Source organism: Salvelinus sp. IW2-2015, linkage group LG22 (assembly GCF_002910315.2).
Source record: "Salvelinus sp. IW2-2015 linkage group LG22, ASM291031v2, whole genome shotgun sequence".
NCBI classification, from domain to species: Eukaryota; Metazoa; Chordata; class Actinopteri; order Salmoniformes; family Salmonidae; genus Salvelinus; species Salvelinus sp. IW2-2015.
In genome coordinates, this window is record NC_036862.1 from 3,673,318 (window position 1) to 3,733,892 (window position 60,575).

General features: G+C 41.5%; 1 protein-coding gene and 1 non-coding gene across 3 annotated transcripts in view; both read left to right on the top strand.

The window, feature by feature from the left end:
• The window catches only part of LOC111949830 (uncharacterized), an 83,077-nt gene extending 82,975 nt beyond the window's left edge, over positions 1 to 102 (top strand). The window contains exon 5 of the transcript XR_011473809.1: positions 1 to 102. This exon is cut by the window's left edge and continues 651 nt beyond it. This is a non-coding gene — a transcript (uncharacterized protein).
• Positions 103 to 16,862: 16,760 nt separating this feature from the next.
• Positions 16,863 to 50,681, top strand: LOC111982566 (myeloid leukemia factor 1-like). Of its 2 annotated transcripts, XM_024014150.2 has the most exons (8): positions 16,863 to 17,027; positions 26,330 to 26,492; positions 40,585 to 40,629; positions 41,796 to 41,882; positions 42,071 to 42,211; positions 43,438 to 43,597; positions 44,196 to 44,343; positions 44,546 to 50,681. In XM_024014150.2, exons 1-8 carry the CDS (start codon positions 16,981 to 16,983, stop codon positions 44,628 to 44,630), a joined length of 876 nt encoding a protein of 291 aa, XP_023869918.1. In that variant the 5' UTR covers positions 16,863 to 16,980; the 3' UTR covers positions 44,631 to 50,681. The 2 variants fall into 2 exon arrangements, with proteins under 2 accessions (XP_023869918.1, XP_023869920.1); XM_024014152.2 differs by lacking the exon at positions 40,585 to 40,629.
• Positions 50,682 to 60,575: the final 9,894 nt, after the last annotated feature.

Consider the following 60,575-nt stretch of genomic DNA (forward strand, 5'->3'; position numbering starts at 1 on the left):
ACCTCATGAAGCTGGTTAAGAGAATGCCAAGTGTTTGCAAAGCTGTCATCAAGGCAAAGTGTGGTTACTTTGAAGAATCTAAAATAAACACTTTTTGGGTTACTACATGATTCCGTATGTGTTATTTAATAGTTTTGATGTCTTTACTATTTTTCTACAATGTAGAAAATAGTCAAAATATAGAAAAACCCTTGAATGAGTAGGTGTGTCTAAACTTTGCACTGGTACTGCATATGTGTGTGTGTGTGTACATACAGTTTGGACACACCTACTCATTCAAGGGTGTCCTGACGAATTGAGGCTGTTCTGAGGGCAGAGGATGTAACTCAATATTAGGACGGTGTTCCTAATGTTTTGTACACTCAGTGTGTGTATATAGTATAATGGTGTGTATCGACAGTATGGACAGTATATGAATAGGAACGGTGTTTACATCAGTAGTTATATAGGATGAGCCTTGACTAGAATACAGTATATACATATGAAGTGGGTAAAACAGTATGTAAACATTGTTAAAGTGACCAGTGTTCAATGAATATGTACATAGGGCAGCAGTCTCTAAGGTGCAGGGTAGAGTACCGGGTAGCAGCCTGCTAGTAACAGTGACGTAAGTTCAGGGCAGGGTACTAGGCAGAGGCTGACTGAGGCCGGCTACTGGTGACTATTCAACAGTCTGATGGCAAGAGGAAGAAGCTGTTTTTCAGTCTCTCGGCCACAGCTTTGATGCACCTGTACTGTCTCCGCCTTTTAGATGGTAGCAGTGTGAACAGGCCGTGGCTCGGGTGGCTGAGGTCCTTGATGATCTTCTTGTCCTTCCTGTGACACCGGGTGCTGTAGTTCTGTAGGGCGGGCAGAGTGCCCCCGTTGATGCGTTGGGCTGACCACATCACCCTCTGGAGAGACCTGAGGTTTCGGGCGGTGCTCTCAATGGTACACCTGTAGACGTTTTTGAGGGTCTTAGGGGCCAAGCCAAATGTCTTCAGCCTCCTGAGGTTGAGGCGATGTCGTGCCTTCTTCAACACACTGTCTGTGTGGATAAACCATTTCAGGTTGTCAGGAACTCGAGGCTTTTCACCCTCTCCACTGTGGCCCTGTCGATGTGGATGGGGGCGTGCCGTCTCTGCTGTCCACAATCAGATCCTTCATAGTGTTGACATTGAAGGATAGGTTGTTTTCCTGGTACCACTCTGCCAGGGCCCTCACCTCCTCCCTGTAGGCTGTCTCGTCGTTGGTAAATCAGGCCTGCCACTGTTGTCGTCAGCAAACCTGAGTAGATTTTTGACGACAGTCAGGTGACTATCCAGCTCCCTCAGATGTGTCAGCTCTATTCTACCTGTTCTTAACAAAGCTCGAATGACTTATGATGCTGACCTATCCCCCTGTGGGTGTCAGGAGAGTCACAGGACACAAATAGAGCCCAGCGTTCTGTGTTCCTGTCTGGTGGCTGAGGGCTGGGCTGGCCAGGTTCAGACGGACGCTCTATTTGTGGGTTGGGGCAGATGGTAGACATAACAGGACTGGGGAAGAGATGGAGGGCCGTGGTTAGCTCTCCTACGCCCAGGCTGCCCGCGTACTAGTAAAATGTCACTGTGAGCGTGACCATACAGTTGAAGTCGGAAGTTTACATACACTTAGGTTGGAGTCATTAAAATGTGTTTTTCAACCACTCCAAATTTCTTGTTAACAAACTATAGTTTTGGCAAGTCGTTTAGGACATCTACTTTGTGCATGACACAAGTAATTTTTCCAACAATTGTTTACAGACAGATTATTTCACGTATAATTCACTGTATCACAATTCCAGTAGGTCAGAAGTTTATCTACACTAAGTTGACTGTGCCTTTAAACAGCTTGGAAAAATCCAGAAAATGATGTCATGGCTTTAGAAGCTTCTGATAGGCTAATTGACATCATTCGAGTCAATTGGAGGTGTATTTCAAGGCCTACTTTCAAACTCATTGCCTCTTTGCTTGACATCATGGGAAAATCAAAAGAAATCAGCCAAGACCTCAGGAAAAAAATTGTAAACCTCCACAAGTCTGGTTCATCCTTGGGAGCAATTTCCAAATGCCTGAGCCCTATAGAAAATTTGTGGGCAGAATTGAAAAAGCGTGTGCGAGCAAGGAGTCCTACAAACCTGACACCAGCTCTGTCAGGAGGAATGGGCCAAAATTCACCTCACTTATTGTGGGCAGCTTGTGGAAGGCTACCCGAAATGTTTGACTCAAGTTAAACAATTTGAATGCAATGCTACCAAATGCTAATTGAGTGTATGTAAACCTCTGACTTACTGGAAATGTGATGAAAGAAACAAAAGCTGAAATAAATACTTCTCTACTATTATTCTGACATTTCACATTATTAAACTAAAGTGGTGATCCTAACTGACCTAACACCGGGAATGTTTACTCTGATTAAATGTCAGGAATTGGGAAAAACTGAGTTGAAATGTATTTGGCTAAGGTGTATGTAAACTTCCGACTTCAACTGTACCTCATAATTTTAAGACTTTTATTTGCAAATTAAAGTTTTTTTCTGAGTGAATTATTATTTATGTGGCCTTGTATTTGTGTTGTGTACATCATGAGCACAAGAGGGTGTGTTCTCTGTCATATGCATACTCGAGCACTTGTGTGTGTGAGAGAGAGAGACTGCGCACGCTAGTGTGTGCATGTCTATGTTGTATGTTGAGGGTGGGCTTCAAGGGTCTGTTTGTAACTCTCAGCAGATGGTCCTCCTTACATCAGTCAGCCACATGCCAGTGTCGGGTAGCAGAACCCACTCCCAGAGAGCCTGGTGTCCTTACAGTCAGCTGCTACTAAACATTTAGACAAAGGGCCACTTTTGTCAACTTCAAGCAGGAGGATTCAGATTTCTGTGTGATGAGCGCTACAGTAGGCCTTCTGACAAAGACTTGACTACGTGGCTTACGTGGCTTTTGTTGTTCGTTTCACAATTGCCTCCAGCAGAGGGGCTCGAGATACCAGATAATCTAGAGACATTGTATCTTCATCATTTCAATTTAAATGTGTTTGTTTACTTTTTATGTGCATTGAGATTCTTTTCTGTAATGAAGTGAAATGATTATTATTCAGCACATTTGAAGTTGTGGCTATAGAATTAGGAATTAGAATACTAGAATGGGAATGAACCTAATTATGATGGCATAAAGGTCAGTCATTTTGGTCAGGGAGTTGGTTTTGCCAGTAGCCTGGGTACCCGTCTCTGTAGCTTACATTCATTGTCAAAGAGAGTAGCCTTTCGGCAATCTTCAAATTTGAACATTCTATCATTAATGAGCTCGAGGAGATCAGAGGATTTATTTTTATATTTAATTTTGTATTATTATTTACTGCCATTCTATATTATTATTTGTCATTGTTTATAATTTTATTACAATGTATATTGTATACATTGTTGCTTTGGCAATATTGACACAATGTTTTTCATGCCAATAAAGCAGCTTGAATTTGAATTTGAATTTGAATTTGGATTTGATCCTGATTTGATAACCCTCACAGCTATCATCCAATCACAATGTTTATACAAATTAGACTGAAAAAACGTTTTCATAACTTTGATAGATGCAGTAAAGGAGGCAATGGAACGCAGACATTCCATTGACCAGATGTTCACATAATAATAAGGAATGTTGCAATGTTTTGATCAAGAGAGCTAATGGGTATGCAGGCTTTTATTCCTGTCGCCCTAGCAAACCACATTTGAGAAATTAGCTGCTCAACCAGACCTTGATAAACTGTCTCTGATGTGTTTGAGCAGTGCTTGATCAAAAGCCTGCACACCGGTGGCGGCTGGTGGGAGGAGTTATAGGAGGACAGGCTCATTGTAATGGCTGGAATGAAATAAATGGAATGGTATCAAACACATCAAACATATGGAAACCACACAATGAGCCCGTCCTCCTATAGATCCTCCCACCAGCCTGCACTGCTGCACACCCAGTAGCTCTAGACTGAGGGTTGACCGAGTCTTTTATATAGTTGCTTAATAGGTAATAGGTATTCTACTTTGCTCAATAACAGGAGATGGTACATGGGATCAGAGAGCAGTTATCACCATGGCCCCAAGCCGACACCAAAAAGGCTCTCAAAGATTAACAAAAGTAATTTGTGAACCATGCTCCCAAATTATTACCAACACACAACAGTCTAACTCGTGGAAATTCTATTTTTAACCACCGCTACACACCTTTTCAACACGGGTATAAGGCCCTCTCCCGTCCTCCTTTCGGAAAATCCGACCACGACTCCATCTTACTTCTCCCTGCCTACAAACAAAAACTCAAGAGGGAAATTATGGTGGTCAGGTCTGTACAGCGTTGGTCCGACCAAAAAGCTCCAAGACTGTTTTGATCACGTGGACTGGAATATGTTCCGGGTCAACTCTGGAGATAACATCAATGAATACGCCAACTCAGTTTCCAGATTAATAAAAAAAAGCATGAATCCCGATTCGAGCACAATGACCCAGAGCTGCCAAGGAGAGCCCCCAATGACAACATGGGCTACATACTCAGTCTCCACTGAGGACGTATGCAAGTCATTCAAAGGTATTAAACCTCGCAAGGCTGCCGGCACAGACGGCATCCCTAGCCGTGCCCTCAGAGCATGTGCAGACCAGCTGGCTGTTGTGTTCTTGGACATTTTCAATCTCACCCTAGCTCAGGCTGCTATCATCTGCTTCAAGATGTCCACTATCATCCCTGTGGCCAAGAAAGGGATAGTAGCTAAACTGAATGACTACCGACAAATAGCACCCACTTCCGTCATCATGAAGTGCCCTCGAGAGGCTAGTCAAAGACCATATCACCTCCTTCCTACCCGACACACTCAACCCGCTCCAATTCACCTACCGCCCTGACAGATCCACGGACAACGCAATCGCCATTGCACTGCACACTGCCTTTACCCACCCGGACAAAAGGAATGCATATGTGAGGATGCTGTTCATCGACTACAGCTCGTCCTTCAATACCATAGTGCCCTATAAGCTCATTACAAAGCTCATGGCCCTGGGTCTGAACTCCTCCCTATGCAACTGGGTCCTGGACTTCCTGACGGGCCACCCCCACGTGGTGAAGGTAGGCAACATTACCTCCTCAACACTGATTCTCAACACAAGGGCCCCACAAGGGTGCGTCCTCAGTCCCCCCCTGTATTCCCTGTATACCACGACTGCGTGGTCTCACACAGTTCCAACTCCATCGTCAAGTTTGCTGACGACACAACAGTAGTAGGCTTGATTACCAACAACAACGAGACAGCCTACAAGTGGGAAGTAGGCACTCTGATTGATGGCGTGATGCCAGGTAAACAACCTCTCCCTCAACGTTAACAAAACAAAGGAGCTGATTGTGGACTTCAGGAGGAACCAGGCTGGAAATGCCCCCATCCTCATCAAGGGGGCCGCCGTGGAGACGATCAATAACTTCAAATTCCTCTGAGTACACATCTCAGAGAAGCTGAAATGGTCTAATCACACGGACACAGTGGTGAAGAAGGCACGGCAGTGACTCTTCAACCTCAGGATGCTGAAGAAATTTGGCCTGTCCCCAACGGCCCTCACAGTGTTCTACAGGAGCACCATCGAGAGCATACTGTCGGGCTGCATCACAGCCTGGTATGGCAACTCCACCGCCGCGGACCGCAAGGCGCTTCAGAAGGTGATTCGCGCAGCTGAACACAGCATTTGGTGCACACTGCCTGCCCTACAAGACACCTACAACACCAGGTGTCGCAGGAAGGCCAAGAAGATCATCACGGACCCCAGCCACCCAAGCCATGCCCTGTTCTCCCCGCTTCAATCACTCAGACATGGGCAGTATAGGAGCATCATGGCAAAAACTGGATGACTGGCCAATATTTTCTACCCTCAGGTTGCTGAATAGCCACCACTAGTCAACTACCTGCTCCCCCCAGGTTGCTGAATAGCCACCACTAGTTCAACTACCTGCTCCCCCCTCCCCCCAGGTTGCTGAATAGCCACCACTAGTCAGCTACCTGCTCCCCCCTCCCCCCAGGTTGCACCGCTCCCCCCTCCCCCAGGTTGCTGAATAGCCACCACTAGTCAGCTACCTACTCCCCCCTCCCCCCCAGGTGCTGAATAGCCACCACTAGTCAGCTACATGCTCCCCCCCCCCCCCAGCTACTCCCCCTATGGACTTCCCCCCCCCCCCCCCCACACCCCCTCAACAGTCACTTACCTACACATGCTGCTCCCCCTATGGACATTTCCCCTCTACTACTCCCCCTATGGACTTTCCCCCCCCCACACCCCTCAACAGTCACTTACCTACACATGCTGCTCCCCCTATGGACCCCCCCCCCCCCCCCCCCCCCCCCCCCCCCCCAACTGACTTTTACTCTGACTCCACCTCAACGACATCATCACTGTTGCAGTTGTTATATGTATATTTATAGATTTTTTTTTATAATCATTTGTATTGTTTTTATTTCACTTGTTCCCCACTCCCCCTCAATGGTCATGCTGCTCCCTTTATGGTCATTCCCCCACACCCCCTAAACAGTCTTTACCTCCACCCCAATGGACATTTATTTATTCATCACTGCTACAGTTATAATATATAGTGCTATTTCTATTTTATTTCACTGTACCCTGCAATCACACCTGCAACCCTGTACATGTGACTAAACTCTGAAATCTGAATCTCGGATACCACATTCTGCTTACTTTTTTATATGTTTATAAATTATAGTTTTGTAATTGACTAAAACAAGCAGACAACAAGAAAATTGGGTTTAAAAAAGGTGAAGTTTTTGCTGTGACCTAAGTAACGACAGGTTGTTTTCCCCACAGGCAGGCAGGGTTGCGACCAATGACCTATATAAAGCCTGGATTGCTAATGCTATGTATTGAGAGCCTTTGAAGCCACCGGTTGGCGATACTGGCACTCCCTAGGAAAATTACATAACAATAACGAAGCTATATACAGGGGGTACCGGTACAATGTGCGGGGGTACAGGTTAGTCGAGGTAATTTGTAAAGTGACTATACATGGATAATAAACAGCGAGTAGCAGAAGTGTAAAAACAAATGGGGGGTCAATGTAAATAGTCCGGGTGGATTAATTCTTCAGCAGTCTTATGACTTGGGGGTAGAAGCTGTTAAGGAGCCTTTTGGTCCTAGACTTGACTCTCCGGTACCGCTTTCCGTGCGGTAGCAGAGAGAACAGTCTATGACTTGGGTGACTGGAGTGTCTGGTCTTTGATAATTTTTTGGCCTTCCTCTGACACTGCCTGTATATAGGTCCTGGATGTCAGGAAGCTTGGCCCCAGTGATGTACTGGGCCGTACGCACTACCCTCTGTAGCGTCTTACGGTCAGATGCTGAGCAGTTGCCATACCAGGCGGTGATGCAACCGGGCAGGATGCTCTCGATGGTGCAGCTGTAGAACATTAGTGAGGATCTGGGGACCCATGACAAATCTTTTCAGTCTCCTGAGGAGGAAAATGTGTTGTTTTGGTGTGTTTGGACCATGATAGTTTGTTGGTAATGTGGACACCAAGGAACTTGAAACCCTCGACCCGCTCGACTTCAGCCCCGTCAATATTAATGGGGGCCTGTTCAGCCCTCCTTTTTGTAGTCCACGATCAGCACTTTTGTCTTGCTCACATTGAGGGAGAGGTTGTTGTCCTGGCACCACACGGCCAGGTCTCTGACCTCCTCCCTATAGGCTGTCTCATCGTTGTAGGTGATCAGGCCTACCAATGTTGTGTCGTCAGCCATCTTAATGATGGTGTTGGAGTTGTGCTTGGCCACGCAGTCGTGGGTGAACAGGGAGTACAGGAAGGTACTAAGCATGCATTCCTGAGGGGCCCCAGTGTTGAGGATCAGCGTGGCAGATGTGTTGTTGCCTACCCTTACCACCTGGGCGGCCCGTCAGGAAGTCCAGGATCCAGTTGTAGAGGAAGGTGTTTAGTCCCAGGGTCATTAACTTAGTGATGAGCTTTATGGGCACTATGGTGTTGAACGTTGAGCTGTAGTCAATGAACAGCATTCTCACATAGGTGTTCCTTTTGTCCAGGTGGGAAAGGACAGTGTGGAGTGAGATTGAGATTGCGTCATCTGTGAATCTGTTGGCGCGGTATGCGAATTGGAGTGGGTCTAGGGTTTCCGGCATGATGGTGTTAATATAAGCCATGACCAGCCTTTCAAAGCACTTCATGCCTACAGACGTGAGTGCTACGAGGAGATAATCATTTAGGCAGGTTACCTTCGCTTTCTTGGGCACAGGGACTATGGTAGTCTGTTTGAAACATGTATGTATTACAGACTCAGTCAGGGAGAGGTTGAAAATGTCAGTGAAGACACTTGCCAGTTGGTCCGCACATACTTTGAGTACAAGTCCTGGTAATTGGTCTGGCCCAGCAGCTTTGTGAATGCTGACCTGTTTAAAGGTCTTGCTCACATCGGCTATGGAGAGCATGATCACACAGTCTTAGTCCTGTATTGACGCTTTGCCTGTTTGATGGTTCATCTAAGGGCATAGCGGGATTTCTTATAAGCATCCGGATTAGTGTCCCGCTCCTTGAAAGCGGCAGCTCTAGCCTTTAGCTCGGTGCGGATGTTGCTTGTAATCCATGGCTTCTGGTTGGGAAATGTACATACAGTCACTGTGGGAACGACGTCGTCGATGCACTTGTTGATGAAGCCGGTGACTGAGGTGGTATACTCCTCAATGCCATTGGATGAATCCCAGAACATATTCCAGTCTGTGCTAGCAAAACAGTCCTGTAGCGTAGCATCTGCATCATCTGACCACTTCCGTATTGAGCAAGTCACTGGTACTTCCTGCTTTAGTTTTTGCTTGTAAGCAGGAATCAGGTAGAATTATGGTCATATTTGTGAAATGGAGGGCGAGGGAGGGCTTTGTATGTGTCTCTGTGTGTGGAGTAAAGCTGGTCTAGAGTTTTTTCTCCTTTGGTTGCACATGTGACATGCTGGTAGATTATGTTAAATGGATATAAATTTGCCTGCAATAAAATCCCTGGCCACTAGGAGCACCGCTTCTGGATGAGCATTTTCTTGTTTGCTTATGGCCTTATACAGCTCGTTGAGTGCAGTCTAAGTGCCAGCATCGGTTTGTGGTGGTAAATAGACGGATACGAATAATATAGATAACTCTCTTGGTAGATAGTGTGGTCTATATAGTATTCTACCTCAGGCAAGCAATACCTTGAGACTTCTTTAATATTAGACATTGCGCACCAGCAGTTATTGACAAATAGGCACACACCCCCGCCCTCGTCTTACCAGACGTAGCTTCTCTGTCCTGCCGATGCTTGGAAAATCCCACCAGCTCTATATGATCCGTGTCGTCGTTCAGCCACGTCTCAGTGAAACATAAGATATTATTGTTTTTAAGGTCCTGTTGGTAGGATAGTCTTAATCGTAGATCGTCCAGTTTGTTTTCCAATGATTGCACGTTGTCCAATAGTACAGAGGGAAGTGGTGGTTTACCTTCTTGTCTGCGAATTCTTACTAGGCACCCTGCCCTCCTCCCCCTTTTCTGATGACGGGGATTTGGGCCTTGTCTTGACAAAGCAGTCAACCATGCAGGGTTTATACACATCATTGGTTACGACATTCTATTTAATACCGACTGGATCTATTAGAAACATTCTAACGTTGGGCATTCTGATGTAATACATTTCATTGTAAACATAAACATTGAGCGCGAGGAGAACAGAGGATTCACGTTTATTGCATTTTTACCACCAGCCAATGTGATCCCGTCACACCAGAGAAGCTCTCGCCATTCAAACTTCCACACAAGTAAATTGTGAACACTGTAGTCTATTTTATATTTATCAAGCAAGAGCAAGATAGGGCCTTCCCTATATATCGTAGCGGTTTCAGGGGTTATGTGGTGGAGAGACGGTATGTGCCTGCGAGGTTTCTTTCTTTTCTGGCTGCCAAGACCACAGACAGCAATGAGAAGTATTCCCCAGAGGCAGGACCATGGACAGCTCAGGGGAAACCTAGACCGCAGCAGAACAGCCACACCTGTCTCCAGTTGTAATCAGAGCCAAACTGCAGACAGGTGAAACCAATCAGGGCCTCTACTTAACTGCGCCCTGGGTTTTCTTTTTTTGTATTTGCTTTGACCCCGGCAGGTGACGGAGTAGGAGGTTTTTGGGGAGACCGAATGTACGGTGGAGGATGTGGTTTACCGGAATAAGGGAACTGATGATTTCAACAAGGATTGAACCAAAGACCAAGATTGGAGGACCTTCCACAGGTGATGAAGTGTTTACTCTGTTTGTTTTGAGTTTTGTGAAACCTGATAATAAACAGGTTTAACCATTCACTTGGACTGGTGGTGTGTTTGTATGTGTAAATCCTGCTTTACAACGATCTTTGCGCCGAAACCGCCAGAATATTTATTTTTGTTGCTCAAAATAAGTTTGGTAACTATTTTTGCTACTTCTAGGACACACGTTGGGCTAGGCTACTAGTTCAAGAGCAATAAGTGGAATACAGAGAAGATTTAAGAGAGTGGAGATGCCAGCTGAGATGCATCAAGCATGAATTGCACAAGAAGATAACATTGAAGACAGATGTGTAAATTAGAAGTTAATTCATAGGCTGGGCTATTAATCCACCATTCCTATGCTAGCCTATATATTAGGCATAGCCACAGGAAGTAGGGTTGCTGAGGGTTCTGTAGTACCCCTTGATAAATCGAAATAACCACAATAATACAAAAATTGGGGATTTGTTTTTCTTACAATTAATGGCCAAAATATAGAGGTTTGCAGCAGGGCAACAAAAAAAGGTAGTTGTATAATTAAGAACAGTGTCGTGCAGGATTCAATAGTTGGAATTTTTAGAGTAATGTCCCTGTCCCTTTCTCTATGATTGTCATTCTAATAGAATCTAGAAAGAACAAAACCCGTCCTCAAACATTTACAACAAAAGGTGCAAAGTCATGGGCAAAGACACAAAACATCCACATCAAATTAAATATTTTTCTTGAACAAATAACATGGAAAACAGACACTTTTTGTGCAATATGAATGTACCATCCTTACAAGCCACTTAATGTAAATGTACATTACTGTATTGTACATAGGCTGGTCATCTAGGTTTGTACCTGTAGACTTTCCATCACTATGAAGAAAAACAATGCACAATACAGTAACTTGGTACATTGAGACATCAAGTGGTTTGTGATGATGTTGCTCAGTTGGTAGAGCATGGCACTTGTTGGTTTGATTCCCACGGGGGACCAGTACAAAAAGTATAAAAACGTATGCACTCACTAGTGTAAATTTCTCTGGATAAGAGCGTCTACTAAAATGGAAAAGGAATGAATAAACCATTTCAGYTTTCAAATAGAAATAAGTTGCATTTGCGAAGTATTTCAAGAAACTGCAAAATATATCAAGCAAGTATTTTTATACTCCACAAGCATTATTAGAATAACTATTTTGTACATTGAAAATTGAATTGATGTTTAAATTAATGATTAGAATATTCCACCCTGAAACCATATAATTGTATGAAATTGATTAGCATCATAAATGTATTATTAATGATGTGTGTAGTTTTAGTCAGTAAAATTATATATAAATGATGTGTGTAGTTTTAGTCAGAATTAGGGTAAAACAATATATCTGTACAATATGTCTTTATAGAATCTTAAACACAGACTGTCTGAGCAAAATTCGGTGCTGACCTGGCTAGGGGCCTCTGAGAGATTTGGGAGAGGGCAGGGAGTACTTCTCACGGTCGCCCTAATCTTTGTCGGCTGGGTAGTGATACAGTATGTGCGTAGGATACCTGCTGTTTGTGTGTGAAGGTATGTGCGTCAGGAGCCAGTATAAAATGGATGGTTTTGTACAACGGAATGGGACGTCCTCGTGAATATTTTAGCTATTGTAGCTGGCACTCTGTCTGTTTCATTCAACCATAATCTTACAAATTCTGGGTTGCAGACTGAGCAGTGTAATTGAAGTTCAGTTTATGAACATTGATAACATAATTCACGTAACATACATATAATTATCAGAATCAAGCTACACATGCTGGTAAACACTCAAATACATTTAGTTTAAAACAAATGCACAATATTAGTGTACTGAGCCTTTACTAGTAGTAGCTGACCGATAAAGAAGTCTTCAGCTCGGGCCAAAAAAATCGCGGCCCCCTGACAAAAAAAGTTTTGTCTTATGCTTGTTTTGTGCCAATGAATTGAAATTGAACATCGCTAAATGCGTCAGCTTAATTAAATGTGCAATAAAAAAAAGTACAGTGCCTAGGCATATTTAATGAAATCCTGGCTGTTGACGTAGGCAACAGATCAGATCGCAAAGCAGGGAATCCCCATTACCCACTGAGTTCATTTTTGGAAATGGCAAGTTCCCTATCTCATCCATAAACGCATATCAAGTGCAAGTGTGCTGTCCAGCAGCTCACATCAGCAGGATGCTGGCCCTTTTAATTAGGAGGGACGTAACGTGGATCACTAAAATAGTGATTATGATCACATTTCCTCAATTTAAATATTAGACCTATAGGGGCACCTATATCTTCATGCCTAGAATAAAACCACCAGGTTTCCGTCATGGACTCAATTGAATGAAGAAAAAAAATAATGACAGTGGGCAGTTTGGAAAAACGATTCCAGTGCAAACCTTAAGGCACATGCTGGGATATAGCTGTCTCACCCCATTCAAACTTTCCTTATCAATTAATCTGATAGGCAATATTATTTTAGCATTAGGCAATGCTAGAATGTAGCCTATGCCTACTTTCTGATGGACTATAGCCAATATTTGAAGGTGAGAAATTCATTCTGGCTCTCTACTCCGAGTTCAGAGCACTCTCTGCAGAATACCTGATGAATTTACAAGTGAGCAACACCCTTTGAATATGACAGGTGTTAGTAAATGTCGGCATTTGAAATTGTTGCCAGCAGCACAATTGCAGTCACCAACGCTCTAGATAACATGAAAACACCCTAACCAGCAGAGTGAGGTATTCTCTAATTTGTCTGGAAGTAGCTAGCAAGCTAGCCAACTTTAGCCAATTAGCTTGGTTGCTTGAGTACGTTGTGAGGTCAGAAGGCTTGGATCAACTCTACTCCTTTGTCAGAGCGTCCAGTGTGCAGTCTGAATGCTAGAGCGAAATGATCTGTGTTTACCAATGGGCAATCTAACAACTCTCTGAATTTACAAATGCTCAGAGCGCATTTTGGCACTCCAGAGTGAATTTACGAGCACACCTTTACGAGCACACTGGAGTGGCGCAGTGGTCTAAGGCACTGCATTGCAGTGCTAGCTGTGCCACTAGAGATTCTGGGTTCGATTACATGTAGCAGCCGGCCGCGACTGGGAGACCAATGGGGCGGTGCACAATTGGCCCAGCGTCCTCCGGGTTAGGGGAGGGATGTCCTTGTCTCATCGTGTACTAGAAACTCCTGTTTCGGGACGGGCGCAGTGCACGCTGACATGGTCGCCAGGTGTACGGAAAGGTGTTTCCTCTGACACATTGGTGCGGCTGGCTTCCGGGTTAATTGGGCCTTGTGTCAAGAAGCAGTGCGGCTTGTTTGGGTTGGGTTGTGTATTGGAGGACGCACGGCTCTCGACCTTCGCCTCTCCCAAGTCCGTACGGGAGTTACAGTGATGAGACAAGACTGTAACTACCAATTGGATAGCATGAAATTGGGGAGAAAAATAGGTAATAAAATAAAAATTAAGAGAGGAGGGACAAATAACATGACTGCATAAAAAATTGCAAAAATGTAAGCAAGTCATGATGATCAGCATATGTGCAAGTAATGAGACAGGTGCCAGTTTTGCGTTTCTTTCCTCTCATTAATGAGATGCAACTTAAGGAATGTAGCTCGATTGAATCTTGTAGGCTAATATTTTCCGTATGATGGATTCGACTTCCGCTTTACTTCCCTACTGCATGGCAAACTTGCCAGAGAAAATTATTTGAAAGAGACACTTTATAGAGTATAAAAGTCAAGTGTAAGGGTATACGTGTAATTGTATATGTATTTCATTCAAGTTCGCTAACGTTAGATAGACTTACTAGTAGGCTAGTTCTGTTGCGATAATAATGTTGTGTTGTGTCGGAGCCATCCACCCAGCCGATTACTATAATGATAAATTATAGGCTACATAACTATAACACGTTGGTGAGCATCCACACTAGAGGGAAGTGTATCGTTCTATAGTCCTGTCAATCAACAAATTACGCATCCTACTGCACATTGCCTATTAATAAGATGGTAGCATAAGTGGAGGTCTTTTCTGAAAGCATTGTAAATAATGCTCTCCCTCCCAGTTTGACTCAAGGTCTGATTACATTAATCCCTAAGCCCAAGAAATACTTGCTTCTACTCGATAATTGGCGTCCAATCTGTCTGCTCAATAATGACTACAAAATATTAGCCTCTATATTTGCAAAAGAATGAAGGCAGTATTGGACTCAATTATAGAAGAGACCCAATCTGGCTTCAGGGGGAATAGACATATATCTAATAATATCCGACTGGTGTTAGACCTTATTGACCAATACTGATTTAATCTTCGAAGATAGTTTTATTGTCTTCTTAGACTTTTATAAAGCCTTCGATACAGTGGAACATGAGTTTCTATTTCTCTCCCTTGAGAAATTTGGTTTTGGGAAATTATTTTGTAGTACTATTAAAACTCTTTATATGAATGGGAACAGTTCAATTAAATGAAAGCATGGCACGTCTCCTAGATTTGGTTTGAAAAGAGGATTTAGGCAAGGTTGCCCAATTTCGCCTTACCTCTTCCTGCTTGCAACCCAACTTCTTACAAGTTTTGTTAAATCCAGTGATATAAAAGGGATCTCAATTGCGGACCGAGATGTTATCATAAGTCAACTTGCAGATGACACAACCCTCTTTTTGAAAGATGCTGACCAGATTCCTAGAGCAGTCGATGTGATAAATATATTTTCCAAAGCATCTGGTCATTGCCTAAACCTTAATAAGTGTGAATTGTTTGCTGTTAAAGACTGTGTGATACCCTCAATATGCAATATTCCAGTCAAGGAAAAATTAACATACCTTGGGATTACCATATCTAAGGATCAACAGGAAAGATGCTCATTAAATTTATACCTATTATTGAAAAAAACAAAAAGTTGAACCATTGGTTGCAGAGGGATTTATCCTTGAAAGGTCGAGTATTGCTTTCTAAAGCTGAAGGTATCTCCAGAATTACTTATGCAGCCCAGTCCCTATATCTTGACAACTAAATAGGTAAAGCGGTTGACCAGGTGCTTTTCAAATTAATCTGGAAAAATCGTACACATTATATTAGGAAATCTGTCATTATGAACTCATATGAATATGGTGGACTCAATTTTTTAGATTTTCCTACTTTGAATAATACTTTTAAGATAAATTGGGCTAAACATTTTTTAAAGAATCCTACTTCAATTTGGAATTTCATCCCTCTCCCGTTTTGGTGGCCTCAATTTTATGTTACTTTGTAACTATAACATTGATAAGATTCCTGCAAAATTATCTGCTTTTCACAGACAAGTATTCTTAGCGTGGTCGTTAATATATAAACATAATTTTTCCCCGCATAGGTATTGCATTTGGAACGATAAGAACATTTTGTATAGAAACAAGTCTTTATTTTTTAAGAACTGGTTCAATAATCATATCCTACTGATGAGTCAACTTTTTAATGTAGAATGATTGTTACTCAATTATGAGGAATTTTTATCTCGTTACAATATCCCTGTAACACCTAGAGAGTTCGCCATAGTCTTTGATGCTAGTCCATCTGGAACTCTCATGTTATTTAGAGGTGTAGTCAGACCTCACCTTCTTGACCTACCCTCACTTAATCCAGTTGACTCTCCAACAGAGAAAATATGTTTCTCCTTAACATTGATTGTACTTTTTGTGTTGGGCATCCAGAAACAGTTTCACATTTATTTGGGCATTGTCTACATGTAAAACAATTATGAAAAGTAATTCACAGTTTTATAATTGTTAATATTCTTGATGATTTTTGTTTTTTTATGGGAGAATGTGCTGCTCGGTTTCCTTAACCATAATACAGATAAAGAAAAACGATTTTACCTTATAAATCTAATTGTGCTAATGGCAAAATGTCATATTCATAAATGTAAATTCACTAATAAAAAAACACTCTTCTGTGTTTTCTATAAGGAATTCGAGCAGTTCATTAAGACCATTATACATTCTTCTAATAAGAAAGCTGTTAAAACAATCAACATGTGTGCATCTTTTAAGGTCTTTGTACAATCTGTCATTTGTTGTACCCCCTAGCATATGTTATCATTGTCTGTTTGTATACTTCTTATATGTATACAGATTTTTATCCAATAAATGTAAAAAAAATAAAATAAAAAAAAAGATGGTAGCATAAGACCATTCATGAGGTCGCTAACGCACAGATACTGGTTCAGACCATTCAGTGCTTTCAGGGTGTGTTCATTGTCATAGTGACAACTGCAAATAAAACTATGTACAGTACATGTAGGCCCAATGAAAAGTAATATAGTACATCGTATTTAAATGGATAAATTCAACAACAAACGCCATTTAGCCTACACATCTTTTACAGCATTGCCTCGTTGCTTAAGTGGCACACGCTTGTAAAATATGGCAAAACATCGAATATCTTTCTCTGGCGCGAGCTGCGTTGTCATGACAGCTTCTGGCAACATAACGTTCTTCTGATAGATCCTGCTCGAGCTGTGAATAGCCAGCCAATCAGATGGCTCGATGGAGGTCATGTGGCTCCTGGTTCATAAAGCCCAACGTTCTGAAGTGTAGCAAGGTTCCATAGTAACTTCATTGACACCGTGCGCGCTTGGCTGTCGTACACTGGGGTAGGAGACGCCGCTTCATAGCGCGAAACAGAAAATAGATATTTCATACTTCACTTTTCCTCTCCAACACCCGTGGAAATGTTTAACAGTCTTCTCAGGGAATTTGACGAGGACCCTTTCTTCTCGTAAGTAGTATCAATATTGTATTCAGCCTCTCATTAATTCGACAGGATGAAGATTTTTCTCGAAAAATTATGTTTATTTTAAATACCAGCCAACACCACTTTCAACGACACGTTGTTTCAGATAATGGACAATAACGACTGTATGCTACCCACCCCTTGTCTACAATGACAGTCTGTAGGCTATTGTCATATTTTAAGAGCCACATTCACAATTAATAGTTTGCAGATATTATTGTGGGGCAATTGTGTTCCCAATTTCAATGCTTTGTTATCAGCATAGCCTATTCCCTTATATTATATCAGCTGTTCCAGATTTAAAAACAGCTTCTATCTCCAGGCCATCAGACTGTTGAACAGCCATCACTTGCTGGCTACCTGCACGGTACTCTGCCCTGCACCTTGAGACTTATGCCCCATGTATATATAGTCACCTCATATTCTGTTAATATACTGTTGTTTACTCCCTGTGTATGTATATACTGTATTCTAGAAATAGCTCATCCTAATATACCTAGCTACTACTGAACATACAATTTTCCTTCCAAATTATATACTGTCAGTGTCTATATTTATATTCTGGATTTTTAATATGTCTACCCCTGGATTGTTAATTGGACTCGTTCTGTCATTTCTTGATTTGTTGTTTACATTTTTTAGTATTTGTGTATTTGTGTTGAATTTGCTAGACATTCTACTGCACTGTTGGAGCTAGTAACATAAGCATTTCGCTGCACCTGTTTAAACACATGCACAACTTTGATTTGAGATATTACTACATTTAAATGACAACTAACGCACACTGAAATCCATGTTTGAGGTGTGTTAATAGCTACTGGTTGACATGTAGGCTACAGTAATAGCATGGTACTTACTACTCAAGGAATAGAGTTACTGGTGTCAGCAAAATATTGGTTAATGTTTTTCATTAGTGAATATATGCTTTGAGTAAGTGTAGCCATTCCCCAGGAAAACTTTGAGAATGTAATATATATTAATCACCTGGCTTAGACCCTTGTCATACACTATATGGCTAAAAGTATGTGGACACCTGCTCATCGAACATCTCATTCCAAAATCATGGTCATTAATATGGAGTTGGTCCCACCTTTGCTGCTATAACAGCCTCCACTCTTCTTGGAAGGCTTTCCACTAAATGTTGGAACATTGCTGCGGGGACTTGCTTCCATTCAGCCACAAGAGCATTAGTGAGGTCAATGTTGGGTGATTAGACCTGGCTCGTAGTCTGCGTTACAATTCATCCCAAAGCTGTTCGGTAGGGTTGAGGTCAGGGCTCTCTGCAGGCCAGTCAAGTTCTTCCACACCGATCTCGACAAACCATTTCTGTATGGACCTCGCTTTGTGCATGGGGGCATTGTCATGCAGAAACAGGAAAGGACTTTCCCCAAACTGTTGCCACAAAGTTGGATGCACATAATCGTCGAGAATGTCATTGTATGTTGTAGCGTTAAGATTTCCCTTCACTGGAACTAAGGGGCCTAGCCCGAACCATGAAAAACAGCCCTAAACCATTATTCTTATTCCACCAAATTTTACAGTTGGCACTACGTATTGGGGCAGGTAGCGTTCTCCTGGCATCCGCTAAATTCCGATTCGTTTGTGGTGACGAGTGATTCATCACTCCAGAGAACGTGTTTCCAGATGGTGAAGAGTGATTCATCACTCCAGAGAACGCATTTCCACTGCTCCAGAGTCCAAAGGTGGCGTGCTTTCCACCACTCCAGCCGACGCTTGATATTGGGCATGGTGATCTTAGGCTTATGTGCGGCTCCTTGGCTATGGAAACACATTTCATGAAGCTCCCGACAAACAGTTATTGTTGCTTCCAGAGGCAGTTTGGAACTCAGTAGTGAGTTTTGCAACCGAGGACAGACTATTTTTACGCCCTACGTGCTTCAGCGGTCCTATTCTGTTAGCTTGTGTGACCTACCACTTTTTTTAAAATGTATTTTATTTAATCTTTATTTAACCAGGTAGGCCAGTTGAGAACAAGTTCTCATTTACAACTGCGACCTGACCAAGATAAAGCAAAGCGACAAAAACAAAAACATAGAGTTACACATGGGATAAACAAACGTACAGTCAATAACACAATAGAAAAATCTATATACAATGTGTCCATATGTAGTAAGATTAGGGAGGTAAGGCAATAAATAGGCCATAGAGGCGAAATAATTACAATTTAGCATTAACACTGGAGTGATAGATGTGCAGATGATGATGTGCTAGTAGATATACTGGGGTGCAAAAGAGCAAAACAATAAATAACAATATGGGGATGAGGTAGTTGGGTGTGCTATTTACAGATGGGCTGTGTACAGGTACAGTGATCGGTAAGCTGCTCTGACAGCTGATGCTTAAAGTTAGAGCGAGAGATATTAGTTTCCAGCTTCAGTGATTTTTGCAGTTCGTTCCAGTCATTGACAGCAGAGAACTGGAAGGAAAGGCGGCCAAAGGAAGTTTTGGCTTTGGGGGTGACCAGTGAAATATACCTGCTAGAGCGTGTGCTACGGGTAGGTGTTGCTATGGTGACCAGTGAGCTGAGATAAGGCTGGGTTTTACCTAGCAAAGACTTATAGATGACCTGGAGCCAGTGGGTTTGGCGACAAATATGAAGCGAGGGCCAGCCAACGAGAGAATACAGGTCACAGTGGTGAGTAGTATATGGGGCTTTGGTGACAAAACAGATGGCACTGTGATAGACTGCATCTAATTTGCTGAGTAGAGTGTTGGAGGCTATTTTGTAAATGACATCGCCGAAGTCAAGGATCGGTAGGATAGTAAGTTTTATGAGGGTATGTTTGGCAGCATGAGTGAAGGATGCTTTGTTGCGAAATGGGAAGCCGATTCTAGATTTAATTTTGGATTGGAGATGCTTAATGTGAGTCTGGAAGGATAGTTTACAGTCTATCCAGACACCTAGGTATTTGTAGTTGTCCACATATTCTAAGTCAGAACCGTCCAGAGTAGTGATGCTAGTCGGGTGGCCGGGTGCGGGCAGCAATCGGTTGAAGAGCATGCATTTAGTTTTACTAGCATTTAAAAGCAGTTGGAGGCCACGGAAGAAGTGTTGTATGGCATTGAAGCTAATTTGAAGGTTTGTTAACACAGTGTCCAAAGAAGGGCCAGATGTATACAGAAGGTTGTCGTCTGTGTAGAGGTGGTGTCAGGATTTGGCCAGGATTGTTCAGGTTTTTGGTCACTAGATGCCCCCATTGCGCCTTTTTTGAACCTTTTGTTTTTCCCTTGTTCTAATTATTATTTGCACCTGTGTGTCATTTCCTTGTAGGTATTTAATCCCTTTGTGTTCCTCAGTTCTTTGCGCTGTGTTTGTATGTTAGCACCCAGCCCCAGCCATGCTGTGAACATACAGTGGGGAGAACAAGTATTTGATACACTGCCGATTTTGCAGGTTTTCCTACTTACAAAGCATATGTTAGAGGTTGTAATTTTTATCATAGGTACACTTCAACTGTGGCAGGCGGAATCTAAAACAAAAATCCAGAAAATCACATTGTATGATTTTTAAGTAATTAATTTGCATTTTATTGCATGACATAAGTATTTGATCACCTACCAACCAGTAAGAATTCCGGCTCTCACAGACCTGTTAGTTTTACTTTAAGAAGCCCTCCTGTTCTCCACTCATTACCTGTATTAACTGCACCTGTTTGAACTCATTACCTGTATAAAGACCCCTGTCCACACATCAAATCAAACAGACTCCAACCTCTCCACAATGGCCAAGACAGAAAGCTGTGTAAGGACATCAGGGATAAAATTGTAGACCTGCACAAGGCTGGGATGGGCTACAGGACAATAGGAAGCAGCTTGGTGAGAAGGCAACACTGTTGGCGCAATTATTAGAAAATGGAAGAAGTTCAAGATGACGGTCAATCACCCTCGGTCTGGGGCTCCATGCAAGATCTCACCTCGTGGGGCATCAATGATCATGAGGGATCAGCCCAGAACTACACGACAGGACCTGGTCATTGACCTGAAGAGAGCTGGGACCACAGTCTCAAAGAAAACCATTAGTAACACATTACGCCGTCATGGATTAAAATACTGCAGCGCACGCAAGGTCCCCTGCTCAAGCCAGCGCATGTCCAGGCCCGTCTGAAGTTTGCCAATGACCATCTGGATGATCCAGAGGAGGAATGGGAGAAGGTCATGTGGTCTGATGAGACAAAAATAGAGCTTTTTGGTCTAAACTCCACTTGCCGTGTTTGGAGGAAGAAGAAGGATGAGTACAGCCCCAAGAACACCATCCCAATCGTGAAGCATGGAGCTGGAAACATCATTCTTTGGGGATGCTTTTCTGCAAAGGGGACAGGACGACTGCACCGTATTGAGGGAGGATGGATGGGGCCATGTATCGCGAGATCTTGGCCAACAACCTCCTTCCCTCAGTAAGAGCATTGAAGATGGGTCGTGGCTGGGTCTCCAGCATGACAACGACCCGCAACACACAGCCAGGGCAACTAGGAGTGGCTCCGTAGAAGCATCTCAAGGTCCCGGAGTGGCCTAGCCAGTCTCCAGCCCTGAACCCAATAGAAAATCTTTGGAGGGAGCTGAAAGTCCGTATTGCCCAGCGACAGCCCCGAAACCTGAAGGATCTGGAGAGGTCTGTATGGAGGATGGGCCAAAATCCCTGCTGCAGTGTGTGCAAACCTGGTCAAGAACTACAGGAAACGTATGATCTCTGTGTAATTGCAAACAAAGGTTTCTGTACTAAATATTAAGTTCTGCTTTTCTGATGTATCAAATACTTATGTCATGCAATAAAATGCTAATTAATTACTTAAAAATCATACAATGTGATTTTCTGGATTTTTGTTTTAGATTCCGTCTCTCACAGTTGAAGTGTAAACTATGTATAACATGACAGACCTCTACATGCTTTGTAAGTAGGAAAACCTGCAAAATCGGCAGTGTATCAAATACTTGTTCTCCCCACTGTATATTTCTCTTGTTGGATTTTCCAGAGGTTCTCTGGTTTTGTTCTTGTTTATTTTTGATTAGTCTTTTAAGGTTTGTTTTTTCCCTGCTGTTCTTACCACTTTGTGGATTTTCTTTGTATTTTGGAGGATATCCATTTTTTCTCTTGGCTTTACTTTTGACGTTGTGGATTTATATTTTTGCCTGAAGATCTTTTACCTTGATTAAACCACCGTCTCTAGTACTGCTGTGTCTGCCTCATCTTCTGGGTTCTGCCGACTATTAGTGACTGTTTCTCACACCGGGTCCTGACAGAAAAATGGATATCCTCCAAAATACAAAGAAAATCCACAAAGTGGTAAGAACAGCAGGGAAAAAACAAACCTCAAAAGACTAATCAAAAATAAACAAGAACAAAACCAGAGAACCTCTGGAAAATCCAACAAGAGAAATATATGTTCACAGCATGGCTGGGGCTGGGTGCTAACATACAAACACAGCGCAAAGAACTGAGGAACACAAAGGGATTAAATACCTACAAGGAAATGACACACAGGTGCAAATAATAATTAGAACAAGGGAAAAACAAAAGGTTCAAAAAAGGCGCAATGGGGGCATCTAGTGACCAAAAACCTGAACAATCCTGGCCAAATCCTGACAAGTCAAGTCTGGAGTGAACCAAGGGGTATCTCTGTTCTTAGTTCTACATTTTTGAATTGGGTATGCTTATTTAGGATGGTGAGGAAAGCACTTTTAAAGAGCTACCACGCATCCTCTACTGACGGGATGAGGTTAATATCCTTCCAGGATATCCGGGCCAGGTCGATTAGAAAGTCCTGCTTGCTGACGTGTTTAAGGGAGAGTTTAACAGTGATGAGGGGTGGTTGTTTGACCGTGGACCCATTACGGACGCAGGCAAAGAGGCAGTGATCGCTGCGATCCTGGTTGAAGACAGCAGAGGTGTATTTAGAGGGCAAGTTGGTCAGGATGATATCTATGAGGGTGCCCATGGTTACGGATTTAGGGTTGTTTCTGGTAGGTTCCTTGATAATTTGTGTGAGATTGAGGGCATCTAGCTTAGATTGTAGGACGGCCGGGGTGTTAAACATATCCCAGTTTAGGTCACCTAACAGTACGAACTCTGAAGATAGATGGGGGGCAATCAATTCACATATGGTGTCCAGGGCACAGCTGGGGGCTAAGGGGGATCTATATCAAGCGGCAACGATGAGAGACTTATTTCTGGAAAGGTGGATTTTTAAAAGTAGAAACTCGAATTATTTGGGCAGAGACCTGGATAGTATGACAGAACTCTGTAGGCTATATCTGCAGTAGATTGCAACTCCGCCCCCTTTGGCAGTTCTAACTTGTCGGAAAATGTTGTAGTTGGGGATGGAAATTTCAGAATATTTGGTGGCCTTCCTAAGCCAGGATTCAGACACAGCTAGGACATCAGGGTTGGCGGAGTGTGCTAAAGCAGTGAATAAAACAAACTTAGGGAGGAGGCTTCTGATGTTAACATGCATGAAACCAATGCTTTTACGGGTTACAGAAGTCAACAAATGAGAGCGCCTTGGGAATGGGTGTGGTGCTGGGGGCTACAGGGCCTGGGTTGACCTCTACACCACCAGAGGAACAGAGGAGGAGTAGGATAAGGGTACAGCTAAAGGCTATAAGAACTGGTTGTCTAGTGCGTTGGGGACAGAGAATAAAAGGAGCAGATTTCTTGGCGTGGTAGAATAGATTTAGGGCATAATGTACAGACAAGGGTATGGTAGGATGTGAGTACAGTGGAGGTAAACCTAGGTATTGAGTGACGATGAGAGCGGTTGTGTCTCTGGAGGCACCAGTTAAGCCAGGTGAGGTCTCCGCATGTTTGGAGGGTGCGACAAAAGAGATATCTAAGGCATTTAGGGCGGGGCTGGGGGCTCTACAGTGAAATAAAACGATAATAACTAACCTGAACAGCAGTAGGCATATTGACATTAGGGAGAGGCATGTGTAGCGGAGTGATCATAGGGTCCAATGAGCAGCAATGGGTGAGTCAGGGAGCCGTTCGGTATTCGCTATTACGCTAGGCGAGCTGGAGCTAGCAGGCCGTGGCCAGCAGATGGGTCTTCGGCGACGTCGTAACGGAAAAGCCTGTTGAAACGACCTCGGACGATTACGTCGGCAGACCAGTCGTGATGGATCGGCGGAGCTCCGTGTCGACAATAAAGGATCCAGGCCAATTGGCAAAAGAGGTATTGTAGCCCAATAATTAGCTGGTAGACCTCTTCGGCTAACCGGGAGATGGGTCTAGCCCAAGGCTAACTGGTGCTTGCCTCGGGACAGAGGCGCCAGCCAGGAGTAGCCACAGCTAGCTACGATGATCTAGTGTAATGGTCCAGAGCTTGCGGTAGGAATCCGGAGATGTGGTAGAGAAAAAGCAGTCCGATATGCTCTGGGTTGATATCGAGCTGTGCAGACTGGCAGGTATTGACCGAGCTGAGGCTGGCTGGTGTCCGAGTTAACGTTGAAGACCGCTAGCAGTGGCTAACTGACTACTAGATAGTAGCTAGTTAGCTGGCTAGCTTCTGATGGGGGTTCCAGTTCTAAAGTATAAAAATAGCCGATCCGTACCACATTGGGTGAGGCGGGTTGCAGGAGAGTATATTCAGTCCGCGGCTGAGCCATTGTTGCTCCTAGACAATAACAGCACTTACAGTTGACCGAGGCAGCTTTAGCAGAGCAGAAATGTGATGAACTGACTTGTTGGAAAGGTGGCATCTGTTGAAAATCACTGAGCTCTTCAGTATGGGCAATTCTACTGCCAATGTTTGTCTATGGAGATTGCATGGATGTGTGGTTGATTTTATACACCTGTCAGGAACGGGTGTGGCTGAATTAGCTGAATCCACTAGTATGAAGGGGTGTCCACATACTTTTGTGTGTATCTTAGGCCTGGTCTAAAATCAGATAAACGTTACCGTACGACCCCCATCGCCCCATCTTCAGTCCACAAACCAGTCCTTCCCTCACAATGCCCGGTTGCATGTTCTTGTTATGACTATTTAGAAAAAAATCTATATATATAGTACCAGTTAAAAGTTTGGACACACCTACTCATTCAAGGGTTTTTCTTTATTTCTACAATTTTCTACATTGTAGAATAATAGTGAAGATATCAAAACTATGAAATAACACACATGGAATCATGTAGTAACCAAAAAAGTGTTAAACAAATCAAAATATATTTGATATATATTTGAGATTCTTCAAAGTAGCCACCCTTTGCCCTGATGACGGCTTTGCATACTCTTGGCATTCTCTCAACCAGCTTCATGAGATAGTCACCTGGAATGCATTTCAATTAACATGTGTTAATTTGTGGAATTTCTTTCCTTCTGAATGCGTTTGAGCCAATCAGTTGTGTTTTGACAAGATAGGGGTGGATATACAGAAGATAGCCCAATAACAGCTCAAATAAGCAAAGAGAAATGACAGTCCATCATTACTTTGAGACATGAAGGTCAGTCAATTTGGAAAATGTCAAGAACTTTCTTCAAGTGCAGTCGCAAAACCATCTAGCGCTATGATGAAACTGTCTCTCATGAGGACCGCCACAGAAAAGGAAGACCCAGAGTTACCTCTGCTGCAGAAGATAATTTCATTAGAGTTACTAGCCTCAGATTGCAGTCCAAATAAATGTTTCACAGATTTCAAGTAACAGACACATCTCAACATCAACTGTTCAGAGGAGGCTGCGTTCATCAAGGCAAAGGGTGGCAACTTTGAAGAATCTCAAATATAAAAAATATATACACTTTTTTGGTTACTACATGATTCCATATGTGTTATTTCATAGTTTTGTTGTCTTCATTATTATTCTACAATGTAGAAAATAGTAGAAATAAAGAAAAACCATTGCATGCCTGGTACTGTATATTCCAGTCAAAATATATATTTATTTATTTTAGATTTTAAAACATACATTGTACACCGAAGTGAAGCCGCTCCAAACACCCCATACCCTCCTGTTGTCCCCGGAGCTCCACCCATCCACCCTACATTTAGCTATGACTATTTGCACACAGAAAAGAAAAATGCCTAGCACTGATTTGATTGTATGACAGACAGTAAATTATGAAATGGTGAATGCCTGGTGTTAACAAGTTCCCTTCTTTCTTTCTTTCCTTCCGTCCTTCCTTCACTTTCCCTTTTTCCAATCTACAGCTCATCAAGGTATGACCATTTTGTTTTTCACTCATCAGCACAGTCATAAATTCTGCAAAGAATTCAGTGTCTCTGGGAACATTGAGGCTGATTCAATCTCTTCTTCCTCCACTTCCTCTTCTCCACAGGGATCCATTCCAGGCACACAACACACATGTACAACAGATGATGCGGAGTTTATCAGAGCCCTTCGGTCGGGACTTCATGCCCAGTCTGACAGGCGGGTGTGACAGGGGCCGCGTAGCCGGGGGCCAACCCAACACTAGCATGGCGCTACAGGAGGACCACAGGGTGAGGACCGATGCTCTGACTGTGACTCACTGACTGGGGTAGGGTGACTAGGGCTAATGTGTTGTTATGGTGACCCAGGTTTGGTCCCACACAATAATATTTAATTTGTAAAGCGCATTTCTCACGCTCAATTAGCATGACTCAAGTAGCCTTGGAGTATTGATATCGGCTAAACACATACAGATCCTGACCAGGATATGTCAGGTCAGGAGAGGGTTGTTGGTTTGAATCTCAAACAGGTGACTGCCTCAGTGCCTCTAGTTCATACCCTATCCTTAAGATGGTCTTCTCACTTGGAGAGCATTTCCCTTTGGATTTTTTCTCCTTAGACTGCTACCAGACATGCTTGTTCTATCATGTCAATCCAAACATTTGTCTGCACAAAAAGATCTGGGACCAGGCTATGTTCTCTTGGCTTGAGAAACAGAAACTGGCAACCATACCTCCCCAGTGCATTGTAGATTGTCCCAATTCACTCGTACTCTCCTGGTGAATGTAACGATGTACACTGAGAGTCGAGAAGCAAGTTCAGGGAGGGAATACATTTGATAAATAATCGAACATAAACAAAACAAGAAACACGAACAGCGCCCCGACATGAAACCGAAACAATAACGCCTGGGGAAGATACCAAAGGGAGTGACATGAATAAAAGCAGGTAATCGAGGAGGTGATGGAGTCCAGGTGAGTGTCAACAAGCGCTGGTGCGCGTGATGATGGTGACAGGTGTGCGTAATAATCAGCAGTCTGGTGACCTAGAGGCCAGAGAGGGAGTATACGGTGTGGAATCATATCCCTGTCCCAGGGGTTGGTCAGTTCCTTGTACTGACCTACACACTGTCCTCTTCATCTGTGTCAGTGAGTGAAAGAACATAAACACCTGCACCACAACTCACCCCCTCCACCCACCCCTGTCATTTCAGCGGCCAGCATTCAAACAAACAAGAACGCTGGCCAGCCGAAAGAGAGAAAAAAAGGAAAGGGCTTAGGTTTACTGGGGTCGTGATGGAAAATGGCCATGGACGTGTAACCGGATCCCCCCTGCTGCCGGGTCAGGCCAGCGATGCTGTACTGCTTATTGAACCTCTGCTGCTGCTCTGCTGGGGCACTGGAGAGTGTGTTGGGTTGTAGAAGAACAACCCCCTCACCTTTCTGGACAGCTATCTTTGGCCTGAGGAGGGTATATTTAGAGCATTGTTCCACTGACACACTGCTTTCTCACTCAAACACACCAATGCCCCGAGCTGTTGAAAAGACAAAACAGACATGTTTGGTTTCATAGCTGTTTGGCCCGTGGTCAAATGAAGCAAATCTGAAAGGACAAACTGTTCACGTTTCTCATGACATTGGTTATGAGTTTATCACAATATAGTTATGTTTTCACGTAGGCTTGAATCCTGACTTGATATCCTCGTACATAACGTTTTTGTGCAATTCATGCATTGACATTAATGCATGATTGCCAAGTTAAGTGTGCGCAAAGTTAGGATTCAGTGTCTTGTGTGTAGTTCATTTTCTCTGTAATTAAGAACAGTCCTGTTCCACTCCTGAATGACAGTTTCATGACAGTTAAACACTAGTCTATTTGCTCAGCTTTGCAATGCAGTTAGATACATTTTCTAGACAATGTAGGCTAATGAGAAGGCCCACCCCCAAAATGTTTTATACCCCTACCCTAGGTAGAAGAAAATACAACCATGTTTAAAAAAAATCCCTAATGTCTCCCATTTATGAAATGGATGGTTGGTGTAAAAATATTTTTCTGCAAAAGTGGTTAGAAATGTTCATACACCCCCTAGCTTGGCTGGAGGGGGGTGGGCCACAGGCTCATGTAACCCAATATTGCAGGCTCTGATATTGCAAAATGTGGAATACAAGTAGTCAGTTGTCTGCCCTACGTACACAAACAAACAGCATTAGGATATCATAATGCATCTTGGAAATATAGACCTGTAAACACAGAGATACAATAGGCAGAAATGTAAACTATAAATATTTATGATGAATGTAAGCTTGACTTTTTGCTAGCTGATTCAATTATAATTTTCCATGTCAAATGTACTCTCATTCAGTTCTGTATCATTCTGCCGGACACAAATACATACAGTTACACATGTTTTTTGATGTTATGGCTAGTGTAATCTACTCTAAGGAAAGCAAGTGGGCTCCGACATCGGAATTAGATTTTTTTCATAATTGTGTACAACCCTCATGCACTATGCATTGGGGCAGGTAGCGTTCTCCTGGCATCTGCCAAACAGATTCGTCCGTCGGACTGACAGATGGTCAAGAGTGATTCTACACACCAGAAAACGTGTTTCCACTGCTCCAGAGTCCAATGGCGGTGAGCTTTACATCATTCCAGCCTAAGCTTGTCATTGCACATGGTGATCTTAGGCTTGTTTGCGGCTGCTCGGCAATGGAAACCTATTTCATGAAGCTACCAACAAACAGGAGAACACTACCTGCCCCAATGGATAGTGCCAATTGTAAAGGTTGGTGGAGGAGGAATTTTGGTCTGGGGCTGTTTTTCATTGTTTGGACTTGGCCCCTTAGTTCCAGTGAATGGACATCTTAATGCAACAGCATACTATGACATTCTAGATGATTCTGTTCTTCCAACTTTGTGACAACAGTTTGGGGAAGGCCCTTTCCTGTTTCAGCATGACAATGCCCCTATGCACAAAGCCAGGTCCATACAGAAATGGTTTGAGGAGATTGGTGTGGAAGAACTTCACTGGCCTGCACAGAGCCCTGACCTCAACCCCATCGAACACCTTTGGGATGAATTGGAACGCCGACTACGAGCCAGGCCTAAGTGCCCGAGCTCACTAATGCTGTTGTGGCTGAATGGAAGCAAGTCCCCGCAGCAATGTTCCAACATCTAGTGGAAAGCCTGTCCAGAAAAATGGCTGTTATAGCAGAAAAGGGGGGACCAACTCCATATTAATGCCCATGATTTTGGAATGAGATGTTCGCCGAGCAGGTGTCCACATACCTTTGGTCATGTAGTGTATTGATGGCATTGCACGCCAGCTCTTTTCAGGTGGCATTTTGGCTGTTGAATGGCCTACTGACATGTGGCAGTCCAATTCCATGGTGTCTCTGTCTGTAGTAACTGCCAGAGGGGGGACTGATGGTGGAGTGGAGCTATCGTGGACAGTTCTGGGAGATTCAGGATGGCATTGACATTGAAGAGGTGCAAATCCTATCATATGTGAAAGCCCAGTAAGTTGATGGCATTTTTTGTCAGTGAGTGTCAGGTTGTGTTGGTTCAATGTGGTGAACACCTGCCTTATGAGCTTGTCATCATATGTGGTTACATCCTCCCCATACCCCATAATGTCACCATGTGAACATGCATGGAAACTCCAGGGCAGACTGGGCATTTCAGGATGGCATTGAGATTGGAGAGCTGCAATTCCTATGAAATGCAAAGGCCCACTAAGTTGATGGCATTTCTTCTCAATGAGTGTCAGGTTGTTGGAGCTAACGTAATTGCCAAGCCCCCCCCTACCCCATATTACAACCTATGTGTTCTGATAATTGCGTTGTTTGCACAAAATCGGATAGCAGTGAAGTCCACAAAGCATATTGCAAGTACATTAACAGAAAGTTATATGACCTAAAGCATGGTCAAGCAAGTTGATGCCCCCCCCCCCCAAAAAAACAAACATAGTACAACCTGTGTTGTGATAATTGTGTTGTTTGCTCTATACCCTGTTAATTCATATGGCTTGCGACTGTAATATATAGGCCTAAAGGCCGAGACAATAAGAAGACACAGTGGCAGAATAAATTCAACCATACCTTTGTTTTATCACAAAACCGGATAGCAACCTCTGTCCAGTGAAGTTCACAAAGCATATTGCATATACATTAACAGACAGTTACATGACCTACAGCATGGTCAAGCAAGTTAATGTTTCCGACATTTTCGGACGACTAAACAACAATTGATTTGGAACCACAGAGAGTTACCACAAGTCGCAAAGAATACAGGAGCTGCCTCCACTATTCCAGCACCATTTCAACTTAAACATTTTCAAATCACCTCTGCTTAGTCTAATACAGTGACAACTAAAAGATACCAAAAACAATTTAGTCCAACTTAAGCTAATTATGATGTGGTTGTGCATGGTTCTGATTTCTGTGTGCATGCGCGTGTGTGTGCGTGCGTATTCGTGCAAGTAGAAAAACATGTTGACTCACCCTGTTTGTAGAGAAACGCCAATGCCATTCTCCTCTCTTTCATGTTGACGAAACGGCCTATCACTCTGTTATCCAGTACACTTTTATTTTTTGTTGTCCTAGGCTACCTGGCTAAAATGCTTGCTCGCTAGCCTAACTTCCATTCATGGTCAATGTTAGCTAGTTAAAATTTGCCTTCTACATCTAGCTACATATTGAACTTCCATACTCTTAGGCCAGGGGCACCACAATGTATGAATTAATGGGTGGATCAGAATTGCCGTTATAATCATTGGCCAGTACGAAGAATTAAGTCCAAATCCCTATCTCCATCCATGACTAATTTAGGAAAGGGACCATTTTAGCTAGCTAGCTAGCCTCTGGAGGACAACAACACATCGAGATGCAACAATTCAAGTTTGTCTGTTAATGACGTATGCTCTCAATGGGATTTGATAGTAGTTACGCCAAATCCAAGCTGGCTTCCCTCGACTCTTTTTTTTGGTGCGCCAGGACCATTCACAGTTGAGCTCGCTTAGTTTAGCTCACTGATTGGCACATTTTTTATACTTTTTTTTATCAAGGGAGGCCAAATGCTCTCTGGCTTCCTTTGCCTTCAATGCTATGGGCAGCTAACAATGTCATACTCGTTTGGACAAGACAGCATCAGATAGATGGCCTACACGTAAAGAGACAGAGGAGTGCTGTTTTGGTCGCTCGGATGCTTTCACTTGTGAGTTACATTCAGCCTCTTGCGAATTGAAGGACAATGATGAAACACAGAGAGATGAAAGATAGATTATTTTATATTTTTGTATATTTTCTTGGTCAATTTTTTGGGGAAGCCTGGCTTCCCTTGGTATCCATGAATACATGCCACTGCTGGATTGTACAATATTTCACCATTATTATGTTCAAAATTCTTCAAGCTCTGTTAACCTCTCTGGGGTACGTGAGACGGTAGCGTCCCACCTCTTCAACAGCCAGTGAAACTGCAGGGCGCCAAATTCAAAACAACAGAAATCCCATATGAGGGCCATATGAGTTCTGTTATACTCACAGACATCATTCAAACAGTTTTAGAAACTTCAGAGTGTTTTCTATCCAAATCTACTAATAATATGCATATTCGAGCTTTTATGGCTTTGTAGCAGGCCATTTACTCTGGGAATGCTTTTCATCCGGACGTGAAAATACTGCCCCCTACCCCAAAGAGGTTAAATTGGTTGTTGATCATTGGTAGATAACCATTTTCAAGTCATGCCATAGATTTCCAAGCAGATTTAAGTCAAAACTGTAACTCGGCCACTTAGGAACATTCACTGTCTTCTTGGTAAGCAACTCCAGTGTAGATTTGGCCTTGTGTTTTAGGTTATTGTCCTGCTGAAAGGTGAATTCATCTCCCAGTGTCTGGTGGAAAGCAGACTGAACCAGGTTTTCCTCTAGGATTTTCCCTGTGCTTAGCTCCATTCCGTTTAGTTTTTATCCTGAAAAACCAGTCCTTAACGATTACAAGCATACTCATAACATGATGCAGCCACCACCATGCTTGAAAATATGGAGAGTGGTACTCAGTAATGAGTTGTATTGGATTTGCCCCAAACTTAACACTTTCTATTCAGGACAAAAAGTGAATTGCTTTGCCACATTGTTTGCAGTATTACTTTAGTGCCTTGTTGCAAACAATGCATGTTTTGGAAAAACAGTTTTCTCCTATCACAGCCATTCAACCATGTAACTGTTTTAAAGTCATTGGCCTCATGGTGAAATCTCTGAGCGGTTTCCTTCCTCTCTGGCAACTGAGTTAGGAAGGACGCATGTGTCTTTGTGGTGACTGGGTGTCTTGATACACCATCCAAAGTGTAATTAATAACTTCGCCATACTCAAATGGATATTCAATGTCGGCTTTTTTTTTAACCTGAAATTGTCTAATAGAACTCCTGTTTTAGTTGCAAAACGGATCAATCAATCAATTGTATTTATAAAACTCTTTTTACATCAGCAGTTGTCACAAAGTGCTTATACAGAAACCCAGCCTAAACCCCCAGAGAGCAAGCAATGCAGATGTAGAAGCACATGGTGGCTAGGAAAAACTCCCTAGAAAGGCTGGAATCTAGGAAGAAACCTAGAGAGGAACCAGGCTCTGAGGGGTGGCCAGTCCTCTTCTAGCTGTGCCGGGTGAAGATTATAAGAGTACATGGTCATTAAGGCCAGATCGTTCTTCAAGATGTTCAAACATTCATAGATGACCAGCCGTGTCAAATAATAATCACAGTGGTTATAAAGAGTGCAACAGGTCAGTACCTCAGGAGGTGCAACTGTTTGGACTAATGATTACACACCCCACATCAGCTAGATGGAGGCAAGAGTGTGTAAGGAGGTATTGAATGTGTCTGTCACCTTGATTTACTTAAATTTGTCTCTCGGCCTGTGCACCTACGTTATAAACTTACATTTTTAGGCTAGGTTGTAGCAACCTCATGATGGGTGTAGGGCAAATTCGAGTATCATGTAGTGGGCTACTAGCCTAAACCTATCGATGTTACATTGAGTTGGGTGAATGGAATATGAATGACAGTCATCCATGATGCTGTAAAAGAAATAAGGCCATGCTCATAAAGAAAAATGTGTCCTCCCTAATCTTAAACGGCACTAGGGTTGCAAAGCTACCCATAGTTTACCAAAGTTACCGGAATCTTCAGTAATTTTGGTCTATGGCAATCTATCATAACTTTGGTAATTTAGACTTGAATAACTTGAATACTATATATGAATATATAATTTTTTATGTTTTATATCTGTGCCATATTGTCCATGAGTTTCTAGTAGATAGACCATATGGTACAAGAGAAAATAGCCTATTTAATGATAAAAGCATCTCATCAACAATGGCATTATTTTCAATTAACTCTGCAACTCTTCCAATATTGACTTTTTCACACATTGACAACAAAATTAATGCATGCTGACGTAGTAAAATAAAATAAACTGTGTAAAACAAATACAAAGGATATTTTACTGAAACCCTCATGAAACACCAATGGTATTCACTAAGTTGATAGTTCATATTAAGGATAATGTTAACAGCTTTGTGATTCCCTTTCTTATTTGAAAATCATCTATGTTTTACATGTGATAAAACCAGAGAGAGGGCCAGAGATAATTACAGACACCTGTTAAAATCTGAAGTACCCAAAAGGGCCACTAGATGTCTTGTGATATATTACATAAAATCCTTGAAAGATACCAAAATTCTGGTAGTTTATTGGTTGACTTAGAAAGTTTCCAGTAATATAACCTCCCTTTGCAACCTCAAACGGCACCGACCGCCACTGCTCAAAATCTCAAGCCCTTTTTGAGGATTGGCCACTACTAGTCTAATGGTCATATTCATTAGGACATGAAACTGTTTTAAAATGTTTTGCAACAGATTCCAAAAATGAGTCCAAGTTGTCTCTCCCTTTTTCAATCCCTTTTCTTCCGTTTTGTGCCTAATGGACATGACCCAGATCGGTCTAACGGGCCTTTGCTCCAATTTCCCCCTGAAGACACCTTCTCTCTCCCAGTATGAAGGTCTCATGATGACCGGGCAGCTGCCCTGCTCTAGAAGACCTGAGGTGCTAAACTTAGTCCCCGTGTCCCTAGCTAATCCTGCACCCCTCCCCGTGTGCCCAGTATATTTATCCCTGGTAATTACTTTCAACGGATGCCAGCCTCAGCTCTGTCTCGCTGCTCGCGATCCTGTTCCTTAATATTGTTTCTCTCCTCTCTCCTCACAGAGGCAAGCACGCCAAGTGGCCTCTCGTTGAGTGTGCTCCCAAATGGCACGCTATTCCCTAAAGTAGTGCACTACATAGGTCATAAGCACTAGATTAGGATAGGGTGCTATTTGGGACGCAGCCACTGTTTTAGAGAGCTTTAAAGAGCGCTACTGTAGCTAGCTAGCTCACAGTCAAAGCTGTCATTAGTAAGATAGTGTGTGTGTGTGTGGTGCACTGTGCACAGCGGTGGTTAGTTCTGTAGCAGTGGGCTGTCGTAGTGATCTTTGAAAAGCTACTGGTAGATGCAGAGCCGGATTAGGATTAGTTTTTTTTCTTCTATTGATTCTACAGACAGATTAGTCTTGTCTTTTCAGCAGTAGGCATTTGCTTTCTAAACTGTACGTTTTTCCCCCGATTGTATTTCAAAATCTGCAAAAGGCAAAGCGACAGCCGCAACCAACCATAGAATAATAATCCATAAATGGCAATTCCCATTAAAATACGACTGGCATCCATTGCTAGTGTACCGATGAGTTTAACAGTCAAATTGCCAGGGTAAGAGGTTACAAAATCTTTTTATGGATGATATGTCTATAGCCACAACATAACAAGCTGTATATTTGGCGCGCATGCTGCCCAAACTGTGGTCTTCCCGACTGTTGGCATACATGTAACTGCCAAAATAAAGGAAACACTTGAGTAAATGAGGGTGCGGGGTGCATTTTCCTGGCACGCTTTAGGTCCACTTACAGAATCTATGCCAAGGCGCATTGGAGCTGTTCTGGCAGCTCGTTGTGGCCCAACACCCTTTTAAGACACTTTATGTTGGTGTTTCCTTTATTTTGGCAGATACCTGTATGCGCTTGTGATAAAACTTAATCCATAGTTATTTGTTTATAAACTATTGATCCTCTGTGGCTAAATTATGCTCTCTGGTGTGAGAGCGGGCTACTGTGGTTTGATAAAAATTATTATAAATCTTTTTTTTATTTTTATGTTATTTATTTTTTGTAATTTATTTTTACTCTTGGTCCAGCCCCTGACTCACACAATCGATCAGTCACATTTATTTAATATGCTGTTTATTTTTATTAATCATTAACCAAATCAAGGCAGGGCCCCCCAGTTACCTACGTGGGCCCCCTACCTCCTCTACTCCCCCCATCTGATGATGAGCAGAGCGGCAGCAGCAGGCTGTCTACACTCATTGAGAGCGGGCTCCGAAGTCCTCCTGTGGTTGGCAGTTGCAGTAAAAATATATATATACAGTATCAGTCAAAAGTTTGGACACAGCTATTCATTCAAGGGTTTTTATTTATATTACAATTTTCTACATTGTAGAATAATAGTGAAGACATCAAACTATGAAATAACACATATGGAATCATGTAGTAACCAAAAAAGTGTTAAACAAAGAGATTTGAAGAGATTCTTCAAAGTAGTCACCCTTTGCCTTGATGACAGCTTTGCACACTCTTGGCATTCTCTCAACCAGCTTCACCTGAAATGCTTTTCCAACAGTCTTGAAGGAGTTCCCACATATGCTGAGCACTTGTTGGCTACTTTTCCAGGTCGGGTGATTGGTGAGGCCAGGTCATCTGATGCAGCACTCCATCACTCTCCTTCTTGGTCAAATAGCCCTTACACAGCCTGGAGGTGTGTTGGGTCATTGTCCTGTTGAAAAACAAATTATAGTATTGCTGCAGAATGCTGTGGTAGCCATGCTGGTTAAGTGTGCCTTGAATTCTAAATAAATCACAGACAGTGTCACCAGCAAAGCTCCCCACACCATAACACCACCTCCTCCATGCTTAACGGTGGGAAATACACATGAGGAGATCATCCGTTCACACACACCGCGTCTCACAGACACGGCGGTTGGAACCAGAAATCTCAAATTTGGACTCATCAAATCAAAGGAGAGATTTCCACTGGTCTGATGTCCATTGCTCGTGTTTCTTGGCCCAAGCAAGTCTCTTCTTCTTATTGGTGTCCTTTAGTAGTGGTTTCTTTGCAACAATTCAACCATGAATGCCTGATTCATGCAGTCTCCTCTGAACAGTTAATGTTGAGATGTGTCTGTTACCTGAACGCTGTGAAGCATTAATTTGGGCTGCAATCTGAAGCTGGTAACTCTAATGAAAGTATCCTCTGCAGCAGAGGTAACTCTGGGCCTTCCTTTCCTGTGGGGGTCCTCATGAGAGCCAGTTTCATCATAGCGCTTGATGGTTTTTGCGACTGCACTTGAAGAAACGTTCAAAGTTCTTGAAATTGTCCGGATTGACTGACCTTCATGTCTCAAAGTAATGATGGACTGTTGTTTCTCTTTGCTTATTTGAGCTGTTCTTGCCATAATATGGATTTAGTATTTTACCAAATAGGGCTATCTTCTGTATACCACCCCTACCTCAAACGCATTAAGAAGGAAAGAAATTCCACAAATTAACTTTTAACAAGGCACACTTGTTAATTGAAATGCATTCCAGATGACTACCTCATGAAGCTGTTTGAGAGAATGCCAAGAGTGTGCAAAGCTGTCATCATGGCAAAGGGTGGCTACTTTGAAGAATCACAAATATAAAATCTATTTTGATTTGTTTAACACGTTTTTGGTTCCTACATGATTCCATATGTGTTATTTCATAGTTTGGATGTCTTCACTATTATTCTACAATGTAGAAAATAGTAAAAATAAAGAAAAAACATTGAATGAGAAGGTGTGTCCAATCCTTTGACTGGTACTGTGTATATATATATATATATATATATTACATATATAATATACACTACCGTTCAAATTTTTGGGGTAACTTAGAAAATGTCCTTGTTTTTGAAAGAAAAGCAAAAAAAATTGTCGATTAAAATAACATCAAATTGATCAGAAACACAGTTTATTTATGCCTTCTGAAACCTGGCTAAAAAAAATCTATTACAGAAAAAAATATTGGCATAAATGGTTACAATGTTTTTCATACAGATCGTAAATCTAAGGGTGGTGGTGTTGCTGTATACGTAAAAGACAAGTTCTCGGCGGTTGTTCTGACTTCTGTTACTAAACCTCAGCAATTTGAATATCTGTCTTTGAATCTAAACCTTGGCTCATTTTAAATATTGTTGTATCTTGTTGTTATAGACCTCCATCTGCTACTGCTGGCTCCCTGGATTGTATTTTCAAATTGTTATCACAGCATGTCATTTCTGAGTTTGTCCTGATGGGTGATCTGAATCAGGACTGGCTAACATCTAGCTCTGATAAATTCTATGCAATACCTATAATCTCACTCAGATTGTCAACAGTGTAACTAGGTTGAATATAAAATATCCTCTGAAATCCTCTTTGATATATTTGATCTTATCCAATACTCATCGTTTTAATGTTTCTGGTATTTTTGCAAATGACGTAAGTGATCACTGTGCTATTGCCTGTGTGAGAGATGGTTAAATTCCTAAGCAATTTTGATATTCAAGGTTTTTTACATTATGTATCTAACATTGAATGAAATAGAATGGAATTAATCCCTGATGTTGAACTAGTCTTTTCTTACTTCCACAACGCATTCAGGATCAAGAGGCGACTCCGGGATGCTGGCCTTCTAGGCAGAGTTGCAAAGAAAAAGCCATATCTCAGACTGGCCAATAAAAAGAAAAGGTTAAGATGGGCAAAAGAACACACACTGGACAGAGGAACTCTGCCTAGAAGGCCAGCATCCCGGAGTCGCCTCTTCACTGTTGACGTTGAGACTGGTGTTTTTGCCCGGGTCTATTAATGAAGCTGCCATTGAGGACTTGTGAGATGTCTGTTTCTCAAACTAGACACTCTAATGTTCTTGTCTCTTGCTCAGTTGTGCACCGGGGCTCCACTCCTCTTTCTATTCTGGTTAGGGCCAGTTTGCCTGTTCTGTAGGAAGTAATACAGCGTTGTACAGAATCTTCAGTTTTTTGGAAATTTCTCACATGGAGGAATAGCTTAATTTCTCAGAACAAGAATAGACTGACGAGTTTCAGAAGAAAGTTATTTGTTTCTGACCATTTTGAGCCTGTAATCGACACAAAGTGATGTCCCGATAGTCAACTAGTCTAAAGGCCGTTGTATTGCTTCTTTAATCAGAACAACAGTTTTCAGCTGTGCTAACATGATTGCAAAAGGGTTTTCTAATGACCAATTAACTTTTTAAATGATAAACTTGGATTAGCTAACACAACGTGCCATTGGAACAGGAGTGATGGTTGCTGATAATGGGCTCCTTGTACGCCTATGTAGATATTCTATTAAAAATCACCGTTTCCAGCTACATAGTAATTTACAATATGAATAATGTCTACACTGTATTTGTTTATTTTAATGGACAAAAATGTTGCTTTTCTTTCAAAAACAGGACATTTCTAAGTGACCCAAGCTTTTGACCGGTAGTGTATATAATCTTTTTTTGAAAAAACATTATTCTTAGGCCCATGGGCCTGGCCAGGGGCTTCAGCCGTAATACCCTGCTTAATCCGGCCTGGGTGGATATGGTTGTGTGACTGTTGTTTTTGTGTAGTTACTTTTGCGCTTCCATCTGCTTGGCAAGTGCTCTGGACACACTGCAGAAGGCTTATAGCTATGACAGATATTATGGCTCTCCTACGATCTCAAGTATCACGCATGCTTTAGAGAATCGCTGTATCAGATACACGAACACACACACACACACAACACACAACAACAAAACACACACACAACACAACAACAAACAACACAACACACACACACACAACAAACAACACACATCAACAACACAGAGACATCAGCCACGCAGGGATGCATTCAGCAGCGCAAAACCAACACAAGACACAACAAGAACACACACACATGAAAAACAACAATTGAGGCATCGTTGAAGGAAAGCTGCTGCTTCCCTGGCGGTTTGCTGAGATTCCTCCACTGTAATATGTGCTGTCTCTTAAAGGCTGTTTGGGTCATCACATTTCCTTTTCATACTAATATTTGCTTACTTAATATCACTTTCATAAAATACATTGAATTCAAGGAGTTTTGTTTCATCTAAATTCATTTATTTTTGTGTTTTGATTATAAAGGAAATGTGTCCACTAAAGTTAGAAGCTCTCTGTATCATTAATCTGCTGACAGTTTACATTTTTTGGGGGTGGCCTTTAGCCCAGTGGTATAAAAGTTCTAGAACCCATGCCTTCCAGCTCGCTTATCCTCCCATCCCTGAGAGCTGAAATAAAAGCCTTAGCCTGGCTAGTGTGACTCATAGCTTCCTTTGAACAGCGAGGGGGGGAATAGTGTAAGATGCGATCCATGACAGGGAGGGGGAAAAAGGGACATAAGCTCAAATAACGACAGTAGACAAGCCGTCAAATAATGTGTTAAGTAGGTATGATTACATTTTACTCTCAACCTCTGCGGCCTTCTAAAATATGCCGCAGGGAGTGTAACGGATATTTATTTGTTCATGAGACATTCAGAGATATAATTGCCGTCGTGCTACGTACACGCCTGTCAGGGGCAGCGATGAGCGTTTTACATCACACGTGATTTTGGAAAGAGCTGGAAGAGCAAGCGAGATGACAGAGTTCTTTAAGAAAATTGGTTTGAAGGGTTTCTCAGAACGAGGATCTGTTTTCAGTGTTAAACCCCCTGTAATCCATGGCAACAGGTCCCAATTACACAGAGAGCAGAGCTCTCTCAACACTCTCCAGGCTGAGCTCCAGCCTTTAGCCCAACCTCTCCCCCTCTCTCTGGTGTCTGTGTCCACATACGGTGCCCCTTGCCTGGGTTGGGGTGTTTGGGATGCCTGCCCAGGCCTCCAGGCATCCAGGGGTTATAAACACCCTGGGGTAGAGAGTCAAGGGAGCAGCGGCTAGGACTGAAAGAGTCTTTCTCCTAATTTGTACATTCAGCAGGTTCAAGGCCCTGTGGAAATGTGGGAAGGGCCCAGGTTCAGATTCACAGTGTAATATAACAAGAGAAGAAAGCTAAAGAGACCATAGACTACATACTGAGAACAAACTGAATACATTTGTAAGGACGGACACTATTTTGTGTTCATGAGCCTGCCTGCCTCAGTGGTGCTTTGTGCTTTCTCAGGCTTCTTTGTGTGCTTGTGTGTTCATTCTGTATTGTACCGCTTTTCAGGGGATGAGCCAGTCGCTTTCGCCTTTCGGCAGTATTGATTGCACGGTTAGTAGGGCAGACTGCTCAAATGCTATGATGCAGCACGATTCCTTGTTTCATTCCCAAACTAACCATTGGCACGTATTAACCCCCCTCACTTACACTATGTCTTTATAGACACACACACACAGCCAGTTTGAAACTAGCTGAATTTATCGTAATACCATAATATCTGTTTGATTGTGAATCTGAACAAAGGCCACATTCACAGTGCCATGTCAAATTGGTTAGATGTGAGAGTATGCATGTGTTCACCCCATACCAGGTGTATTTGTAGGCTTACTAGGCTACATGTGTGTATGTTTGCATGCGATCAGTATCAGTGGCCTGGTTGTTTTACGAGCTGGTTGACCCCTCCCGTCGAGGGTGTTGGGTCGAATATTACCCCAGCCAGCTGGCACCCACAGCGGGCCAGATCAACTCTGCTGGCTGGCTGGTACCCATGGTGGCTCAGCCTAGCACTCTAGCTCACTCTAGCCGTCCTAGGAGACCTGTGGTTAGTTACTGGAACTTACACTCCACTACAAGAGAGACTAGGATCATGTGGTTCGGTCGAGTCTTGTAAAACAGTCAAAGAGCTCCATTTAGACATTGACATGCACAGGATGTTGATTTAAAGCCCTATTGGGCCTGGGGAAAAGTTCTGCACTATAAAGGGAATAGGGTGCCCTTAAGGACGCAGCCTAAAGCTATGTTAACGTATCAGTGTGATTTTTGCTGTTGTGATGTTTTTTTCCACATCACAAAGGTTGCAAATGCCCAACTAATGCATGTTACTTAAACATATCTGTCCACTGAAGTGACAACATGTCAATGGGAAGTAAACAGGGAGAATTTTGAGTTTAGTGTATCTCTGCAGAATGGACTTTTAAAGATTTCCAATACAGTTAGCCTACATTTCTCCATGGATTTCAACAATCTAGATTATGATATGATTGATATGCTAGTGCAGCATGGGGTGAATCCTTACTTTAGCTTAAGTCAAGCTTTCACCCAGTCATGCGTTGATGTCAATGGGAAAATATGTGAAAATTCAACTTAAATGGAAGTTTTGCCCCTATGATGGTACAGTGTGGATGGAGGTTTCGTATAGTATATGGATGTCTGTTGTAATGATGGTATGGACCATAAAGTTAGTTCTGAATGGCCAATTGTTCTTGTTCTTTCTGCAGGACATGGAGTCAAGGAGCCCTTTCGGTATGTTGGACAGTATGATGTTCGGCGTGAGGAACAGGATGGGGAACATGCACAGAAACTTTGTGAGTCACGTTGTGTCTCTTCTAATACCCCACACAGCCCATACAAATATAATTACTAGAAGGGGCATAGTATTAATTAATTATATTTCTATGACCGACTTTGTTCATCATTGTTTTAGCATGTGTGTTCTACATGGCTTTATACTCAACGTCAATCTGTGTGTGTGTGTGTGTGTGTTGTTTTCCAGGAGAACCTGTCCACAGACTTGAACGCCAACACCACCGCCCACTCATTCAGCTCCTCCTCAGTGATGACCTACTCCAAGGTTGGAGACGAACCCCCCAAAGTGTTCCAGGCCTCCTCCCAGACACGGCGCGCTCCCGGCGGGGTACGTACACTCAAGTATGGCCAGAGATAATGCTGAGAGGCTGGGGGAGGTCTCTCCAAGCTGATACTGCACTGAACACTAAGGGAGAGGTCGTTTACGAGAACTGCAAGAGCTCAGAGCAATATGGAGCTTATATGAAGAGTTTTATTCCAAAACACTGTACACTGTATCCATTTTCAGAAATGTTGGTAAATTAGCTTATATTGTTTAAAAGAAATTGTGTGTTTTTTCACTATCTAATCATGGCATGGGGTTGTTCAATAACAGACATGTATTTGTTTAAAATCTAGCACTTGATGGTTTCATTTCAGAGAATTTGCTAAATATTTTTCTCAGTGAAATAAGTAGTACTGCTAGGCTTTACACAGTCAAATGTAACAAATGTGTTTTCTTTATAAAGAACTGTACACCTTTGAAATTTTTGACATTCATATTTTTACAAACTATTAAATATAGTAATATGAGATCTTTATGTAAAACATTTACATTTTAGTCATTTAACAGATGCGGTTATCCAGAGCAACTTAAAAGTAAGTGCATTAATCTTAAGATAGTTAGGTGAGACAACCACATATCACAGTCATATATACAGGATATGAACATTCCGTTCCAGCTGAGTGTACAAAACCATTAAGAACCTCTTCCTAATATGTAATACTGTTGAGCGTGAAAAACCCAGCAGCTTTGCAGTTCTTGACACACTCAAACTGTTGCGCCTGGCACCTACTACCATACCCCATTCAAAGGCACTTAAATCCTTTGTCTTGCCCATTCACCCTCTGAATGGCACACATAGACAATCCATGTCTCAATTGTCTCAAGGCTTGAGTCATTCTTGAAAGTCATTCTTCTTGTCTCCTCCCCTTCATCTACAATGATTGAAGTGGATTTAACACGTGACATCAATAAGGGATCATAGCTTTCACCTGGTCAGTCTATGTCATGGAAAGTGCAGGTGTCATAATGTCATTGAGATCTAAAATCTATTAATAAAAAATCTGTATAATATTGTACGCACACATAAGCAATCATTTCTGATGTGTTTTGGAAATAAACTGTTCATATAGAGTTAGGCCTTTTGGTTTCAGTTTTCTTTAAGCATTTACACTAAAATAACATCTGGCCAACTGTCTGACACAGCAAGAGTTTCCGACACTTGCATTCTCAGTTCTTATTGGCCGTTGCCTCTTTGGTAACTCATTCTGATTGGCTGTCCCCGTGTCTAGATTAAGGAGACTCGGCAGTCCCTGAAGGACTCAGAGAGCGGCCTGGAGAAGATGTCCATTGGACACCATATCCAGGACCGGGGACACGTGCTGGAGAAAAAACACAACAAGAAGACAGGGGAACGGGAGCTCAACCAGGACTTCCAGAATCTGGATGAATGTAAGTCAGTTGTAGTGTAAGGGAGCCAGCATCCCCCCCCAACAAAACTAAAGGGTAACACTTTACTTTAACCCTGCAGATAATATGCATTATGATGTGGTTATAATGAATTGTAAGAATGTATTACCCCCTTATGTCTTATCATCTCATAATGATCCTTACTTCAGTTGAAAATAAAGAGACATAACATATTATAAGCATTATAATAAAACATTACAAAGGCGCATAAATGCTAATATCAAGTAATAACACATTATTATACTTGCAGTCTTTAAGTAAAGTGTTTACCAAAAATGTATTAAGTGTTTTTTATGATGCTTTGATCATTCTTTTAAGGCATGTAGGCTATAATCCGTGTTCGATGAATAGTCATAAACAAAGACATAGAATTTACTATCAGAGGACTCTCCTCTCCCAGCTCTGTTTGGGGTTTGAAGCCTGAGACATTCCATAGACCACAGTTATGTCCCTATCTCAGAAAAAATAAGGTATTCAGGTTCTAAGAAACTGCTCCTCGCCAGGTTCATCACAAAGTGATACATAAACTGTTCCTAACCCCTAATCCCTAATCCCTGACCTCTGCCCTTTACCCTCATAGCCGAGGCGCAGTCCTTTGACAAAGAGTGGCAGCAAGAGGTGTCTAAATTCCGACCATTTGTCCCTATGTCCCGTCTGGAGGCCTCCAAGCCCAGGGCAGTGCACCGGGCAGCCCTCACCGCCGCCACCGGCCCCGACCAGGGACGAAGGTCAGTCATGTGGTCATATAATGATAGTTCCGCTCAAGGAGGAGTGGCCGTAAACCAAAACTAAGCATTTCTGGATTCTATATCACTTTGAATTTAGGTTATGATTGGAATGTCAAGTATTATACTATGGTTGATCAAAAGTTTATTGAATTTAGGTTGATGGATGAATGATTTATGTCTGCTTTGTAATTTTCCCCCTCAGGGACAAACGAAACCCAAAACCTGAAGGAAGGAAAATACACATCGACGATCTCAACGTCAAAGGCTCAGGCATGACGAAGCAGTAGAAATGTCTAGCGAATAAAGCTATGTCAGGCAACGACTCTTTGATGCTTTAACCCTTCTCCAAGATAAGCTTGGTTTCCAGGTATTTTGTCTCACAGAAAATCAGAATGACCCAGTTGTTGATATGCTTTTTACCCATTAATTTTCACACTACCAAGTAAAGAACACTTGTTAATGAAGTCAGGCACTTATTTTGTCAGAGTAGATCCACACAAGTTTCTTCCAAAAAGCTCAGGACTCCTGTGGAAGTAGCATTAAGACAGGGACACCATAAGCTACTAGCAAGTGATATATGATACACAATTAGATAAAACAGTATATAGGTCTATCATTGGGCATCAGATCAATGTCGTCTCAGAAATACTGTCCTGCTTTTGGAAATGTCATATTCACATTGTATAGATTGCATCAAAAGGAAACAAACATATATATTTATGCAGTTTGAAGTCCATAAGTGCACTTAGATATCAAAATGGTGTACTTTTTTGTGTAATGGCCACCTGCTGTAATCTTTGTAAAAAATGATAATACCCTTTTTATATTGTTATTTGATGTGGGTTTCTCTTGTTTTTCACCATGCTATTAATTTATCCCATAAAACACAGAATTTATGGTTGGGATGAAAGTGTCCGGTTAATTATGAAATATTCTTATCATGGGATTCTTGTCGATTGACCTCATAAGATCCTCAATTTGAAAATAAATATTTCATATCAGAAGCGAATGGTAGCATAGACTATTCTTAAACTGAGTGTGTATTTTGAAGGTTCCAAAATGTCCTTTTTTTGAAGGTACCAAAATGTATTTGACTCGTCATCAAGCAATGTGTTAATCACTGTTCAGAGTGTCTGATACTGTATGGGAGAGCTGCTGGCTGTGGCTGTGGCAAATACATCTAGCAGGGTATTTTTGGAACAGACCTGTCAGTGACTCAGAGATGTCTGAGCGGTCGCACACAGCTGTTATGAAAACAGCGCTCTCTCGCGTCATGTGCCCCATCATGTGCTGCTGATTTAGTTGAACTTGTATTTATTTATGTCTCGTCGCATTTATATCAAGTGTGAAATATACAGTTGAAGTTGGAAGTTTGCATACACCTTAGTCAAATACATTTAAACTCAGTTTTTCACAATTCCTGACATTTAACCATAGTAAAAATTCCCTGTATTAGGTCAGTTAGGATCACCACTTTATTTTAAGAATGTGAAATGTCAGAATAATAGTAGAGAGAATGATTTATTTCAGCTTTTATTTATTTTATCACATTCCCAGTGGGTAAGAAGTTTACATTCACTCAATTAGTATTTGGTAGCATTGCCTTTAGCTTCTTATTGGCAGGTGGGAGGGTAGCGTCCCACCTGGCCAACATCCAGTGAAATTGCAGAGCGCGAAATTCAAACTACAGAATTATAAATATTTAACTTTCATAAAATCACAAGTGTAATACATCAAAATAAAGCTTAACTTGTTAATCCTGCCGCTGTGTTAGATTTCAAAAAGGCTTTACGGCGAAAGCACACCATGCGATTATCTGAGGACAGCGCCCCGCATACAAAACCATGAAAAACATATTTCAACCAGGCAGGTGCGACACGAAATTCCGAAATAGCGATATAATAAATGCCTTATCTTTGAAGATCGTCTTCTGTTGGCACTCCAAAAGGTCCCAGTTACATCACAAATGGTCCTTTTGTTCGATAATGTCCTTCTTTATATCCATAAAAACTCAGTTTAGCTGGCGCACTTCAGTCAATAATCCACCCAGTTTCCCTCCATCAAAATGCATACAACATTAATCCCAAACGTTACTAATAAACTTTTCCAAACAAGTCAAACAACGTTTATAATCAAACSTTAGGTACCCTAATACGTAAATAAACGATCAAATTTAAGACAGAGAATCGTTATTGTCTTTACCGGAGAAAAATAACAAAGAACGCGCTCTCATTCACGCGCTTGGAAACACTACAGCCAAAATGGGAGCCACCTTTTTTTTTTCAAAAACCAGGCTGGAACTCTTTCTAAAGACTGTTGACATCTAGTGGAAGCCTTAGGAACTGCAATCTGGGAGGACTTTGCCTTATAATAAAGTGACAGCCATTGAAAATAGTGGTAGGCTGAATTTTTTTTGGGGGGGATGGTTTGTCCTCTGGGTTTYGCCTGCCATATCAGTTCTGTTATACTCACAGACATTATTTTAACAGTTTTAGAAACTTTAGAGTGTTAGAGTGTGTCCTATCCAAATCTACCAATTATATGCATATCCTAGCTTCTGGGCCTGAGTAACAGGCAGTTTACTTTGGGCACGCTTTTCATCCGGACGTGAAAATACTGCCCCCAAGAGAGGTCAAACGTTTCGGGTAGCCTTCCATAAGCTTCCCACAATAAGTTGGGTGAATTTTGGCACATTCCTCCTGACAGAGTTGGTGTAACTGAGTCAGGTTTGTAGGCCTACTTGCTCGCACACGCTTTTTCAGTTTTTCAAATTTTCTATAGGATTGAGGTCAGAGCTTTGTGATGGCCACTCCAATACCTTGACTTTGTTGTCCTTAAGCCATTTTGCCACAACTTTGGAAGTATGCTTGGGGTCATTGTCCATTTGGAAGACCCAATTGCAACCAAGCTTTAACTTCCTGACTGATGTTTTGAGATGTTGCTTCAATATATCCAAATAATGTTCCTCCCTCATGATACCATCTATTTTGTGAAGTGCACCAGTCCCTCCTGCAGCAAAGCACGGTTGGGATGGTGTTCTTCGGATTGCAAGCCTCCCCCTTTATCCTCCAAACATAACGATGATCATTATGGCCAAACAGTTCTATTTTTGTTTCATCAGACGTGAGGACATTTCTCCAAAAAGTATGATCTTTGTCCCCATGTGCAGTTGCAAACCGTAGTCTGGATTTTTTTATGGCAGTTTTGGAGCAGTGGCTTCTTCCTTGCTTAAGGCGTTTGGAAATTGCTCCCAAGGATGAACCAGACTTGTGGAGATCTACAGTTTTTTTTCTTAGGTCTTGGCTGATTTCTTTTGATTTTCCCATGATGTCAAGCAAAGAGGCACTTGGTTTGAAGGTAGTCCAATTGACTCAAATGATGTCAATTAGACTAGCAGAAGCTTCTAAAGCCATGTCATCATTTTCTGTAATTTTCCAAGCTGTTTAAAGGCACAGTCAACTTAGCATATGTAAACTTCTGACCCACTGGAATTGTGATACAGTGAATTATAAGTTAAATAATCTGTCTGTAAACAATTGTTGGAAAAATTACTTGTGTCATGCACAAAGTAGATGTCCTAACCGACTTGCCAAAACTATAGTTTTTTAACAAGAAATTTGTGGAGTGGTTGAAAAACGAGTTTTTAATGACTCCAATCTAAGTGTATGTAAACTTCCGACTTCAACTCTATTAAGGAATCACCTATAATGTTAAATCAACAAATGTTCATATATGCAGGCTTCTCAATTAGAAGTTAAGAGGCAGGGGAGGATGGGAGCGGTTGGGTCACATGGATGGCCTCTTGTCTCAGGTTTCACAGGACAAAGTGGCATGACTCTTCAGTGTGTTTATGTAACAAGGTAAATGGCCCATCTAGCTTAAGAGGGATGCATAAATTAGCCAAGTCAGTAATAACATCTGGGTGTTATGATTCAGAGGGAATGTGTGAAGTGGCTTCCGCTCCTCGATCTGACTGTGACAATACATGATGGTTAAGAGAGTCAAATGATGGCTAATGGATGAATACCAGGAATTTGATTTCCCCTGACCAGTTCCATCACATCAGGGCAGATGAAGGAAAGGAGACACCTGGGTTTCGCTGGGCCATCCTTTCATATCTCATCGAAACCTGGGTGTCTGAGGCTACCTTACCTCAAACATCTTCATTTGTTCTTCTGTGACACACATACAGTGCCTTTGGAAAGTATTCAGACCCCTTCACTTTTTCCCACATTTTGTTAGGTTACAGCCTTATTCGAAAATGTATTCAATTGTTTTTTCCCCTCATCAATCTACACACAAAACTGCATAATGACAAAGCAAAAACAGGTTTAGAAATGTTTGCAAATGTATAAAAAAGAAAAAACAGAAATATGACATTTACATAAGTACTCCGACCCTTTACTCAGTACTTTGTTGAAGCACTTTTGGCGATTAGAGCCTTGAATCTTCTTGAGTATGACGCTACAAGCTTGGTACACCTGTATTTGGGGAGTTTCTCCCATTCTTCTCTGAAGATCCTCTCAAGCTCTGTCAGGTTGGATGGGGAGCCACAGCTATTTTCAGGTCTCTCCCGAGATGTTCGATCGGGTTCAAGTCCGGGCTCTGGCTGGGCCACTCAAGAACATTCAGAGACTGTCCCGAAGCCACTCCTGCGTTGTCTTGGCGGTGTGCTTAGGGTTGTTGTCATGTTGGAAGGTGAACCTTCGCCACAGTCTGAGGTCCTGGGTGCTCTAGAACAGGTTTTCATCAAGGATCTCTCTGTACTTTGCTCCATTCATCTTTGCCTCTCCTGACTAGTCTCCCAGTCCCTGCTGCTGAAAAACATCCCCACAACATGATACTGCCACCACCATGCTTCATGGTAGGGATGGTGCCAGGTTTCCTCCAGACGTGACGCTTGGCATTCAGGCCAAAGAGTTCAATCTTGGTTTCATCAGACCAGAGAATATTGTTTCTCATGGTCTGATAGTCTTTAGGTGTCTTTTGGCAAACTGTCATATGCCTTTTACCCGAGGAGTGGCTTCCGTCTGGTCACTCTGTCATAAAGGCCTGATTGGTGGAGTGCTGCAGAAATGGTTGTCTTTCTGGAAGGTTCCCTCATTTCCACAGAGGAACTTAAGAGCTCTCTCAGAGTGACCATCGGGTTCTTGGTCACCTCCCTGACCAATAACCTTCTCCCCCGATTGCTCAGTTTAGCCAGGCGGCCAGCTCTAGGAAGAGTCTTGGTGGTTCCAAACTTCTTCCATCGAAGCTGTAATCGCTGGCAAAGATGCTTCAACAAATTGATGAGTAAAGGGTCTGAATACTTATGTAAATGTGATTTCATTTTTTTTTTATATATAAATGCGCAGAAATGTCTAATACCAGTTTTTTACTTTGTCATTATGGGGTATTGTGTGTAGATGAATGGGCGGGGGGAAACTATTTAATACATTTTAGAAAAAGGCTGTAACGTAACAAAATGTGGAAAATATCAAGGGATCTGAACACTTTTCGAAGGGACAGTATATACTGTACCAGTCAAAGGATTGGACACACCTGCTCATTCAAGGGTTTTTCATAATTTTTTTCTATTTTCTACATTGTAGAATAATAGTGAAGACATCAAAACTATGAAATAACACATATGGAATCATGCACTAACCAAAAAAGTGTTAAACAAATCAAAATATATTTTATATTTGAGATTCTTCAAAGTAGCCACCCTTTGCCTTGATGACAGCTTTGCACACGCTTGGCATTCTCTCAACCAGCTTCATGAGGAAGTCACCTGGAATGCATTTCATTGAACAGGTGTGCCTTGTTAAAAGTTAATTTGTGGAATTTCTTTCCTTCTTAACATGTTTGAGCCAATCAGTTGTGTTGTAACAAGGTAGTGGTGGTATACAGAAGATAGCCCTATTTGTTAAAAGACTGTGATGGAAAATGTTATATTGGTGTTTTTCTATTTTATACATGTCTGTGTTTTATGTTTGTGCTTTTCTAATAACTGCTTTCTGTGTTCATGCAAGTGACTGATTGAACGAACCCTCACTATCAGTATTTGCAGTTTGCCCAGACCCTTGTTTTGATATCTGTTTCAAGGTCTCAGCTTAGAGAAGAAATGTTGTAAGGTATGGGTCTGTCACAATCATGACCTAGTATTGGTCGGTCACATGAAGGAAGCAAACTTTAATGATGAATTAATTATAAGCTAAAACATGCAAATATGACTTGTCTGCAGTATATAAGAGAACTAACAAGACTGCCCCATTAGAGCTTCTGACATGTTCCCTATGGTGCATTAAGTTTGTTGGAACCTCCAGCTCGCTGAAAATAAACAATGATTCATTTAAGATTGACTTTGAGTGTCCCTCTGTAAGAATTTACACAACAATTTGGCATCAACGAACAGGATGATTGATTCTGCCTGCAGAGCTTTCCAGTGGGGGTCAGCGAGGAAAACAGGTGGCTTATTTTATGAAGCGTGAGGGAAATTCCTGTCTGACCAAAAGACAATGAGACTCGCCCAGACCAGACCCTTACTGTGAGCTGCCCAAGAGGAAATACGCATAAAAAGCAGAGGTGGAAAAAGTACTAAATTCTGATGCTTGAGTAGAAGTAAAGATTCCTTAATATAAAAGGACTCAAGTAACAGTGAATGTCACCCAGTAAAATACTACTTGAGTGAAAAAGTATTTGGTTTAAAATATAGTTAAGTATCAAAAGTAAATGTAGTTGCTTAAATATACTTAACTATTAAAAGTAAAAGTATGAATCATTTAAAATTCCTTATATTAAGCAAACCAGATGGCACAATTTTCTTTATTTATTTATTTATGGATAGCCAGGGTCACACTCCAACACTCAGACATCATTTAAAAACAAAGCATTTGTGTTTAGTGACTCCGCCCGATCAGAGGCAGTAGGGATGACCAGGGATATTCTCTTGTTAAGTGTGCGAATTGGACCTTTTTCTGTCTTGCTAAGCATTCAAAATCTAACAAGTACTTTTGGGTGTCAGGAAAAATGTATGGAGTAAAAAGTAAATCATTTTCTTTTGGAATGTAGGGAAGTAAAAGTTGTCAAAAATTGTAAAGTACAGATACCCCAAAAAACTACTTAAGTAGTACTTTAAAGTATTTTTACTTAAGTACTTTACACCACTGATAAAAAAGGTACCCATAGTCTTACAGAGAAGACTATTCACTAGTTTTATGAGAAGACTAGAGAGAGGGCGTAATGGTACAATGAAAAGCCCTGCTGACAGCTGTCTGTAGGCATTTACAAGAAACGTCTACGTGGTCTGCAGCCACTATAAAACAACACAAGGTAGTTTTGAATATGGGGTGTTATTTATATGTATAGCAAGTAGCGGCAAGAGAACCGTTGAAGATACATATGGTGCATAGCAAGTAACAACAAGGGGATCGTTGAAGATGCACATGGGGTAATGAGGAAGATTACCAAGTGTGTTTGGGAATAGTACTGAGTGAATGTGGATGTGAGAAATGACATATTAAGCTGATTGAAATTTGGAATGATTGAAATGTGGATAATAAATGGATTGAAATGATTACTATTAAGATTGGAATTTGGATAATCAGATTGAATTTTGGATATTAAGCTGATTGAAATTTGGATAACAAGATTGAGATTCAAATGTACCTATAAATGATTGGGTGAATGAGAGCTGTCAGGAGACTTGCTCACGTGTGATTGCTGATTGAAGTTCAGCTATAAATTACAGAGTGAATGAGAGCTGTCTGGCGACTAGCACACCTGTGAAAGAGGTGAATGAATGCCCCAACCAGTTCTGTGGGTTGAGTTTTTCAATCTGTGACATTATCTAGGGTTCTGTCCACCACCGCCGTTGGATCGAGAGGTAGAGGATGTCTCAGAAATGTCTCCGAAATCTCCTACGTAACATGTCTCAGAGGATAACATGTCTTGTTAGTGACGAGGATAACATGATAACATGTCTCATTAGTAACGAGGATAACATGTCTCTAAGGTTAACATGACTTTCGATTACATGAGGATAACGTGAATCATCAGTGGAGTTTGATGGTATAACGTTATTATGTAAGTGGAGATATGAAAGGAGTAAGTACAATTCCCGAATATACTGATAAACAGAACACTAGAGGGAATATTCAAATCCCTGTATGAATAGAACACTGGGGTTGAGGAGGAATTTGTGATGTAACACAAGTGTATATTGGGTTACTAGAGATAAAGTAACATAATATTGAGAATAATGGGTTACTGGAGATCTGATGAAGTAACAATATGAAGAATTATAATATTATACAACTTGCACACCCACACGTAGACGTACGTAAGTGGTGTAAATAGTATTCTGAGAAATGTTCAGAGTGGTCCCTTTATGGATAATGTGAGGTATGATAAGGTTAAAACATTGTACGGGACTTGACTTTCCACTAACCAATAGGATTTTTATTTTTGTATTGCTTGTAACTGTTTCAGATGCAAGTTCTTGTGCTGTTAGGGGAATAACCTATGTGTAAATGTAATCTGCTGCTGTATTTTTTTTTCTGTTATCTGTGATCATTTTGTTTGTCTTGTTTATTTTCTTAATCAGTGTACCTAAACTGTATGTGCAAACATGTATACGCAGGGCCCAGCTGTAAAAGAGACCTTGGTCTCAGTCTGTGTTCCTTGTTGAAATAAAGGTATAACAATAATAAAACGATAAATAGTACAAATGAACGTTGAACATGATTTTCTGTTAACTAAACTTATGGCTACAATTTATTGTACTCCCAATGGAGTTTTCATTGATATCCCAAACAATGAGATATTAAAACAATGAGTAAGCAGGCAAATTGAACCACTCGTCTGACACTGCCTCCCAGTCTGTTTTGTCTCAGGTGCCAGAAACCTTATGGATAGAACATTCCAATGAAAGTGGACTGATAGGCAGGGCTAGCCCAGTTATATGTCACGGCCGATGCTGGAAGAAGCGGACAAAGGTGCAGCGTGGTAAGCGTATATTACTTTTATTTTGGAATGACGCCAACAAAAACAATAAACAATACAAAAACGACCGTGAAGCTTAAGGGCTATAGTGCCACAAACAAAGACAACTACCCACAACGAAAGGAGGGAAAAAAGAGCTACCTAAGTATGGTTCCCAATCAGAGACAACGATAGACAGCTGTCCCTGATTGAGAACCATACCCGGCCAAAACATAGAAACACAAAATCATAGAAAACAAAACATAGAATGCCCACCCCAAATCACACCCTGACCAAACCAAATAGAGACATAAAAAGGCTCTCTAAGGTCAGGGCGTGACATTATAATAACTGTTTATCTCTCCCCTTTCGGCACTACATATGAATCTTAAAATAATATACATTTAATTAGTGCGAAGCAGAAAGTGAATAATTCCATAGAAACTTGAAATAAATATTAAGAGTAACATTGTTAGGGTAGACTAAAATGAAAACAAGGCCTTCCAATATGGAGGATGTTTGTTTTGTTTTAAACATTGCAATAGGGGGAAAAGCGGAATGTTGTTTGAGAGTGATCCGTGTGTATTAGTAGTAGTAGATTGGGAAGGTTTTCCTATTGGGAAGAAGGGAGGCCTAGTTGAAGGAAATTGATATGGAGACTAGTGAACGTAACAAAGTGAATAGTAATTGGCTTTCAGATAGCATTCTAATAATGCAATATTTGAGTAATTTGAAGAAGATTGAGCTTTGGGACTGATATTAAATTAGAGGCAACTCACTCTTACAGGCCTGGTCCACTGCTTTCATGTTTAAAGTCATCTGTTGTTTGGGTTGGAGATAACCTTCTTGTGAAACAATAGATAGCCGCCAGTAAACACTGAACTCAAACAGGCTCTAAGAGAGACAGTGGGGAAATTAGGTACAGTTTGTACAGAATTGTATGTCAATGCAACAGATCAAAATGACAATGATTACAAGAGAGGGGCACTGGGATTGTTTACTTTAGAAGGCGCCTATTCAATGTGTCTGAAGTATAATTCCCTATACAACTGATGGAATGTCCGCTACCAAGTTTACATTTTTTTTAATCAATGATTCTGTATCTCTCCCTTTGAAAGGCTTCCTAAGGCAAGTGCCTTGGGAGAGCAGTTAAAGGCACTCAGATCCAGCTGGTAAGGGAGCTCCCAAATTCAGTAAGGCCTGGCCATTTTATTAGTTTTTACCCTACAATATTTACTATATACACGCCAGCATCCACACACAACCCACCTTTTAATGACAATGTGTTAGTGGTTAATACTCTGTTTGATTTCTTGTGTGGGGTCTTTTTATTTGGGTTTTAGGATGCTGTACAAAAATGACATTTTCTGAAGTTTCTATTGTCAGAGTTGTGGGTGCACACATGTAAATTATCTTGATTAGAAGAAATGTAGTGGAAAACCCAATGTAAACCTGATACACTAAATGTTTGAAATATCTTTAAATAATGTTTGAGGGACAGGAAAACAAACACTCACTTAATAGGGCTGACTGACCTCTGACCTCTGTTCTGACTTCCTAGTGAGGCCTAACCACCCTCACTAGAAAGACTGGCGACATTGGGTGAGATTTAAATGGGCTATGTAAACACTAATAATTAGAAGAAGTTTATAATTTATCAATAGTCCCATGTGTGATTCGGCCCACGAGAAGACAGAGAGAGAGCGCTGCCCCTGAATGAGGGACACCTGTCTTTAGTCTATTTTACCATTACCATTACCTTGTAGGATACAAGGATACAATTATTTCCTTATGGAGTTATCAAGAGTGCAATTCTAATTTGATTTGTTATTCTAATTGGTTTATTTTCGATTTAACAGGCAGTGTTATTGTTATTGTGGACGCAATCATGATGTAAAAGGAAAAAAATATGTTGGTAATGATTGACAGCTACTCCAAATGAATTGAAGTTTTCCCCACCTCGAGTGACATATGTTTATTGCTGTTGTTTTCTTTTCTTTGTTTTTGTCCTGCTTCAATAACAAATCTCACCAGATTGGGTGTGCTGGATGGTCGGGATATGTCAGAGTCGTGTGTATAGGTGGCAGGAAAGTCAGGCGCAGGAGAGTCAAATGGAGTGTAATGGAGTCACTTTAATAGCAGTCCACTAAACATACTACAAACACTAAATGTACATCAAATACAAAAGTGGGTACGAGGACCCGTCGCACACCTATACAGACATGTATACAACACTGACATAAAAACAATCTCTGACAAAGAGATGAGGAGAAACAGAGGGTTAAATACACAACAGGTAATGAATGGGATTGAAACCAGGTGTGTAGGAAGACAAGACAAAACCAATGGAAAATGAAAAATGGATCAATGATGGCTAGAAGACCGGTGACGTCAACCGCCGAACACTGCCCGAACAAGGAGAGGCAACAACTTCGGCAGAAGTCGTGACAGGATATCTCCCTAAGAATTAGCCCTCTAACTCCCTGAACTGTAACTCTGTTTTAGAAATCTGCATTAAGAATATTGGTAGTAGTAATAATTTGTCAATCAGTAAATCATTTGTCTGGATTTCCTGAATCAGAAATGCCCTAAACTAAACTATTGTTCTGATCTGTCCTCTCTCGAGGTTATGGCGAAGGTGACCACAGATTTGTCTAGATGCATGGAAGGGATAATTTGACCATGAACAGTGTGAACCTCAACACCCCTAACTGGCTGAAGCAATGGCTAAAATGTCGTTCAGTATGGTCCTTTACCACTTCTACCGTGAGATCTGAGTCAGAGCCAGCAACCTGTACCCAGAATCCAGTCGAAGCTATCAACTCCATTTTCTCTCATGCCTTTTCTCTCAGGAGTGTGAGCTGAGTCCACGTGGAGTGAGCATGGCGAGAGATCCCATCCAAACATCTCTCATGCTGCTGGTGTGAAAATGGACACGGACAGTGGCGGCTCAGGTGAGACATTATCAAGGGCCATCCACTTTGAACGTGCCATTGGGAGGATGAACTGAAACACTATATGAAGAAGAACATGAAGAAACGGATGAGTGCCGTAAGGGAGGGGGGTGGTCAACCGTGTCCAAAATTGTTTATTTGGGGTATCAAGTTGATTTTGGAGGTCTGCACACTGCGAAATGTATAGGTCATTTAGACAAAAAATGCTTTGAGATACCAATCTGTCATTACCAAGAGAATAGTTAACCTCTAACGAGCCTCTACCCCGGGTCCGGGAGCACCCCCCACCCCCCCACACACTGATTAGCATAGCTAGCATAGCTTCACAAGTAGATAGTAGCATCTAAATATCATTAAATCACAAGTCCAAGGACCACCAGATGAAAGATACAGATCTTGTGAATAAAGCCACCATTTCAGATTTTTAAAATGTTTTACAGGGAAGACAAAATATGTAAATCTATTAGCTAAACACGTTAGCAAAATACACCACTATTCTAACTCCATCAGTTTCTTACTCCTTCAGGTGCTATCACCAATTCGGCTCAACTAAGATATGATATCCACTAACCAAGAAAAAACCTCTTCAGATGACAGTCTGATAACATATTCATGGTATAGGATAGTTTTTGTTAGAAAAAAGTGCATATTTCAGGTAGAAATCACAGTTTACAATGCACCCACCATCACAAATCGACTAGAATTACTAGATAGAGCAACGTGTATGACCAATTTACTCATCATAAAACATTTCATAAAAATAGACAAAGCATAGCAATGGAAAGACCCAGTTCTTGTGATTTCAGACCATATTTCAGATTTTCTAAGCGTTTTTCAGCGAAAACACAATAAATCGATAAGTTAGCATACCACATGTGCAAACGTTACCAGAGCATCGATTCCAGCCAAAGACGCTATAACGTAATCACCGCCAAAATTATTAATTTTTTCACTAACCTTCTCAGAATTCTTCCGATGACACTCCTGTAACATCATTTTACAATATACATATACAGTTTGTTCGAAAAGGTGCATATTTAGCCATACAAAACCGTGGTTACACAATAAAAATACTAGGAAATCAAGCCTCAATATGTCTGACGTCATCTATCAGAGTGATCTAGTTTAATTGAAAGCTAATCATATACTTGACTAAAAAATACAGGGTTGACAGCAATCGAAAGACAAATTAGTTCTTAATGCAACCGCTGATTTACATTTTAAAATTATCCTTACTTTTCAATACAGGGTTCGCCAAGTGAAGCTATACCAAACAAAATGGCGAAATATGCGTTTAAAATATTTCGACAGAAACACGATTTATCATATTAAATATTGCTTACTTTGAGCTGTTCTTCCATCAGATTCTCTGGCAATGTATCCTTTCTATGTTATAAACGTCTTTTGGTCGATAGATGTCCTCTGTCCTTCGAAATGTCCACCACCAACGACCGACACCCCAAAACGTGTCCAAACTTTCAGAGTGCACAACAAAGAAAATTCCTCAAAATCGCACTAAACGAATATAAATTGCTATAAAACGGTTCAAATTAACTACATTATGATGTTTTTAACAACTATAACAACTGAAAACATGACCGGAGAAATATTCGTGGTTAGAAAACGATTTGGAACGAGGCAGGTCCGATGTCCTTCACGCTTCAGGCGCACGACGAGAAAGGGCGGTCTCTATACATTTTGGTCTTTTATAATGGCTGTGAATGTCCCATCGATTCCATTGAAACGTGATGACGTACAGAACCCCAGAGAAGACGTAGGCAGTGTCGGTTTCTTCATAGCATTCACTGTCGCCTTAAAAACAGACCCCAGATCAGAGGTAAAAATTTCTGAAATCTGAACCTGCATGAAAAGTGCTGTAGAAATTGTTCTGTACCACTCAGAGACAAATTCCAACTTCTATAGAAACTAGAAGGTGTTTTCTATCCAATAATAACAATAATATGCATATTGTACGATCAAGAATTTAGCACGAGGCAGTTTAATTTGGAGACACAAATATGCTAATGCGGAACAGCACCCCCTATAGTTGCAAGAAGTTAACACTAGAAATATAAGATGAATGTATTGTATGTCAATGGAAATGTACATTCTGACAATAAATGGTGTGTGCTAAGTTGAGGGTCTTAAATGAAAGTTATAGAACCAATGTGAAGCACTAAAGACTGTCATTCTACATTTGGGTTGGATAATTTAAATCAACAGTTATAATTATGATTTGGAAAAGCGAGGCTTCTAGAGACAGAGCTATGCACCTAAAGTGTGAGGAGAGCCACTAGATTGTAAATTGGTCTAACCTTGCCCCAATCAAGGTTGGCGTCAAATTGTTATAATACGTGCTCTCTCTCTCTTCCCTGTGAAAGTCAATATGCATGTGCCCTAGACCAAATTTAGGAGATCTCTAGAGACGTAGAGAAAATAGGAAATGCTAAAAGAATTACGTAAATTGGCTCTGCAGGTCAAGGGGGCACTTGTGCAATCATTGGCGATGAATGTTGTACTTTTGTCCCAGATCACTCTTCTAATGTGACGGATCTTGCCACTGTTTAAATTTTATTTTTTTTATTTAACATTTTTTTTTAACTAGGCAAGTCAGTTAAGAACAAATTCTTATTTACAATGACGGCCTAGGAACAGTGGGTTCCTAATATGTTGTTCTGCCTTGTTCAGGGGCAGAACAACATATTTTTACCTTGTCAGCTTGGGGATTCGATCCACCAACCTTTCGGTTACTGACCCAACGCTCTAACCACTAGGCCCCTGTTGCTAAGAGTCCTTCCCCAAAAAACAGAGTGGGCGCTTGCAACTTAGTTGGAATCCTTGTTTGGAAGTTGGAGATCCCAAATTGGGATGGGCTGCAGCATGTGTTTTTTGTTTAGTTTGCTTAATTGTGTAATTAACATGCTGTAAGGCAATCTGTGCCTCCATGGCTGGTAAGATTTCAGCAGCTATCATGTTTTCTGCTCCTCCAGACGATGATGAAACTAAAATGAGCTGCCAACTCTGGATGAGCTCCCATGTCTCCCTGTAGATTACAGATGATGAGTAATGATTGAAGGTTGTTTTCGTTGAACAAGTTGAACAAGTTGAGGGTAAGGTAATCTGTTTCCATTATGTGGAACACTGAGCTGAAGAGCCAGCACCAACTTTTTGAAGTTCTTAGCAGAATTGTTAAACAAGGTTTTTTATTTTGACGTCCCAGTTGATGTCGCACTTAGTGAAAAACATAGGTCAATGCAACCCTATTGTGGTCAGAGATAGAGAAACAATGGTTGAGATTTATTCACCTGAATTTACAGATCCCTTATGTGTGTGTATTTTTGATACTCACTCCCGCTGATTATAACCTTTTGATTGTAGATTTTAGCTTCATTAGGATTCATTATAATGATGTAGTTACTAGAAGTATAACCTTTATGTTTTATTATAATGATGTACTTTGATAGAACCTCCTTTTGATAGAAGCTCAAATCTAATGCTTTCTTCACCTGCTGCACTGCACCCCGGCTGCCTGGATCTGTCTCTCCCAGTCTGGTACAGGTGCCCTCGCCACTCTCTCTCCCCCCGCAGCTTTGCTTGCCTACATCGCTGACTTTTTATTAATCTGCTGTTGGACTATTTGAATAGTGATTCTTCGGGCAATAAACAAACATGTTGCTGTTGTTCATTTTGCTGTTGTCTACCCTTGGCTTCGACAATTTTGGTGATACTTTTAGAGCCCGTTGCTCTGTGAATGAAGATATATGACTGTTTCTCCCTCGAGTTTTGTGAGAAACCACACGCTTGCTTTGTAAATACATGTGAGAACTATGCACATTTCTCCCAAACAACATGGGAGAAATCGGACTCTTGCGCTTACATGTCAGGGCTGTCTCTCTGGACTTTACACATCTCCTCAAATATGTGGCATTAAAGACTCTGGTGACTATGGATTGTCGTTCAAGTGCTGTCTGTAAATCCAAATGTTGTAACCCCCGATCTAGACTTGCCATTATCTTGCTGCTTTTACTGTCTGGAAATGTGCAATCTAATCCAGGTCCTGACATTCTTACCCCTGCTGAATTAAGTAGTCAGAGTGGCCTGAAGTTTCTGCATATGAATGTAAGAAGACTTCTTCCGAAGCTTGATTTTGTGAATGTATGGATAAAAACTGCTAACCATTTATGCTTTCTGAAACCTGGCTCAAAAAAATCTATTACAAACAAAAATATTGGCATAAATGGTTACAATGTTTTTCATACAGATCGTAAATCTAAGGGTGGTGGTGTTGCTGTATACGTAAAAGACAAGTTCTCG

Bases quoted from the DNA above. Each gene is read 5' to 3' on its own strand.
- LOC111982566 (XM_024014150.2), top strand. From the start codon at position 16,981: ATGTTTAACAGTCTTCTCAGGGAATTTGACGAGGACCCTTTCTTCTC. The intron at 40,630-41,795 runs GTTAGTAGGGCA...TTCTTTCTGCAG, and splicing joins TCGGCAGTATTGATTGCACG to GACATGGAGTCAAGGAGCCC. The intron at 41,883-42,070 runs GTGAGTCACGTT...GTTGTTTTCCAG, and splicing joins GGAACATGCACAGAAACTTT to GAGAACCTGTCCACAGACTT.